The sequence below is a fragment of the Hyaena hyaena genome, unplaced genomic scaffold (genome assembly GCF_003009895.1).
Source record: "Hyaena hyaena isolate Hyena2069 unplaced genomic scaffold, ASM300989v1 scaffold_540, whole genome shotgun sequence".
Classification (NCBI taxonomy): Eukaryota; Metazoa; Chordata; class Mammalia; order Carnivora; family Hyaenidae; genus Hyaena; species Hyaena hyaena.
In genome coordinates this window covers 1,216,548-1,288,636 of record NW_024081171.1, presented here as the reverse complement: position 1 = coordinate 1,288,636, position 72,089 = coordinate 1,216,548, and the positions used below count along the sequence as shown (strand labels likewise).

The 72,089-nt window shown below is 36.1% G+C and overlaps 2 non-coding genes and 1 pseudogene across 2 annotated transcripts; 1 reads left to right on the top strand and 2 right to left on the bottom strand.

Annotated features, from left to right (window-relative positions):
- Positions 1–8,821: 8,821 nt before the first annotated feature.
- On the bottom strand, positions 8,822–8,928 carry LOC120247667. The gene has a single exon (XR_005532381.1). It is a non-coding gene; the product is annotated as a U6 spliceosomal RNA (small nuclear RNA).
- Positions 8,929–26,170: 17,242 nt separating this feature from the next.
- Positions 26,171–26,279, bottom strand: LOC120247666. The gene has a single exon (XR_005532380.1). It is a non-coding gene; the product is annotated as a U6 spliceosomal RNA (small nuclear RNA).
- An 18,749-nt stretch (positions 26,280–45,028) lies between these two features.
- Positions 45,029–51,011, top strand: LOC120247664 (annotated as a pseudogene).
- The last annotated feature ends 21,078 nt before the right edge of the window (positions 51,012–72,089 follow it).

Sequence of the window (72,089 nt, the reverse complement as noted above, 5' to 3'; positions counted from 1 at the left end):
ATTTTAGGCCTTACATCTTACATGCTTTCTTTTTTGTTAATTTTTAAAAATGTTTTGTTTATTTTTAAAAGAGAGAGAGAGAAAGCGGGGGAAGGGGAGAGGGGGAGAGAGAGAGAGGAAGACACAGAATCCAAAACAGGATCCAGGCTCTGAGCTGTCAGCACAGAGCCTGATATATGGAGCTCAAATCCATGACTGTGGATTTGACCTGAACTGAATCAAGACCTGAACTGAAGTCAGACACTTAACTGACTGAGCTATCCAGGCACCCCTCAAATGCTTTCTTGATATCTTGCCATCACTTCAAATCTTGGGGATAACTGAGACTTTAGGGAGTTGGAGAAGTTCCTCCTTAGAGTGCAAACTAGGCACTAGACCATAAGAGTGAGTGCACATGGTGATGTCATCCAAATGAATTTTAGAGGGCCTTTATGGCCATTACAGACAATTGAGTGATCTGTGAGCCATTGGTGTGGGTAAAGTGTGTACCCAAGGGGCATGAATTTACACTAATTAATGCCTGTGGTGATCGTGACACTCAGCAGGTTGTCCATTTCCCACTTTGTAACTAAAATGGGAATTGTCTAAAGAAGCCATGATGCCTGTGAAACAAACCAGCTGACCCAGTTTATGAGAAATATGGAATTTTCACTAAATGCCTTCTTCAAGGGCCCAGCATTGTACATTCTAAGAAGTTAAATGTGTGTCTTGGTCACTATCAGGAACTCCAGCAAGAATAAGGAGTGTCCTGATGAGGCCTTGCATTGTGACTTTCATGTATGTAATGTCATTCTCATGATGCTGGAAGTAGGTGGATGTACTTGAGATTGTGACTGCAAAGATTGTACACAGTGGAAAGGCTGCTGGGGTAGCCTGGTAAAGGCTTGTTGTAGTCCCTTCAGAAGAGAAGGCAAGTTAAAGCCGAGAGACTGTTGGGGCGCCTGGGTGGCTTGCTTAGTCGGTTAAGCGTCTGACTTTAGCTTAGGTCATGATCTCACGATTCGTGGGTTCAAGCCCCGCGTCGGGCTCTGTGCTGACTGCCAGCTCAGAGCCTGGAGCCTGTTTCAGTCTGTGACTCCCTCTCTCTCTGATCCTCCCCTGCTCATGCTGTCTCTCTCTCTGTCTCCTAGAAAAAAAGAAAAAAAAGCCGAGAGACTGTTGAAATAGGCACTGAGGAAAGCATATTAACCAAACCCATAGATAGCAAAATATTTGGTGATTGAATAGAATCATCAATTTGATTAATTCTGGCTATTAGATAATAGGGTTCTTTCCGGATGATCTTACACATGAAGGTTGTAGTAATCTCCCATGAAATGCTATTCAGTCTTCTCATGTTAAAGAACAGGCCAAATTGAGTGGTTAAATGGAGAAGCAAGGGGAAAGTCCTCCCCTCACCCATTAAGTCTTATATTCTAAGCACAATAATTCAGGGAAACACAAATATCATATTTCACTTGTAAGTGGAATTTAAGAAACACAACAAATAACATAGGAGAAGGGAAGGAAATAAGATAAAAGCAGAGATGGAGGCAAATGCTAAGAGACTCTTAAATACAGAGAAAACACTGAGGGTTGCTGGAGGCAAGTGGGTGGGGAGATGGGGTAAATAGGTGATGGGCATTAAGGAGAGCACTGGTTGGGATGAGCACTGGGTATTGTATTTAAGTGATGAGTCACCAGGTTCTACTCCTGAAATCAATACTACACTGTATGTTAACTAACTTGAATTTAAATAAAATTTTAAAAAAGAGGCTTTTTTAAAAAAAAGGCCATATAATAAATTTAAATCTTTGGAGTCCCTGTTTGAATTTTCACTGGGTCATGTTAGATATTTTAACTGGGTGATTGTGATTGTTGGCATACCATGGCTTGAGTGCAAGTTTCCCTTCCTATTCTATCACTCAGATAAAGTCTCCTCGACAAACTTCCCTCCTTTTCAAGGAGACAGGGATCAAGTCTTATCCCTGAATGGTGGGTTTCAGTTCCCTGCCAGCATGGGGGATATTCATAGAAGACAGTCAAGTCCACCTATGGGAACTAGGGGGTGCCTCACCACTTTGACACTCCAAAACCTGCCTCCACAGTCCCTGGTTGTTCTGTTTCCATATGCAACCCTGTGTCAACCTGCCTGCACAGTGTCCTCCTATAGGCTTATGGGACTGATAAAACGGCTGTCCATCTCCTCTGTCCAGGGATGTCAATGTTTAACCATCTCCCATCTCTGTGGAATGAATAGAAGGCAATTAAATATGTATAAAATTACAATGAAAAAGATAAGCAGTGGCTATTTCAGTGTCATGCCAGGCGATGCTGCCGATGTCGCCACCTTCAGTGTCTCTGAATTCTAGCCGAGGCACACATGCAGCTCTGGAGTAAAGGGCACCAGCGCGTGCTGGGTGTCCTGCCTACCATTGTGATTGCTTGGTTAGTGACAGGAGAGAGAGTTCCAGTTTGCCATTCTATGCTTCACTTTGTCCTCATGAATTTTTCAGTTTGTCTTCATAAACTTCCTTGGCATTTCTATTTTTCTTTGTTCTTCTCAGTTCGCCCCCATCTTTCCATCATCACTACCAGTCCTCTGACAACAGGAGCCCACCCTAAAAGCAAAATCCTCACATAGACTATTGACCCAGCTCCCACAATTGAGGAAGGTTTGCTTCCACTAATAAATCCTTAGTCCAAATTGCTCATATGCACTCTGATCAAACCCAGAATGATTCCAGTGTACCTCTAAGATTGGTACACACATTCTCTTTAGTAGCTAATTTCAAGCATTGAAGTATCAATTCAATTTTTTTTTGCCCATTTTATAATGAGTTAAATGTCTTATTTGTATTGATTTGTAGGGATTTTATACTTATTTACAATATAATTTCTCTCTGTGGCTTCTCTTTCACATTCACATATTGAGTGTTATTAATGAAGAGATATTTAACTTTAACATATTCCAAATTTTTATTTAGGTTTAATGATTTCTATGCTTAGTAAGATCTTTCTCTATACCAAGTTTCAAAAAATATTATCCTATATCATGTTTAAGACATTTTTGTTTTTTTCTTGAGAATTCATTCTCAATTCTACTTTGTACTATCCATTGTGTGTAGAAAAGAGGCAGGAGTGGGAAGGTTTCATTAGTTTCATGTGGATGTCCAATTTATCTATTACTGGTTATTCAAAAGATGACTCTTCCCCACCACTTTGCAATAGCACTTTTGTTGTAATCCAAATGCCAGTATATACTGGGTCTACCTTTTGGATTATCTATTCTGTCGTGTAATACTACCTCTGTATTTAATGCAGCTCTCGCTATAATTATTATTGATACATAGCCTTTATATTTCATTCTGTTCAAATATTTCCTAATTTCCTCTGTGATGTTTTTCTTTGACCTTTGATTTATAAATTTCCAAACATATAGGTATTTTCCAGTTATCTTATTGTTATGGTCTCTAGCTTTTTGTCCATTGATTACAGCATGTCCTATATAAATTCAGTCTCCTGATATTTGTCACATCTTGATTTATACTCTGATGAACTTAAATTTTTTATTTATTTAATTTATTTAAAAAATTTTTTTATATGTTTTATTTATTTCCAAGAGATAGATAGAGAACACATGAACAGGAGAGAGTCAGAGAGAGAGGGAGATACAGAATCTGAAACAAGCTCCAGGCTCTGAGCCAGCTGTCAGCACAGAGCCTGACGTGGGGCTCGAACCCACGAACTGTGAGATCATGACCTGAGCCGAAGTCGGACACTCAACCGACTGAGCCACCCAGGTGCCCCTGAACTTAAATTTTTTAAACAGTGAGTGTGACCTTGACATGACTGTATATTTTGGAGTTTGGACATAATATCAATTATGCCAAGATTTTTAATCACCTTGTTTAATACCTTCAATATTCTTATCACTAATTTGCTCTTCTAATAGATTTTAAGACAGATGTATTAAAATATTCCATGATTACAGACTTATCTATTTTTTATTTATTTCTGTCAGTTTCTGCTTTATATTTGAGGCCATACCATTACTTGCACAGAAATTAAAAATTTTTATCTTTTTGATAAATTTAACATTTTATTATCTAATCTCTTATTCCTTTAATGTTTTTTGCCCTAATGCTTACCTTAGTTGATGTTAATAAACCTATACTGGCTTCCCTTGACTAGTTGTTTACATAGTAAATATTTTTCTCCCTGTTCATTTAAGTTTATTGTGCTCTTACATTTCTTCTTAAAATCTGTGCATTACTAAAATTTAACACTAACAGTCTTTTCTCCTGTAAATGAAGCACTTGGATGATCAGTATTTATAATAGTTGCCAGTTATTTGGAATTTGTAGCTTTCTTATAGCTTTATGTCTTCATTATTTTTCTTATGTTCTAGAGATTTTTTAATGAATCAATTGATGACTAAAGTTATGTCTACTTTTTCCAGAGACAAGATACTCTTACTCTTAGTTCAGGGCAAGAGTCAGATTAGAAGCATTAATAATTCCAATGGATTATCTCCATCCAGTTCTAGTATTCGTGAAAACTTAACGACAGTTTTGAGCTCCTGAAATTCCAAGGATCTATTTCCAAGTCACATTTTCCTTCATCTTGAACTACCAACTTAAAACCAATAGTTTCTACCAGAATCAATCTGCCTTCTCAGCTTCTTGGCATACTCTTAACTCCAATTTTTTTAAACCACCAAAGGAAAAAGGCTGTTAAAACTACTCATTTTCTGAAACTCTTAGCTGGGATCATCAGATAGCCCAAAGGAAAAAATATCTCCCAAACTCAAGGCAAAGCTTTTTATATTACGTTGTCTTTCTGACCTTGCCTAAGCAATACTTGCAAGCAGAATTGAAATATATGTGGTGTGGTGTGGTGTGGTGTGGTGGTGGTGGTGTGTGTGTCAGTGTGTGTGTGTGTGTGTGTGTGTATAGTTTTTTCCTATTTATTCTCAGTAGCAGATTTTATTTAATTTTGCTAGTTCATCATTACCTGAAGATGAGATTCTGATTTTTTTCTTTTTCCACTGTACTTAATTTGCTCTTTATCCTATCATTAATATTTAATTTAATGTACCTAACTATGCTGTCTTATTTCTAAATAATTTTTTTTAATTTGGATCTTTTTGGAAAACTATCACCTCTGTGATTTCTATTACTTAACTGATCATTTTTAAAACTTCTGAACATTCATATTTTACAATTTTAGAAACTCTTCTCTTACTCCACTTTTGTGGAGACTCCGATTCTCTTGTATTTGACTTTTTCATGGTGTGTGTGTGTGTGTGTGTGAGAGAGAGAGAGAGAGAGAGAGAGAGAGAGAGAGAGAAGGAGAGATATTTATGCATTTTGTTAGTTTTTAATTTTGGTTTCTTTTTTTTCTTTATCCTGTTCATAGTGTCTTCTGGAATTCATTTTAAGTCAGACAGTTTTCAATCATATCTATTAAGTAGCAGTAATTAATCTATATGCAGGAGTTACAGACATGAATAAAAAGTTATCTACAATCAAGAAACTTGTCATCTGTGGGAAAAAAAACAAAAGTGTATGCAACTAGGTATAACATAAATAAGAGAGGTATTGAGAATGCCCAAAGTGCTATTGAAGCAGAGCAGAGGAAGCAATTCATTTTGACATAGGGAGCTGGGAAATGCTTCATGAACAGGTGGCAACAGGGTTCAGTAATCACTGAAGATATAATCTCCTTTTCAATCCATGTACCTGCTTTTATAGTTTCTTGGACCTCTTTTGCTAGCAATGTGAGAGTTTTAAGGCTCTTTTCAGCCCCAACTAAATCTTTAAACACCTCCAAGTTTTAAAACATTCCTCTTCTGGCCCATCAATAGTAAATTTACAACCTACAGGTCAGAACCAAAAGCTTTTCAAAGTGTAATTGACAAATACTGGGAAGCATCTCACTTTATCATGGAAAACTTTAAAACTTCAACATGAACCTGGCAAATGTGAGGAGCATTGCCCTCAATCAGGATCACTCCAGCTATTTCTCTCAAACTCAGTGGGAAGGTAAGAATAAATTTCAGGAGACCAAAATAATACTAAAATTCTCTTACAGTAGCATGCAGCAAGCAATACTGAGTCCCCACAGTCTCAATATGAAATAAATTTATATCATATGTCAAAACCCTGGAACTAATTTTGTAGCACACTAAAACTAATGCAACTTCAGGTTGCTGTCTAAACTTCCCTTTGTACAACTTTGTTGTGCAGTAGCTTTAACTTTCTTTCCTTCTTATTAGGAAATTTTTGCAATTAGTAGAAAAAATAGATTGCTGGTAATGCTTTTTAATTAGACTCATAGATAACATTACTATTTTTATGTCATTTGTTTATAATCAGACAAATTAATGCATGACTTTTCTTAGCAAATTTTAATTTCTAGGCATGGGCGCTAAAGAAATTACAACTTGGTTTGGTATCAGGCCTGTACAGCCATGCCTTGATAATGGCAATTGTACTAAAAAAATAATAAAATAATTCATAAAAGATAAATGAGCTGAAAATTTTAATTAAACAACATATCCAGAAATATAATGATATTGCTACTCTAGTTTCACTGTATAGTGTTTAATTTTTAAAATACACACTTTGAAATCTAATACTGCCTTGCCGTCATCACACTAACTAGCTAGCCTATCAGTTTTTATTTTACAGTTTTTACAATCTTAGGTACTTGAGTAGATTCCTGCAGACAAAATACCCTGTAAGTATGAATACAATATACACATGTAAGTTACAAAACTGCAAGTTTAATATTAAGTGTTTTGTCTTCACTTTTTCTACCTTTTTTAAAAAAAATTCTATCCTTAGTGTCAGTAGAATTTTACTGTTTCCCTAGATGTTTCAAGGAATAACTCCATATGCATTCATGAGAAGACAAAATGAATTTGGCTTAACACGAATCTTTTCTTGGAAGAGTGGCATATAATGATATGAAATAACTTGTGAAGTATCATCTTTTCACCATTTATTTTTTCATATTTTAGGGAAAATACACTGTTCTCCCTAGGTTTGAAGAAATTTATTGGATATAATTTCATGAAGCAAAATACACATCAATGCATATATATATATATACACAAAATATACACAAATACATATACAAAATACATATACAATATACAAAATACATATAAATGCATACTTTTCTAGTGTATTAAATGCCTTATTTGATTAAACTGAATTGTTTTTACAGTATTTTTCTTAGTCTGTTGTAAGATAAATTCTAATTTTGAAGTGAAAATTGCAATACATCTTATGCACATAACCATGAACATACTCTTGTGATATTTAAATATAAATTCTGGATTTTACTCAGTAAGGCAATTGGTGATAGAAATTACTATTTAATACCATTTAAGCATCTTTATGAATAGATTGTGTTTTACTTTCCAGTAGGATAACAAGAATCAGACCTTAAATGGTATCCATGTAATACATAATATTGCTTGATTGAAAACACTTCTCTCACTTTTATCCTTTCCCTTAATTAGGGCAGAAAAGCTTTTCTCTGCATACATAGTCAGTAAAGGTTTATTGTAACTAGATATGTCAAACTCTGCATTGAAAATAGCAGTAATTGTCCCTCTGGTATTTAGAGTAGTAAGAAATCTAGCCTAAAATAGCAGTGCCCAAAGCTTTCATTCCATCTCTACCCTCAATGAGCAACACAAGGTAAGAACATTTAATATTATAGACAGTTTAGGATGTGAGTTTAATTTGATCTTATTTTAGAGAAACCTTATTTTCTAAGGTTTCTAAATAAGAAAGATCTTATTTTAGAGTTACCTCAGAGATGGTGGGTAGGAAATTGCCCTACAGACGCAGGAGGAGAAAAGGAAATATTTGGAAGGCATTTAGGAGAAGGGATCTGTTTATGAAAAGCTAGAATATAAAGAGGAGGAATAAAGGAAAAAGAAGCAGGAAATGAGACTCAGGACACTTGTAATTAGGAAAAAAACATTCTGTTTGCACTCTTGCCAGAAGCTGATCTTCCCCTGAGGCTTGAGCATAATTACAAGCCAAACAAGACAATTAGGATCTGCAGATTGATATTGTACATAGATCTCCATTTAGCTACTCTGTTGTTCTTTATCCAAGAAGTCTAACTATGAGTGTTTTAAAACTTGTCTTAACCTATTTTTTGAGATGGTATCTATAAAATTATTTTTGAGGTTTTATTTAAATTCTAGTTAGTTAACATATAGTATAATGTTAGTTTCAAGAGTAGAATTTGGTGATTTATCACATATATATAATATGTGATATTCCAACAGGTGCCCCCCTTAATACCCATCACCCATTTAGCCAATCTGCCTACTACCCTCATGCCCAGCAGCCTTCAGTGCGTTCTCTCTAATTAAGAGTCTCTTATTGTTTGCCCACCTCTCTTTTTATGCCCATTCCCCTATGTTCATCTGTTTCATTTCTTAATTTAACATATGAGTAAAATCATATGACATTTATCTTAATCTGACTTTTCTCACTTAGCATAATACACTCTAGCTCCATTCATGTTGTTGCAAATGGCAAGATTTAATTATTTTTGATGATTGAATAATATTCCATTATTTATATATACTACATCCTCTTTACTCATTCATCAGTCAATGGACATTTGAGCTCTTTCCATATTTTGGGTATTGATAATGCTTCTATAAATATTGGGGTGCTTATTCCCCTTCTAATCAATATTTTTGTATCCTTTGGGTAAATACCCTAGTAGTGCAATTGCTGGGTCATAGGGTAAATCTATTTTTAACTTTTTTGGAGGGGGGACTATCAGGTTTTATTATCTTCTTAATCATATAGAATGTGTCATGCATTTGAGTGTTATCCTTCTGCAGTGGCCAGGCTAATCTTCTCTATATCATTCCAATTTTAGTATATGTGCTACCAAAGCAAGCACTATTTTTAACTTTCTGAGGAACTTCCCTACTATTTTCCAGAGTGGCCACACCAGTTGGCATTCCCATGGACAGTGCAAGAAGGTTCCCCTTTCTCTGCATCCTTGCCAACCTCTGTTGTTTCCTGTGTTGTTAACTTCAGCCATTCTGACAGTCATGAGGTGGTATCTCACTGTGGTTTTGATTTGTATTTCCCTGATGATGAGTGGTATTCATGTGTTTGTTGGTCATATGTAAGTCTTCATTGGAAAAATATCTATCCATGTCTTTTGTCCATTTATTTTTTTTTAAGTTTATTTTTTTTTGGGGGGGGGGTGGGGAAGTAAGGGCAGAGGCCTAGAGCAAGAGAAAGAATATCAAGCAAGCTTTGTACTGTTAGCATAGACTCTGATGCAGGGCTCAATCTCATGAACCATGAAATCATGACCTGAGTAGAAATCAAGAGTCGAACACTCAACTAACTGAGCCACCCAGGCAACTATCTGCCCATTTCTTAACTATATTATTTATTTTTGGGGTGTTGCACTTGATGAATTCTTTATAGATTTTGGATATAACCCTTATCAGATATGTCATGTGCAAATATCTTCTGTTGCATTTCTATATACAAGTCATGAAGCAGCAGAAATAGAAATAAAGCAATCAGTCCTATTTACTATTGCATGAAAAACATAGGATACCTAGGAATAAACTTAACCAAAGAGGTAAGAGATCTGTACTCTGAAAACTACAGAACCCTTGAGAAAGAAACCGAAGATGACACAAAGAAATAGAAAAATATTTCATGCTCATGGATTGAAAGAACAAGTACTGTTAAAATATCTGTACTACCTGGGGCACCTGGGTGGCTCAGTCAGTTAAGCATGGACTTTTGATCAGCTCAGGTCATGGTCTTCTAGTTCATGGGATCGAGGCCTACATCAGGCTCTATGCTGACCGCACAGAGTCTGCTTGGCATTCTCACTCACTCTCCCTCTCTCTCTGCGCCTCTCACACTCATGCTCTCTTCCTCTCAAAATAAATATTTAAAGAAAATAAATGTCTATACTACCCAAAGCAATCTATAAATTTTATATAATCCCTATCAAAATACCACCAACATTTTCTACAGGGCTAGAACAAACAGTGCTAAAATATAGAGCCACAAAAGACCCCAAATACCCAAAGCAATCTTAAAAAAGAAAAACAAAGTTGGAGGCATCATGATTCTGGACTCCAAGTTTTATTACAAAGCTATAGTCACCAAGATAGTATGGTACTGGCACAAAAAAACAGACACATTGATCAATGGAACAAAATAGAACACCCAGAAATGGACCCACAGCTATGTGGTCAAATTATTTTTTTAATGAATTTTACATTGATTTTTACCAAAGTATAATTGACATAGTGTATATTATTTTTAGGTGTACCACATGATACATTTGTATATATTGTGAAAGGGTTATCACAATAAGTCTAGTTATCATTCGCAAGCATACAAATTACAGAATTATTTTCTTGTGATGAGAACTTTTTAGGGTTTAGGTAGCAACTTTAAAATTTGCAATACAATATAATTGACTATAGTCTTCATGCTGTACATTTATCTCCATGACTTATTTATTTTATACTGGAAGCATGTACCTCTTGATTCCCTTTGCCCAACCCCATCCCATTTCCCTGTGGCAACACCAATATATTCTCTGTATCTATGAGTTCAGTTTAGTTTTTTCTGGTTTAAATGTTTTGTTTTTTAGATTCCACATATAAGTGAAATCATGTAGTATTTATCTTTCTCTGTCTGACTTATTTTACTTAGCATAATGTCCTCAAGGTTCATCTATGTTGTTGTAAACGACAAGGTTCCATTCTTTTTTATGGTTAATATTCCATTGTGCATATACACTATATCTTCTTTATCCATTCATCCATCACTAGACACTTAAGTTATTTCCATACCTTGGTTATTATAAATAATGCTGCAATGAATACAGGGGTATGTATGTTTTCAAATTAGTGTTTTTATTCACTTCAGATAGATACTCACAACTGTATATGCTAGATCACCTGTTAGTTCTAATTTTAATTATTTTGAGGACATTATATTGTTTTCTACCGTGGCTATACCAGTTTACATTCCCACCAACACTGCATGAGGGTGCTTTTTCTCCACATCCTACCCAATGCTTGTAATTTCTTTTTCCTTTGATAACAGCTATTCTGAAAGGTTTGAAGTGATACATTATTGAGGGTTGGGTTTGCATTTTCCTAATAATTAGTGATGTTGGGCATCTTTTCATGTGCCTGTTGGCCAACTATCTATTGTCTTTAAAAAAATGTCTGTTAGATCCTCTGCCCATTTTTTAATCAGACTTCTTAATTTTTCCAGATGAGTTTTAGGAGTTCTTTGTATATTTTGAATATTAACCATTTATAGGATATATGAGTTGCAAATATTTTTACCCATTTAGTAGGTTGCCTTTTTACTTTGTTGATAGTTTCCTTCACTGTGCAGAAGTTTTTTGGTCGAATGTCCACTTACTTATTTTTGCTTTTGTTGCCATTGCTTTTAGAGTCAAACAAACAAATAAATAACCAAGAACAGTGTCAAGGAGCTTACTGCTTTTGTTTATTGGTTTGTTTTTGTTTGTTTTAGGCTTTTTATTGGTTCTAGTCTTGACATCCAACTTTTTAATCTGTTCTGAGTATGTGTGTGTGTGTGTGTGTGTGTGTGTGTGTGTGTGTGTGTGATGTAAGATAGTGGTCTAGTTTCATTCTTTTTCATGTGGATGTCTAGTTTTCCCAGCATCACTTATTGAAAAAACTATCCAAAGGCACCTGGTTAATTAAGCACCCAACTCTTGATTTGGGATTAGGTCATGATCTCACAGTTTATGAGTTCAAGCCCCACATTGTGCTCTAGGCTGAGGGTGGGGAGCCTGCTTGGGATTTGCTCTCTTTCTCTACCCCTTCCCTGTTCATGCTCACTCGCTCACCCTCTCTCTCTCTGTCTCAAAATTGTGGGAGCCCGACAGTGACCACAAGAAAGTGTGGTTAGGGACGCAGAGATGTGCCTGCACACGGGACTCTCTGCCTGGGCAGATCATGCCTGCCAACAGGATGTTCTGCCAAGGGGCCTACACACAATATCCAAGGTTAATGATCCGCTCGCACACGAGAGAACATGCCCTCCTTAGAAATAAGGAGGAGGCTGGAATTGTGAGCAGGCCTCTTCGTAAACATGTTGTGGTCACTTCCTCCCTTTGCTCCCCCCCGTCCTTGGAATGTGTTTGGCTTCTTGCCCTTATTTGGTAAAGGAATGCATCTTGTAGATTTCAGTTTGTATCCAGTTACCGGGGTATAAAATAAACCGCAAGATGGGCTTGTGTAGAATTGTTCCTCCGGCCGGAGTTGTGTCTGTGTCTGTCTTTTGTGTGTGTCTTGTCTTTGTGTCATTTCTTCCACAACAAAAAAAAAATTTTTTTTAATATTTTTATTTATTTCTAGGAGAGAGAGAGACAGCATGAGCAGGGGAGGGTCAGAGAGAGAGGGAGTCACAGGCTGAAACAGGCTCCAGGCTCTGAGCTGGCAGTCAGCACAGAGCCCGACGCGGGGCTCGAACCCACGAGCCGTGAGATCATGACCTAAGCGAAAGTCAGACGATTAACTGACTAAGCCACCCAGGCGCCCCTCTTCCACAACAAAAATAAATCGATAAACTTAAAAAATAAAAATATACTGTAAAGAAAAACATGTCCTTTCTTAATTTTATATCTTGTCTATTTTGTTGTAAATTTATTGACTGTATATGTGGATATATTTCTGACTTCTCTATTTTATGTGTCTGTTTTTACCAATACCATACTGTTTTGATTACTATAGATTTGTAATATAGTTTGAAATCAGAGGTCATGATGCTTCTAGCACTGGGATTTTTGTTTTTGTGTTTTTGTTTTTTGCGTTTTGTTTACTGTGTGTGTGTGTGTGTTAAAGAGTTGTTTGGCTATTCAGGTTCTTTTGTGGTTCCGTATAAATTTTAGGATTATTTGTTCTATTCCTCTGAAGAATGCCATTGAAATTTTGATAGAGATTGCATTGTATTGTAGATTGCTTAGATAATATGAGCATTTTTGCAATATTAATTCTTCAATCTATGGGCATGGAATACCTTTACATTTATTTGTCTTTATTTTGTATTTTAGAGGGAGAGCACCAGTGGGGGGAGAGGGGCAGAGAGAGAGAGAGAGAGAGAGAGAGATACTCAAGGAATTTCCAACCTCAATGTGAAGCCTGATGCAGGGCTTGATCTCATGATCCTGGGATCATGACCTAAACCCAAATCAAGAGTCAGACACTCAACTGACTAAGCAACCCAGGTGCTCCTGTCTTCACTTTCCTTTATCAGTGTCTTAATAATTTTAGTGTACAGGTTTCTCATTTCTGTGGTTAAATTTATTCCTATGTATTTTATTATTTTTGATGCAACTATAAATGGCATTTAGAACAATTCCTTTTCTGATAGTTTATTGTTATTGTATTTATAAACACTCAACAGACTTTTTTGTATACTGATTTTGTAACCTGCAAATTTACTGAATGTGTTTATTAGTACTGACATCTTTTTGATGGAGTTTTAATGTTTTCTAGGTATAAAATCATGTAATTCACAAAAGGTAATAGTTTTACATCTACCTTTCTAATTTTGATGCCCTTCATCTCCCTCCCTTCATCTCTCTCTCTCTCTCTCTCTACCTAATTTCTCTGGCTTGAACTTCAAATGCTATGTTGAACAAAAGTAATAAAAGTACTAAACCTTGTCTTGTTAGTGATTTCAAGGGAAATTTTCAGCTTACCAGCATTAAGTATGATGTTTGCTGTGGGCCTGCCATATATGGCCTTTATTATTTGAGTTACATTTATTCGATACCTACTTTGTTCAAAATTTTTAGGATAAATGGATTTTAAATTTTGGCAAATGTTTTTCTGCATGAGTTGAGATGGATACATGATTTCAATCCTACATTTTAAAAAAAAATATGGTGTGTCATATTGATTTATATGTTGAACCCTCCCTACATATCTGGAATCAATCCTAGCTGATAATTGTGTAGAATCCTTTTAATATATTTGTTGAATTTGGTTTGTTAATATATTGTTGAGAATTTTTGCATCTGTGTTTGTTAGGAATATTGACCTGTAATTTACTTTTTTTGGTAGTGGTCTTGTCTGATTTTGGTATCAGGGTAATGCTGGCCTAGTAAAATGAGTTTGGGAGTATTCCCTCCACTGAATTCTTTTGTAACAGTTCTAGATGGTTAGGTATTAAATATCTTTGAATGTTTTATAAAATACACCAATGAAATTGTTTGGTTTCAAATTTTTGTTTGTAGGAGTTTTCTGAGTACTGATTCAACTTCCTTACTTGGAATCAGTCTACTCATATTTTCTGCTACTATATTATTCAATTTTAGAATATTGTGTATTCTAGGAATTTACCCATTTCTTCTGGATTTTCCAATTGGTTGGCATAAAATTGTTCAGGGGCACCTGGGTGGCTCAGTCAGTTAAGCGTTTGACTTGGGCTCAGGTCATGATTTCACGGTTTGTGAGTTTGAGCCCCACATTAGGCTCTGTGCTGACAGCTCAGAGCCTGGAGCCTGCTTCAGATTCTGTGTCTACCCCTCTCTCTGCCCCTCCCCTGCTCAGGCTCTGTCTCTCTATACCTCTCAATGATAAATAAAATAAATTTTTCATAGTATTCTCTTTATGGCTCACTGTATTTCTTTATCAGTTGTAATTTTATTTACCTGAGCCTTTCCTCATTTTTCATAGTGAATCTAGCTAAAGGTTTGTCAATTTTGCTTATCCATTCAAAGAACTGGTTCTTGTTTCATTGATAATTTTTTTCTTGGTCTCTTTCATTTATTTCTGATCTGATCTTTACTATTTCCTTCCTTCTATATTTAGGCATTATTTGACTTTCCTCTTCTAGCAAGGTATGGATAGGTCTTGTTAATCTATTCAGCAACTCTGTGTCATTTGATTGGAGAATTTAGTCCATTTACATTTAAAGTAGTTATAAATGAGTATGTACTCATTCCCGTGTTCTTAATAAGTTTTCTGGGTATTTTGTAGGTTTTCCCTGCTCCTTTTTTAAAAAAATTTTTTTTATGTCTTTATTTTATTTTGAGAGAGAGAAAAACAGAGTGTGAGTGAGGGAGAGGGGCAGGGAGAGAGGGAGACACAGAATCTGAAGCAGGCTCCAGGCTCTGAGCTGTCAGCAAAGAGCCCAACGTGGGGCTGAAATCCACGGTCTATGAGATCACGACCTGAGCCCAAGTCGGATGCTTAAACGACTGAGCCACCCAGGCACCCCTTACTCCTTTCTTTTTCTCTTATTTCTTTCTACTGTGGTCTGATAACTTTACGTAGTTTTATGTTTAGATTCTTTCTCATTATCTCTTATGTATCTCTTATAAGATTTTGCTTTGTAGTTACCATCTGGCTCATGTATAACAGCCTAAATATATAATAGTCTTTTAAATTTATAGCAAATTAATTTTGAACACATTCTAAAACTGTATTTATACTCCCCTTCCCTATTTTATATTTTTGAAAATGCTTTTACATCTTTTTATTTTCTGTATTTCTTAACTAATTATTGTAGGTATAGTTGATTTTTACTACTTTTTTCTTTTAACTTTTAGACTAGTTTTATGTGATTAAACCACCATTTTTAAACTACATATTTACCATTACCAGTGAATTATATATATACATATATATATAATTTATATTTATATATATTTTCTTTAATATATTTTCTTACTACTAATTAGTATTCTTACTACTAATATATTTTCTTACTACTAATTAGTGTTATTTTCAGGTTAAATAAATTCCTTTAACATTTCCTGTTAAATGGTGATGGGCTGTTTTAGTGGTGATGAACTCAGTTAGATTTTGCATGTCTGAAAAAGTCTTTAATGGACTTTCGATTATGAACGGTAATCTTGCCATGTGTAGTATTCTGGTTAGAAGTGTTTTTCTTTTAGTACTTTGAATATATCCTTCTACTCACTCTGGCCTACAAAATCTGCTGATAATTATGCTTATAGTCTTATGCAGGATCCCATTTACATAGCTAGTTGATTTTCTCTTGCTGTATTTGGGATTCTCTCTTTAACATTGACATACTGGGGTGCCTGGCTGGCTCAGTCAGTTAAGCGTCCAACTTTGGCTCAGGTCATGATCTCACGGTTCATGGGTTGGAGCCCTGCGCTGGGCTCTGTGCTGACAGCTAGCTCGGAGCCTGAAGTCTGTTTCAGATTCTGTATCTCCCTCTCTCTCTGACCCTCTCCTGCTCATGTGGTCTCTCTCTCAGAAATAAATAAAACATTAAAAAAAAAAACATTGACATACTTATTACAGTGTGTCTTAGTGGAGATCTCTTTGAGTTCATCTTATTTGGAGATTTATGGGCTTCCTGCATTTGGGTAACTGTTTCCTTCCCCAGGTTAGGAAAATTTTTCAATCATTACATCTTCAAATAAGTTTTCTACTCCTTTCCATCCCTACTCTTCCCGGAATCCCTATAATGTAATGTTATAACGTGATGTTATCCCATTGGTCTCTTAAACTATCTTCATTTTTGAACTTCTTTTTCTTTTTCCTGCTCTATTTGAGTGAGTTCTAATGCTATCTTCCAGATCATTGATTGTTCTCCTTGACTGTTGAACTCTTTTAGTGTATTGTTCAGTTCAGTTACTCTCTAGCTCTGTGTTCTCCTTTTATATTTATATTTTCTCTTTATTGAAGTTGTCTCTTTATTCATTCTTCTGAGTACGGTAAACATCTTTATGACTGTTATCTTGAACTCAATAACAAGTAAATTATAAATTTTTATTATTGGCCTTTTTCTGGAGTTTTATCTTACTCTTCCATTTAGAATACATTCTTCTGTCTCTTCATTTTGCTTGGCTTCTTTTTTATTAAATACTCATTTCTGAGAGAGAGACAGAGGAGAGAGAGAGAGAGCACACCGTGAGTGAGGAGGAGAGGGAGGAGGAGGAAGCACAGAATCTGAAGCAGGCTCTAGGCTCTGAGCTGTCATCACAGAGATCAAAGCAAGGCTCGAACTCATGAACTGTGACATTGTGACCTGAGCTGAAATTGGAAACTTAACTGACTAAGCCACCCAGACACCCCTTTTTTGCTTGGCTTCTTATGTTTGTTTCTATGTGTTCAATGAAACAATTCTCTCCTAGTTTTGAATGAGTGGCCATGTGTAGGCTATGGACCTTATCATTTACTCTTGCCTTAGTTCTTGGATGTTTCTTGAAGTTTCTCTCTGATTCTTTCAGATCCATCAGCCTCAGAAACACAGTACACCCTGGCCTCCAGAGCCTGGCACTCAAGTGACATCCACTATGTAGGCTGTGTATGCCTGCAAATTTGGAGGGCCATGAAGAGGGTGGGGCACCCACCACCTGCTCCTTTTGGGACTATAAGAGGAATGTGGTGTGGTGAGGTGCTTGTCTACCATCTTTGGGGTCACTGCAGCATAGCACAGTGGATGAGGTGCTCACTTGATGTCTCTGGTGGAGCTCTGGCAGTTGCTGAGAAGGGGGTTCTAGCAGGTCAGAATGGGAGTAAAAAAATGAGAATTGCCAGTGTTGGCACTAGTAAGGTAAAGAATGTAAAAATGGTAGCTGCCAGCATCTTTGTCCCTGGAGAGTCTAAGCATGCTTTTTCCCCTCTGGCAAATTAAGATTAGCAAATGAATCTCCTTCACATATGGTCTAGCCTCTTTTCAAACCACTGCTTTTGGGCTTGGTCCTAGTGCAACTATCTGCATACGTGCTCTTAAAGAGATACTAAATGTTATAATACTAAATAATATTTCATTCTTTATGAATCTATGGTTCTTCTGGCCATAATTCTTGTTGGGTTTTAAGGTTAAACATTTTGGAAGCTTATCTCTCTGGTTTAGGTCTCAAACATCATGGTGCCCAATGTGTCATACAAAACCCTTGCTCCTCAGAGAGGAGTTTGAGATATTGAGAACCTTGTGCTGCTGTGTTGCTGTGCTGGGCATGAGCATTTTGGCAAGACAAAATCTCTGCCTCTGCTACACATCTCACTGTGGCACCATTTTGTAGAGGAGTTCTTTGTTGTAGAGGAGATCTTCAGCTAGTTATCAAGGATTTTCAGAAGGAATTATGCCTTCTATAGATGTATATTGTTGTACCTATGGCAGGAGATGAATTCAGGATCTTCCTGAACAGCCATCTTGAACTGCCTCTACCTACAAAATTAGTTCTTAATCATTTCTCCTCAATGGTGTTAGCAGAAAAAAAATTGTAATTTTACTTAGAATCAAATGCCATTGTGAAGCAACTATATTTTGTGTTTATTTGATTAAAAATCATAATCTTCACCATTACTAGTTTTTTTAAATCAATGTTTAAGGAGATTGGGGAGTCATTATAGCACAAAACACAAATGTTGAGTCTTAAAGGAATATGTGACTAAGATTTCAAGAGGAATTGAATGTGAAGTGTCTAATATTCACAAATCCATGAAATGTCTTTGGAGGAATGTAGATCCCTAACAGCCCTCTTTTCTAGTGGGAATAAAGATAGTTTATCCTTTGATGTTTGAGCTGTGAATGTTAATGACATTTTGGTATGATAGATAAGTAAATGCTCCTGGTGATGACATTTTATAAATGATTTTGAACTTTAATAATTCAACTTGGGTTCACTCTTATAATATACTAGTGTTAAGAACCAATATAGTATTTACATCTGACCAGCTTGCACATGATTTAGAGAAGGCACAAAGACTTCCTTGGCATGTCCTCTAAGGAAAATAAGAGATGACTTTCATTCAGGTGTGTATGGGAGGAATCTGACTCAGTAACAGAGAAAAGGTCTAATACCCTATCCAAAATTTTCTTTCTTATAAATCAAATAAAATCTCTTAAAACTATTTTTTCTCTTTTTATTAGGAGATTATATGTTCAAATAATCTTTTAAACTTCTATTGATTTACAAAAGTTGAAAGTTGAAATATCAAGCTGAGGAATATAATTTTGAAAAGTAAAATTTTGAATTAGCAACCATAAGTAGATATTTCCCTACAGCCATTCTTCTTTATTGCATATCAAAAGACCCAGTAATTAGGCCTTATTTTAGATTGCTGAGGGTGTAATGAAACAATAGATACATGTATCTGTGTATGTTGTGTGGGTATATTTGTGTTTCCTATCAAAATTCTACTTTGGGTGGCACCTGAATGGCACTTGGTTAAGCAATTGACTCTTGATTTCAGCTCAGGTCATGATCTCATGGTTCATGAGTTTGAGCCCCATGTAAAGGGCTTAAGATTCTCTCTCTGCCCCTGCCTTGCTTGTGATCACTCTATCTGTCTCAAGATTTAAAAAAAAATAAGTAAACATTTTTTTAAAATTCTACTTTTGCTAAAACTGAGTTTTGAAATCAAGAGCATCTCTGCTCTTTAGGTTTACTGGTGGGACCTATAACACAATATAAATTCTTTTAAGTTTTGTGAGACTAAAAATAGAGCCAGTGTTCACTTTGATTTTACTGAAATGTTTCACATGACTAGAAATTTGGAGAAATGAAAATTTTGGGTTCATTACGATTGAAACTATATACATTATTTTTACATCTATGAGTGAGAACAAGAATGATGAGAATAATAATTAACTTAAGCAGCCATTAATAATCATCCATGGATAAAATATTAATTGTGCTTGTGTGGGGAAAAAAGGTCTTTAATTGAAAATGTATTTTGTAAAATATCAAGTCAATGATTATTAAATGTTCATTTAATAATTTATGGGGCGCCTGCTTGGCTCAGTCTGTTAAGTGTCTGACTCTTGATTTGGGTTCAGGTCATGATCTTGCAGTCATGAGATTGAGCCCTGCATCAGGCTCCATTCTAGACATCGATCCTCCTTAAGTTTCTCTCTTTCTTCCTCTACTGCTCATTGTCTCTCCTCTTTCTTTCTCTCAAAAAAAAAAAAAAATAGCTTAAATAATGCATTGGGTACATTCTTAGTACTATCTAAAAACTTAGGAGAAAGAATATAAAAGTATGGGTAGTCAAATCTGTCATAATATATTCAATATTATCATGAAGTTTATGTAGCTATCTAGTTAAATAGTTTTGATATATCAAAATTGTGACTATATTATCATTACAACTGTGTAAAATATATTCTCATAGATAAAGATTAGATTTTGAAAGGGAGGCAATTAATGTTAGGAAACCACAGCGAACTGACATTTTTTTTTTTTTTTACAAGGTAGTCTATTAAAATGACAACAAATGGGTCAGGTAGTAATTTGGGGCAAAACCAGTAAATATCACAACGTTTTAATATTTAATTTGTCAAATTTGTAGAATACCTTTCTAATATTAATAAAAACCTATGAAACATCAAACAGCTTTAGTAATAAGTCAAATTGTGTACTCTGAAGTCTGCCTCTTACCCTTTTTTAATTTTACCATATGGCCACCTCCATTATTTAGCCAATCATTCTTGGGAAACTCTGTGAAATTCTAGATCATGTAAATGTTAATGTCCAATAACCTATGCAATCCTATTTTAACCATAATGTAGACATAAAATTATTTTAAGGTTCATATTGAGGAATAAAGACATTTTTAAGCAAAGACTATTGAACTGCAATCCTTAATGAGTCAAGGAAGCAGTGTCCCAGAGGAGTAATACTCATGAGTGTGTAAACAGTTACAAATAATTTTAAAAATTAATTAACCCAACATCACCCTTTGGGTTTGGTAATTACTCTCATGATTTGTGAAGACACCTAAATTCACAAATGCCAAGGGACTTTAAGGCCCAAATACCTGTTTAAGCTGGCAAACATTAGCTTTTTATAATTCGTTATTCATTACTTATTCTTCATTTATCTATACCTACCTAATCCATTTATTATTATATAATATATCTTTTGTTGATATAACTAAGTAAAAATTATATGACTGTTAACACATATTAATTATATTTTTGAATCAAAATAATTAAGTAGGGCTAGGATCAAGAGTGATATACCAGGAGGTCCCAGTGCTTGCCCCCTCCACAAAAGTAATAATTAAAACACTGATGAAAATAGCTCTCGGGGAGCTCTGAAATACAACAAACCACCACCACCACCACCAAAAACAACCCTGCAGCACCCATTGAAACACACCTACAAAAACAAGTAGCCAAGAGTAGGAAGAATTTTACCTGCCACTCTATGCTCCCCTCCATCATAGCTCAGCACCAAGAGGGATCTAATTGGCCGTAATATCTGCACAAGGAATAGAGAAAGAAAGGACGCTAGAAACCTATACCACTAGTGGAAAATCATCACTTTCAACACCAATTAGCCCACTTCCAGTCTTTACCAGTGTGGATAACAGCTGACAGGGCTACTCAGAGTTCTTCCAGTGTGCATCCACAGAAAGGATCTACTGCTTTGTGCCCCACTCCCCATCCTGATGCCACTGTGCACATGCCAAAATGCCAGATCTGTGATTCTTCATGTGTGCTCCTGCCCTGGCCCCAGATGCTACCATTGCTTCATGCATGAATGGACCCCAGACCCTGGTGCTGTAGTTATTCTACAGCTGCCCACATCATGAATCACCAGCATCATTGCTACTCTGCATATGCTAGCAGACCACACTCCAGGTCTGCGGCCACTCCACATACATCTACATGCTGAATCCTGGCCCCATGGCCACTATACAACAGATCCAGTGTCACAACCACCTCATATCAGCCATACCCCAGTCCCTGGTGTCACCACTGCTTTGTACTTTCCCATCTCCCAGACTCCAGCTTTGTGGTTCCTCTGTGCATGCTTAGACCTAGACAAGGTGTAAGCATAAACTCATGTCCACCTGTGTCTCCAAACTGTCACCATGTACAAGCATGTGGCCCAGACTCAGACACTACTATTTTTCTGCCCACAGCTGCATTCTTGACCAGCATCAATATCATGTATAGGCCCACACCCTGGTACCCTCTGCAAAGATGGATCTCTTTGGCCATGTCTATATCCAGCACCACACTCAGCCACTGCCACTGAGAATCCCAGCAATAAATACTTTCTATTGCCATGGTTGCTCACAAATTTTCCTGCTGAGGACACCCACTGGCTTGGCATATACCCTAAGTTTAGAGGATGAGCTATGTGGAGTTTACACTACTCTGCTCCCTCAGAGCCAGCCAGAGACACCATTTAAAACTTTCTGTATCTTGAAAAGGAAATGAACATCTAATTCATGAGACTTAACATGTCCAAATAGGATCAACTCAAGACTACAATGATTTGTATTATTAGTAAATTGTCAAAAGTCAAAAACAAAAAAGAGGGTTTTGAAAGCAGAAAAATAACTCCACATATAAGGGAACACCTGTAAGACTGTCAGTGGATTACTCAGTAGAAATTTTACAGACTAGGAAAAAAGGAGATGATATATTCGAGCGCTAAAAGAAAACACACACACACACACACACACACACACACACGCACGAATAATATATATGTTAAAATTATTTTAAGATGAAGAAACAAGTCTTTCCAAGGCAAAAAACAAAAACACAGTCACCAACAGACCCACTACACACAAAATGCTTATATTTTATAATTATTCATTATAAAATGAAAACACACTAAACAGCAATGTGAAAGCACATGAAAGCAGAAGCCTCATTGTTAAATGTAAATACATAGACAAATACAGAAACATGTAATACTGTAATGGCCTATAAATTACCTTTAAAACTAATATAAAAGTTAAAAGATAAAATTGTTAATGAGTACACAATGTATTCTCTAGCTATAAGAACAAAAAGCATGTGGGAAGATTAAAAGTACAGTTTCTTAATGCAATTGAAGTTAAGTTGTTCATTTAAAAGAGACAGTTATAACTACAAGACATTTTATGTAAGCCCTGAGCTAAGCGCGCGCGCGCACACAGACACAACACACACAAACATAATAGATACACAAAAAAACAAAGAGAAAAGAATTAAAGGAAGCCACTATAAAAAATAAATAACGGGAAGATTTCAGACTATATTATAAAGTTATAGTAAGTGAAATAGGGTGGTATTGGCATAGAACAGACAGTTGGAACAGAGTAAGAGCCCAATAATAAACCCATGCATATACAGTCAATTAATATTTAACAAGAAAGTCAAGAAAACTCAATGGAGAAAAAATAGCTTCTTCAGTGAATTGTACTGGAAAAGCTGGATACTCTTATGTAAAAGAATGAAACTAGACCCATATCTTACACCATTCACAGAAGTTAACTCGAAATGGCTTAAAGACTTAAATGTAGGACTGGAAAATATTAAACTTCTAGAAGAAAACATAGGGATAAAGCTCCTTCACATGGGTATTGGCAATATTTTTTTTCGGTATGACACCTAAAGCGCAAGCAACAACTAAAATGTGAGACTACAGGAAACTAAAAAACTTGTTGGCGAAAGAAACAGTTAAAAAAATGAATAGGCATCCAATGGAATGGGAGAAAATATTTGTACACTATCGATTAAGGAGTTAATATACAAAATATAAAAAATAACTCCTCTACTTTAATAGTAAAATAATTCAATTTAAAAATATAAAAAGGACATGATTGTGTTCAAAAATATATTTAGATGGTTGACTGGTATATGAAAAGGAAAAAGCAAATTAACAACCACATGAGAAATCACCTCACACCTGGTAGAATGGCTGTCACCAAAAACACAAGATAACAAATGGTCAGCAAGGGTATGGATCAAGGGAAACTTTGTATACCATTGATGCCATATAAACTGGTTAAACCACTCTAGAAAATAGTATGGGGCTTCCTCAAAAAATTAAAAATGGAACTAACCTTTGACTCAGCAGTTCTACCTCTGAGACTACTTCTGAAGGAAATAAAGTCATGTCAAAGAGATGTTTGGACTCCCATGTTTTTGCAGTATTATTTACAATAGCTAATACATGAAAATAACCTAAGGATACATTAACAGATGAGTGGATAAAAAAGATGCGACCTATGTATACAGTGGAATACTATTCATCCATAAAAATGAAATCCTACAATTATGACAACAAGGGTAAAACTTGAGGGCATTTTGGTAAGTGAAATCAGTCAGAAAAAGACCAATATTGTATGATCTCCCTTCTATGTGGAATATAAAAACTAACTCATTTAAAAGAGGTCAGATTTGTTGTTACCAGACATGGAGACAGGGGATGGGGAGATTGGGTGAAAATCATCAAAGGGTACACACTTTTAGATTTAAGATAAATAAGTGCTGGGGTCATAATGTACAATATGACGACTATAATTAACATTGCTCTATGGTATATTTGAAAGGTACTAAGAAAGCAAATCCTAAAAGTTCTCCTTAAAAGGGAAAAATTGTAATTACATGAAGTGCTGGATGTTAACTAAATTTATTGTGATAATCATTTCAAATATATGTAGTCAAGTCATTATGTAAAAATTATACAGTGTTATATGTCAATTGTATCTCAAACTGGAAAAAAGGAAGAGAGGAACAAATTAACTGCAGAACAGATAAAAAATTTTAAAATGGCAGTGTTAAGCCCTCAATTGATAATTATTTTATATATAAGTAGGTTAAACTTATTAATCAAAAGGCACGGGGCAGCTGAATGAATTTTCAAAAAGAATTAAATCAATTGTTGTACCCCCTACAAGAGAACCAAGTTAGATTTAAAGAAACACAAAGGCTGAAAGTAAAGGAATAGAATAAGATATCTCATGCAAATGGTAACCAAAAGAAAACAGGCACGGCTATATTTATATCAGAAAAAATAGATGTTAAGTTCAGAGCTGCCTTCAGACAAATGTCATTATATATAATAATAAATGGGCCAATTTAACAGGATGATATAACAATTATAAATATACATCCAACATTAGAGCACTTAAAATTATAAAGCAAATGTTGACATATCTCAAGGCAGAAATTGACTTCAATACAGGCAAAAATTAGACTGGTTTGAACAACACTAGCCTGAACAAGCTAGTAACAAATATGAAGACAGAATTAGTAACCAAAAGCTTTTCCAAAAATAAAGGCCCAGATTGAGATTGCTTCACAGGTAAACTCTACCAAATGTTCAAAGAAGTAATACCAATCCTTCTGAAACTCTTTCATAAAGTAGAAGAGGGAAATTTTTCAAACTCATTTATGAGACCAGTATCTCCCTAATACAAAAAAAAAAACAAAAAAAAACAACAAACCCAAAGACATTACAAGTAAATAAAACTGTAGGTCGATAACCCTGATAAATATAGATGCAAAAATTCTCCATAAAACACTAGCAAATCAAATTCAGCACGTTAAAAATAATTATATACTATGGCCAAGTAGATTTTATCCCTGGGATGCAAGGATGTTAGGACATATGCAAATTAATCAATGCGATATAGCACACTAACAAAATGAAAAACAACTGCTACATGACTATTTTAGTTGTTGTAGAAGAAGCATTTGACTGAGTTCAATATCCATCCATGACTAAAAGTCTCAACAAAGACTCAACAAAATATGTACAGAAAGAACTTACCTCAACAAAGTGAAGTCCATATATGAAAAGTTCACTATTAACATTACAATTTAGAAAAAAATCAGAGCTTTCTCTCCAAGATCTAGTATAAGGCAAGTCTGCTCACTCTCACCACTTCTTTTCAAAATGGTACTAGAAATCTAGTCAAATTAATTAGGCAAGTAAAAGAAAAGACACCTAAATCACTAAGGAAGACGTAAAAGTGTCTATGTTGGCAGCTGACATGATTCATATATATAGAAAACCCTAAAAATTAAAAAAAAAGTTAACACTAAAAAATTCAATAAAGTTGTAGGGTACAAAGTCAGTGTAAATTGATATAGAAATTAATGTAAAGGGTATAAAAACAGTTGTTTTAGGTATCTTTTTATGTATCTAAAAGGAAAATTTAAAAAACAGTTGTATTCACAATAGCAATAAATAGAATAAAATACATGGGAATGAACTTAACCAAAGAGATGAATGACATGCAATGCTGAAATTGCAAAACATTGAGAAGGGAAAGTACAGAAAACACGGATGACTGGAAAGTTATCAGTGTCCATGGATGGAAATAATTAATATTGTTTTTTTTAAAAAGTTTTTAACATTTTATTTATTTCTGAGAGAGAGACAGAAAAATATGGAATGCTTCACAAATATTGCATGTCGTCCTTGTGCAGGGGCCATGCTAATCTTCTCTGTATCATTCCAATTTTAATATATTGTGCTGTCGAAGCGAGCACTAATATTGTTAAAATGTTCATACTACCCCAAGCAATCTAGAGACTCAGAGCAATCACTGTCATAATCTCATTGCCATTCTTCACAGATATAAAACAACTAAAAGTCACATGGAACCACAAAAGACCCCTGACAGTGAAAGCAATCTGGAGCCTGAATAACAAAGTTTTCTCTGATTTCAAGCTATATTATAAAGTATTGGTAATCAAAACAGTACAATGCTGGCATAAAATTGATGTTGAGATAAATAGAATAGAAAGCCCAAAAATTCGCACATCTATGATCGACTGATCTTTGACAAGGGTGGCAAGAGCACACAATAAGGCAAGGATAGTCTCTTCAATAAATAATGTTGAAATACTGGATATGAACTTGTAGCATAATCAAATCACACACATCGTATACCGTATACAAAAATCAACTCAAAATGGAGTACATTTAAGACTTAAAAAAAAAAAAAAAAAAAAGACTTAAGACCTAAAGCCTTGCAACTACTAGAAAGAAACAAAGACAAAAATCCTTTAACACTGGTCTGGGAAATAATTTTTTGGCTCTTATACTGAAAGCACAATTAAAATAAAAATAAAGAAGTGAGTTTGTATTAAACTAAAAAGCTAGAGTACAGCAAAATAATCAACAAAATGAGAAGGCAATCAACAGAATGAGAGAAATATAAGCAGACTATGTACCTGATAGTTAATATCTAAAATATGTAAGAAATTTATGTGACTCAATAAATACATATTTAACCAGATTAAACAATGAGCAGAGAACCTGGACAGGTATTTCCTAAAAGAGGAAACATAAATTGTCAACAGATATGTAGAATTAAGAAAGGAATTAAGCAAATTTTTAAATTATTAAATGTACATGGAAATACCATTTTAATTGATTTAACGTTTTTATGCAGAATTTATATTTGAAATTATTTGTCCCATCATTTGAAAATTCCTAGTTATCATAGCACTTGTTTTATTCATGGAGATGGAAATAATGCTCAAAAATTATCCCTCTCTTAAGCCTACTGAATTGGTCAAAGCTGGACCAATTATTCATTTCCTTGGAAATTTAGAAATCAGGATATGATCAAAGTAAGTCCTTTCTTGTGGCAGAAACAGAATGTGTGTGTGTACTTTTGAGAAAGAGCAAGTGAGAGTATGCAGGGGAGGGGTAGAGAGAGGGACACAGAGGATTTGAAGCAGGTTCTGTACTGATAGAAGAGAGACCTATGCGGGGCTCCAACTCAGAAACCAAGAGATCATGACCTGAGCTGAAGTCAGGTGCTTAACTGATTGGGCCACCCAGGTGCCCTAGAAGCCATATATTTTTAATTAGGAGCATTATCAAAACTTGTGATGAGTACTGGGTGTTTTATGTAAGTGATCACTAAATTCTTTTGAAACTAATATTACACTATATACTAAGTAGCTAAAATTTAAATAAAAACTTAAGGGTGCCTAAATGGCTCAGTCAGTTGAGTATCTGACTTTGGCTCAGGTCCTGATTTCAGGGTTCTTGGGTTTGAGCCCCTCCTCAGTCTCCATGTTGACAGCTTGGAGCCTGGAGCCTGCTTCAGATAATGTATCTCCCTCTCTGCCCATCCCCTGCTTCTGATCTGTCTCTAAAAAATAACATTAAAAATTTTTTAAATAAAAACTGAACCACAACAAAAAGCCTATTTCTCAGTATGTAGAGAAAGTTTTTAATGTTAAAGAAAAACGAAATGCAGGCAGGACCAGAGAAAATGATCTTAATGGCATTTTGTTTGTTTTTGGTTGCTGATACTTAAAATTTCTACCATTCCTGTAGTTGTTCCAAAAAATATTCTATGAGCTAATGTTACGTTCTTTTCCTGAAGCTACTTTGAGTTAGATCTGTCAATAGAAAATAAATAAAACTGTTCAAACGAGTGATTAACAGGAATTAGCCAGAACAATTTATCATTGCATTAAAATAAGACACAAATTATGAGCTATACAATGTTAGAAAAAAAAACATTTTAAAATTCCCAACTGTGTTACCAAAGATTTAGGAATATTTATTCAAAAGGTAATCAATTTCTTGAGTTGACTTTTAAAAATATTTACAGATGACTTGAAAACACAAAAACAATCATTAACTGAAAGTAGTATGAACTATAAGAGAAGACAAAATAAGCATGTGTATAAAATCCACTGTGTTTCCAAAGGAAGCAAGGCACAAAAATTAAAAATAATAAAGTAAGGATGACAGTAAACTAAACTACTTCAACAGTATTCACTTATTGTTGTGTTATTACAAAGTCTATAAGATCAGAAGTTGGAAGTGTAAGAAATCTCTGTTTTATAAGAAAAAGAATAGAAAGGTCAGAAATATTACAAATTCATGTTGCTTACATACCAAGCAGATTAATAAATTAGATGTAAGCAAAGATTGCAACATACACCAAAAGATTTAAAGACAAAATACACTAAATCAAAGAGTGTAGTTACAATTTGTTAGCCAAAAAAATCTGTAATGAGATGAAAAGAAATTTGAATCACTTTTGCAGAATAAAACAGCATGCAAAGTTTTAAGAAAAAGCTGTTCCAATTGAAGCTAATTATAAGGATTTTATTTTGTTTTGATCTTTAAGACTCCCAGGTTGAGGTTTCTCTACAGTATACCAAAATATTAAATATTAACCTGACAACTCATAAAACTATTTTAACAACTTACTGTAAAATTCAAATTAACTTGTAAAAATACAAACTAATCAAATGTGAGTGAAAAGAAAGCTGTGAGATTAAAAAAAGATGAACTTTAAACTAGAAATCAATATGGTAGGCTGTAAAACTTTAGGAAGATTAGTACTTCCAGTTCATCTTCTTCTACCATAGGATATTCACAGGGCAGTAGGAATCAGCAGTGAGCATTTCTTTGCTATTGGCTTTAGGTGACTTGTTTTACACACAGTTTGATACATCTCTGTAGGGAATAAGCTATCTGAATTTTCATTTTGTCTTCCAACCTTCAGGCTTGCCCTAGAAGAAAGATTTAAAGAAAATAATAGATGATTTAGAAACATTTTATAAACAGCATATATGCCTATTTTTAAAAATGTACTGTTGTAAAATTAAAAATTCTAACTTAGGTTAGATTTTTGCTTCTGTGTATATGAAGAGAGAGGTGGCTTTTTATAGTTTACATTTAATAAGTTTAAGTATTCTCTTGGTCTAAGTAACTAAGTAGTGTTTAATTAGACAGTTTTCTACTCAGTTTGTAATTATTCCAAGATGATTAATGGGCACCTTGTTGGCTCAGTTGGTTGATCATCCAACTCTTGATGTCAGCTCAGGTTATGATCCCAGGCATTTGGGGACTGATCCCCACTCTTTCCCTCTCTCTTTCTCTCTGCCCCTCTCCCCTGCTTGCACCTTCTCTCTCTCTCTTTCACTCTCTCTCTCAAAAAAAAAAGATAATTAAATAAGGAAAATAATTGAGGTTTTTATAGAAGCCAATGTTGCTTATTTTACATATTTATATAATTTTTAATTAATTTATTTTAGAGAGCATTCAAGTAGGAGAGCATGCAAGCAGAGGGAGAAAGAATCTTAAGCAGGCTGCATGCTTGATGCAGAGCCTGACATGTGGCTCAATTCCATGACTCTGGGATCATGACCCAAGCCAAAATCCGCAGTTGGATGCTCAACCAGTTGAGCCACCCAGGCACCTCCAATATTATTTTAAATAAAGTTTCCTTTTGGTATTGGGTGCCATACCTTTATTTCTATCTTATTCTGTTTAGGTTGCTGTAACAAAATACCATAGGCTGTGTGGCTTTTAAATATAGACATTTCTCACAGTTCTGGATGCTAGAAAGTTGAAGATCAAGGCACCAACAGATTCCATGTTTGATGCAGACTGCTTCCTGGTTCATTAACATTTACCTCTTTGTGTCCTTAAAGACAGAAGGAGTGAGGGAATTCTGAGATCCCTTTTATAAGGACACTAATCACATTCATGAGGGTGGAGCCTTTATGACTTAATCACTTCCCAAGGGTCCCATCTACTAAAACCATCACAATGGGGTAAAAATTTCATCATACGGATGTTGGGGAGGTGCTCCAAACACTCGTTCCATTACTCTGAATTATATCTCATGATACATCATAATTTTCCATGGATATCTTATATTTTGGCAGTAATTTCCAATGTGTAAGTATCTTTGCATAGTCTATAGCATGTCTGAAAAGTTATTGTTGGCTTTTAATTAAATTTCTATTTTTCAAAAAAATTCTATAAGATAACATGATTTGCTCTAGAAATTATGATTAATAATTTAAAAAAGCTACTCTTATCTCAAATCGTATCTGAAAGTCAATATTAATAAAACAATTACAAATGTTTTTAAAAGCCCATGTAAAACACTTTTATAAGACATGATAAATAAATCCTGGAAAATAAACACTGGTTAAGACATTGGAATAATTGGAAACTATGGACTATGCATCAAATGATTATATAATATTAATGTTACATTATTGTGTGTGTGGTTATTTTATTGTGTTGACATAGGATAAACTTCTTATTTTCATCATGATAAATGTAAAGTGTTTAGAAGTAAACTGCTATTCAATCTACAAATAACACTTACACAATATATGACCAAATGATGTGGTCATATGGGGAGAGCGAGAGCTGGAAAGGGAAGGAAAAATAGGGAGAAAGAGGGAATGTTAACAGTCCAGGAATGTTTGGGGGAGTATAAAGATGGCTCTTTTTGCTACTGTATTATTCTCGTAATAGTCCAAAATGAAACCGGGCAGAAAAGGAAGGACAAAAATATGTTTCATAGATTCTAGTGCATGCTTTGTTTCACAACATGTGGATGATGATGATAGAAATAAAGCCTCATTATGTTTTTTCCTTTGTAAAATGTTTCCATGAGTAGAACTCCCCTTATTTCCATATGAAACACCTATTAAAAAAGAGAATAAAACAGCCGTCATTGATTAAGGATCTTTTTTCAGGTTTTATTGATTGGTTGATTCATTCATTCATTCTGTTGACTTTAGTAGCCTTTTGGGTTAGGTCTACTTAGGAAGGCCTGAAAGCAAAGCCAGTTTTATTAAATTCCCAAAGCTTAGAATCTTTGTGCTGCTTCAAAAAATAAAATAAATTTGCATTTGCCAGATGCCAAAGTGCTTTGCTGGTTAGTCATCAGGTAGGAGGAGCATGTCCTTCACCTGAATCTTAGTCTTTACACTGTTCCTCCCTCCACTGTTATTTCTAAGGAGAATGGCTGAGGTGTTATTTTCAAATAGTTGGTCTAGCTATATTTTTATAAACTGTGCTTTATTTTTTTTACAAATATCTTGGCAAAAAATCAAGTGGTTTTATAAGCTCTTCCATTGGATTCTCAGGAATGCTTATACAGCCTGATAAGCCATTATTCAGCAAGGAGTGTTGGCATTTTCATTTACATGATAGCTTTTGCCACATCTAAAGCAAGAAAGAACTAATAAAAATATCTCATTTGAAATGGCAATCTTGGTAGTAAGTGTGGATTTCCAGATTGTTGTTTCAGGAAGGCAGAATGTTATTGGATGTGAAAGCAACTGTATAAAGGATTAGAAGGCACACCAGTGTCCATTTCACTAGCTCCCTATAATCAGAAGCTCAGTCACTATATAAATCAGTTATGAAGACAGAGTCCTTTATGGTGACACTTGGAAGCATTAAGTTTACCCTCAGTAAAGCTATTTTGATCAGTTCTGTGAAATCCTCGAGGTTTTAAACATTAAACACATGTGAGGAAAAACTGCATCCAAGATTTAAAACGCATATGATATAGTATAAATTTTACTTTATCATGTGATTCATATTTGCTCATTGGTATTTTCTTTTACCTCCCATTTTACTGATCTATATTGACATACATCACTCTACAGGTATGAGTATACAACATAATTATTTGACTTACATATATTGTGAAATGGTTAACAGAGTAAATGTAGTGTAACACCCATTCCTCTCACATAGATACAAAAAAGAAAACATGTTTTTCCCCCTTGTATTGAGAACTTTTAGAATTTACTCTTAAGACTTTCAAATGTACCATAAAGCTGTATTCACTATAGTCATCATGTTATATATTACATCCCTAGAATTTATTTGTAACTGGATGTTTGTACCTTTTGATCACTTTTATCCAGTTCCCTCATCCTCTCATCCCTTGCCTCTGATAACCACAAATCTGATCTCTTTTTGAATGAATTTTTTTGTTTATTGTTCAGGATTTGCACATACAAGTGAGATCAGAAAGTATTTCTCTTTCTCGGTATGATTTATTTCATCTAGCATAACATCCTCCAAGCCTATCCATACTGTCACAAAGGACAGAATTTCCTTTTTAATGGCTGAATAGTTTCCTAGTTTTGTGTGTGTGTTGGGTGGTTGTGTGTGTATGCATGTGTGTGCATTCTTTATTCTTCTTTCCAGGGACATTTAGTTTGTTTCCGTGTTTTGACTATTTTAATTAATGCTGCTATGAATAGGGTGTGCATGTATCTCTTCAACATGGTGGTTTCATTTCCTTTGGATATATTTCTACAAGAATAATAACTGAATCGTATACTAGTTCTGTTGTTAGTTTTTTGAGGAAAGACTGTCCATACTGTTTTCCATGGTACCTACATCAATTTACAATCCCAACAATGATGCACCAGGATTCCGTTTTCTCTATTTCCACGCCAGCATTTGTTGACAGCAGTGAGCCTGATGCAGGACTCAAACCCATGAGCCATGAGATCATGACCTGAGCTGAAGTTGGATGCTCAACCAACTGAGCCACCTAGGGACCCCAAATCTTCCTTTTTTCTTAATGTACGCATTTATTGCTATAAACTCTCCCTCTTTAAGCTGTTTTGACTATATCCCATACATTTTGTGTACTTTGTTTTCATTTTTGTGTTTCAAGATTTTTAAAAATTTCTCCATTTAACTTCTTCTTTGATCCATTGTTATCCAGGACAGTATTGTTTAATTTCCTTGCATTCATGAATTGTCCAGGTTTTCCCCTATTACTGATTTCTAGTTTCATACCATTATAGTCAGAGATTATAACTGGTATGATTTCAATTTTCTTGCATTTTCTGAGGCTTGTTTCATCACTTAACATATGATATATCTTAGAGTGTGTTCCTTGTGTACGTGAGAAAAATGTATTTTTCTATTATGGAGTAGAATATTCTGCATATCTCTGTTAGGCCCATTTAGGATCATTTCTTCAAATTAGTTTCCTTATCGATTCTCTGTCTGGATGTACTATTCCTTGTTGAGGGTGGGTATTAAAAATCCTCAAATACTATTGCATTGATTTTTTTCTTCTTTTATCTCTGTTAGTTTGGCTATTTATATTTAGCCGTCTCTATATTATGTGCCAATATTTACATTTGTTATATCTTCTTCATGTATTATCCCATAATTCCATAATAACCTTCTTTGCCTCTTTTTATCATTTTTAGTTTGAAGGCTGTTTTGCCTGATTTAAATAAAGTTACCCCTGATTTATTATTATTATTTTTTGATAGTATTTGTTTGAAATCTCTTTTCTCATCTCACTCTCTATGTGCCTTTAAGGCTAAAGTGAGTCTTTTATAGGCATCATATCATTGAAACTTTTATTTTTATCTATCTGTTGAATGCCTTTGGATTGGGGAATTTAATTTATTTACATATAATTACTGATAGGTAAGGACTTACTATTGCCACTTTGGTAATTTTTTTCTGGCTGTTTTGCATATTCATTTTTTTCCTTACCTCTCATTCAGTTGTGCGTGTATGTGTGGTCTTTTGTATCAGTATGTTTTAATTGCTTTATTATGTTATTTTGAGTAATTACCACAGGTTTTGCCCTTGTAATTACTATGAGGCTTACATTTAAAAATCTAAAACTTATAAAACCCTATTTTAAACTGATGACAACTTAATTTCAATAGCATCCCTACACTTGATACTTTTACTCCTCTTCCCCATCACATTTTGTGTTATTGATATTATAGTTTACCTATTTTTTGTATTGTATAAGCAGTACTATGTTGTAATTTCTCAGGGTTATACTTAGGGTTGTATTTAGTAATTTGGTGTTTTTAAATTTGTATTTACCTACTTTTAAAATATATTTACCATTTCCTGTGAACTTTATACTTTATGTTTTTATTATTTTAATTAGTGTCCTTTCACTGCCACTCAAAGAACTCCCTTTAACATTTCCTATAAGGCAAGGGTAGTGGTTATGCACTCCCTGTGATTTAGTTTGGGCAAATCTTTATCTCTCCTTCATTTCTTTTTTAAATTTTTTATTATACATTTTTTAATGTTTATTTATTTTTGATAGAGACAGAGTACGAATAGAAGAGGGTCAGAGAGAGAAGGAGACAGATTCCGAAGTAAGCTCCAGGCTCTGAGCCATCAGCACAGAGCCTGAAGTAGGGCTCAAACTCACAACTGTATGATCATGACATGGGCTCTCCTTCATTTCTGAAGGACAGCATTGCCAGGTATAGGACTCTTGGTTGTCAGGTTTTGTTCTTTCAGTATTTGGATTTAATCACTTTATTGCCTCCTGGCTTGATAAGATTGTGTTGAGAAATTTGCCAAAGCCTTAACTTGTGAAGTTCACAGCCATCATTGCTTTAAATGTACTTTCTGTCTCTTTCTCTTCTGGAATTTCCATAAAGTAGATATTGTTTCCATTAATTGTGTCCTATAATTCCCAAAGCTTTCTTAATTATTTCTCATTCTTTTTCTTTTTGAATCTCTAGCCAGATAACTTCAAATGGTCTATCTTCTGGGTCAGTGATTCTTTCTTAAAATCTGATTCTGAAGATCTTGTTTGAATTCTTCAGTTTAGTTACTAAAGTTTTGAGCTCTAGGATTTCTGTTTTTTAATGGTTTCAATGTCTTTGTTGAATTTCTTATTTTGTCCATGAATTGTTTTTCTGATTGTATTTAGTTGTCTGTGTGTTCTTAGGGTTCACTAAACTTTAAGAGAATTATATTGATTTTTTTTTTTTTACAGTTCATACATCTCTATTTCTTTAGAGTCAGTTATTAGAGTTTTATTACTTTTCCTTGGTAGTGCCATGTTACCTGATTTTTGTCATCCTGTTTATTTTGTTGGTATATGGATATTGAGTAGGCAGTCTCCTTTTCCATACCTTACAGGTTCACTTTGGCAGAAACATCTTTTTACCAGTCAACTCAGTTTAGGTTTATGGATATGTTGTAAAGTTCTTGGGCAAGTGGGCTTGCTACCAGGATGTATTTTTTGGTGAGGATGCAGCCTGACCTCTGAGGTTGTGGTGGGGAGTGTCACTGGCTATGAACAGTTTGATAGGACTGGTGGTTTGCTTCCCCACCCAAATAGGCCATAGGATTGGCTCCATGGTCTCCTGGATTTTCTGATCAGGCTTCCTGGGCGATCAGGACTGGGTTTGATGCTCAGCAATAGGCAAGACTATGAATTAGCTCCCTTCCCTGGTAGAGTAGCAAAGTGGTTCCTGGGGCCTGCATAGCTCATTATTTGGGAACATAAGTTAGGCAAGACTTTGCACTGAATTTCCTGGCCAGATGGAGCCACCTGTTTTCCTCTGTGGATGGCTTAAGCCATGGGCTGTGTTCTTTGATCAAGTGCTCCTGTATGATGGGCTGTTGGATGGGTTACATGGATTTCAGTGTGCTCTGATTTGATCTGAAGGCCACGTTTAGCGATGGGTAGGACCATGAAATAATTTCTCTTCATAGGCCAATAGTAGAACTGGCTCCAAGTGGCAAGTATCTTTGTTTGTGGTCTTGAATTGAGCCTACCCACTCCTCAGGTTTCCTGGCTCACTGGGGCCACTGGCTTTCCTCTGAATGATCCACTCTATCTATCAGAATCCTGCTCCAATGTTGCTGGGCTATACAGCTTCCAGGTATTCAAGCCAGATTTGCTGGTCAGGCATGGCTGGGAGCTATACTTCTCAGTGGGTGGGGTTTTGAATTTGCTTCCCTGCTTAGGCAGGGACAGACCAGGATCCAGGGTCTGGCCATTTGTTTGAAGACCCAAATCAGGCAGACCTGTACATTGCCAGGTTCCCTAGTCAGACTGTGCCACTGACTTGATGCTGCAGGTGAGTAAAGGTGGTGGTTGGAACTACCTGGGTACTGCAGGTAGGAGCTCAGTTGGCCCAAATCTGAGTGCTGGTTATTGCAAGCTTCTTTCTCTTTCTTTTCCACTGGATTCCCAGTGGTTATCCCTGCAGATTCACACACAATCACTATAGGATGAGACTAGATTAGAGGGTCCCAAGAAGTGAGTGATCCACAACACTGAGGGAATTACATATCTGTCTTAGCCTCTCTTTACCCACTGGAATACTTAGGCATAGAGAAGACCAGTCAGTGTCATGTTGCACCATCTTGAAGGGAGAGCAATATTTTTTCCAAAATGTTGCCATTTCACTTATCCATCTAATGTGGTCTGTCTTGGGACCCCAGCTGCTTCTCTCAGAGGCCATGAGCTGGGCAGCTAGGACAGCTGGAGCTTGGTCTCTGATGAGCCCTGAGAACCTGAACTGGAATCTGGAGGCACTGGAGGCTCAGGAGAGCTACAGGCAGCAGCTCTGGGATGATATACAAAAGTGACTGCAGGAAGAGCCCAACTACAACCCTGAGCCTTTGCTGATGGGCCTGGTCTTTGTTCAATGTTCCTCCCTCATCAGGGGACCATTTCCCCCAACTTGCTTCACAGTATTTAAGAAATAAAAATCACTCTTTAGCAAATGGTGCTGGGAGAACTGGACAACAACATGCGGAAGAATAAACCTGGACCACTTTCTTACACCATAAACAAAAATAGATTCAAAATAGATGAAAGATCCGGGGCCCCTGGCTGGCTTAGTCGGTTAAGCGTCCGACTTTCGCTTGGGTCATGATCTTTCGGTTCGTGGGTTCGAGCCCCGCGTCGGGCTCTGTGCTGACTGCCAGCTCAGAGCCTGGAGCCTATTTCAGAGTCTGTATCTCCCTCTCTCTCTGACTCGTCCCTGCTCACGCTGTCTCTCTCTCTCCTAGAAATAAATAAAAATATTTAAAAAAATAGATGAAAGATCTAAATGTAAGACAGGAAGCCATCAAAATCCTTAGAGGAGAAAACAGTCAACAATCTCTTTGACCTCGGCTACAGCAACTTCTTGCTTGGCTTGTCTCCAGAGGCAAGGCCCACAAAAGCAAAAATAAATTATTGGGACCTCATAAAGATTAAAGACTTCTGCACAGCAAAGGAAACAATCAGCAAAACTAAAAGGCAACCAATGGAATGGGAGAGGATATTTGCAAATGACATCTTAGTTAAAGGGTTAGTATCCAAAATGTATAAAGAACTTTCCAAATTCAACACACCCCCAAAAAATAATGCAGTTAAGAAATGGGCAGAAGACATGAATAGACATTTTGCAAAGACATCCAGATGGCAAACAGACACATAAAAAGATGCTCAATATCACTCATCATCAGGTAAATACAAATAAAAACCACAGTGTGAAACCACATCACACCTGCCAGAGTGACTAAAATTAATAACTCAGGAAACGAAAGATGTTGGCGAGGATATGAAGAAAGGGGAACCCTCTTGCACTGTTGGGGGGAAGGGAAACTGATGCAGCTACTCTGGAAAACAGTGTGGAGGCTCCTCAGAAAACTAAAAACAGAATTACTCTATGACCCAGCAACTGCACTATTAAGAATTTATCTAAAGGATACAGGAGTGATTCAAAGAGGCACATGTACCCCAATGTTTATAGCAGCATTATCAACAATAGCCAAATTATGGAAAGAGCCCAAATGTCCATTAACTGATTTATGAATAAAGAAGAAATGGTATATATAGACAATGGAATACTAGTCAGCCATGAAAAAGAATGAAATCTTGCCATTTGCAACAAAGTCGATGGAAATGGATGGTATTATACTGAGCGAAATAAGTTAGAGATGCATATCATATGATTTCACTCATATGAGGAATTTGAGAAACTTAACAGATGGGCATGGGGAAAGGATGGAAAAATAAGATAAAAACAGAGAGGGAGGCAAATAATAAGAGACTCTTACGTGCAGAGAATAAACTGAAGGCTGATGGAGGTAGGGTGTTGGGTAAAAATGGGTGATGAATCACAAGAATCTACTCCTGAGCCAAGACTACAATGTATGTTAGCTATCTTGAGAAAATAACAGGTAAATAAATAAAATCAGATTTTCTTGGTTCTAAAAAAAAAAAAAGTCTCTGTGGTACTAGTGGCTGCTTCAGTCTTACCCCTGTGTGTTCTAGGATTTTCTCAGGTATACCTTGTCCAGGAATGGTTGTTAGTTCTTCTGAGGGAAAGTAAAGATAGGAATAATCTATGTTGTCAACTTGGTAACATTACTTCTCTAGTATTTTTATTCATTGGTGCATGTCTCTCTGTTATTGGGCAATAAACATTAAACTATTATTAGCATTAATTTGATACGGTGTATTTAAGTTAGAGGAGTATATTTGTGTGTCTTCTTTAGGCTCAAATTTTTTAATACATTGGTTTTTATAATGTAGGTATTTTATTTATCCTTATATATGGTATACTGCCTGGCTTCTCTCTAAAAAGCACATATATTGATGAAATAATATATTTCATCAAAAGAGCAAATATTCCAAGACCACGCTCAAACTCTTCATATTGATTTTCAGTTATTTAAGTACATTTTCACACACACACTCAAAGATCTCTTTCAGACTTACCTTGAAATAAGTAATTGCAAAGGCAGCTCCCTGAAAATATTAAGGCCCTTCTGTTATGAGTCAAGTATGCATGAGAGCCTAGAAAGGACACTTGTGCAAGCGTATTATATAAATTGTAAAATCGACTGGCTCAATGCTTATCTGTGTATTTTGTAAATCATGCAGAGCCAAGTATAGGGTGAAAGGCACTTTAATAGCTTTCTACTTTGGGGACACCTGGGTGACTCAGTTGATTAAGTGTCTGAATTTGGCTCAGGTCATGATCTCATGATTTGTGAGATCAAACCCCACTGTCAGGCTCTATGCTGACAGCTCAAATCCTGGAGCCTGCTTCAGATACTGTGTCTCCCTCTGTCTCACACATGTTTTTGCTCATTCATTTTGTGTCTGTCTCTCTGTCTCTCTCTCTCTCTCTATCTCTCTATCTCTTTCAAAAATATCAAACAAAAATTTTAAAAAATAGTTTTCTATTTTTTTGTACAATTTATATGCCAGACATATTTTATTTCATTTTTTCCCACTCTATTATAGTTTTTTTACATTTATTTATTTATTTATTTATTTATTAAAAATAGTTTATTGTCAAGTTGGTTTCCATATAACACCAAGTGCTCATCCCCACAAGTGCCCTTCTCCATGCCCATGTCCTCCGCTCCCTCCCACACCCATCAGTCCTCAGTTTGTTCTCAGCATTCAAGAGTCTCACATGGTTTGCCTCTCTCCCTCTCCCCCACTATTTCCCCCCTTCTTCTCCCCCATGGTCCTCCGTTAACTTCCTCCTAATCCTCCTATACGTGCAAACATATGGTATCTGTCCTTCTCTGCCTGACTTATTTCACTCAGCATAACACCCTCAAGGTCCATCCATGTTGCTACACATGGCCAGATTTCATTCTTTCTCATTGCCATGTAGTATTCCGTGGTATAGATAAACCACATCTTCTTGATCCATTCGTCCGTTGATGGACACTTAGGCTTTTTCCATGTTTTGGCCATTGTTGAGAGTGCTGCTATGAACATTGGGGTACATGTGCTCTTATGCATCAGCATTCTTATATCCCTTGGGTAAATTCCTAGCAGTGCTATTGCTGGGTCATAGGGGAGTTCTATTGTTAGTTTCCTGAGGAACCTCCACACTGTTCTCCAGAGGGGCTGTACCAGTTGACATTCCCACCAACAGTGTAGGAGGGTGCCCGTTTCACCACATCCTCGCCAGCATCTAGAGTTCTCTGATTTGCTCATTTTAGCCACTCTGACTGGCGTGAGGTGGTATCTCAGTGTGGTTTTGATTTGTGTTTCCCTGATGAGGAGGGATGCTGAGCATCGTTTCATGTGTCTGTTGGCCATCTGGATGTCCTCTTTGGAGAAGTGTCTGTTCATCTCTTCTGCCCATTTCTTCACTGGGTTGTTTGTTTTTCGGGTGTGGAGTTTGTTGAGTTCCTTATAGATTCTCGATATTAATCCTTTATCTGATATGTCATTTGCAACTATCTTTTCCCATTCGGCCGGTTGCCTATTAGTTTTGTGGATTGTTTCCTTTGCCGTGCAGAAGTTTTAATCTTGACGAGGTCCCAACCGTTTATTTTTGCTCTTGAATCTTTTGCTTTTGGGGATGTGTCAAGGGAGAAATTGCTGCAGTGGAGGTCAAGGAGGTTGTTTCCTGCTTTCTCATCTAGGGTTTTGAAGGTTTCCTACCTCACGTTCAGGTCCTTTATCCATTTTGAGTTTATTATTATGTATGGTGTGAGAAAATAATCTAGCTTCATTCTCCTGGATATTGCTGTCCAGTTCTACCAGCACCATCTATTAAAGACGCTGTCTTTTTTCCATTGGATATTCTTTCCTGCTTTGTCAAAGATTAGTTGGCTGTATACTTTTGGGTCCACTTCTGAGTTCTCAGTTCTATTCCATTGGTCTATGTGTCTGTTTTTGTGCCAATACCATACTGTCTTGATGATGACAGCTTTGTAGTAGAGGCTAAAGTCTGGGATGGTGATACCTCACGTTTTGGTTTTCTTCTTCAACATTACTATGGCTATTCGGGGTCTTTTGTGGTTCCATACAAATTTTAGGATAGTTTGTTCTAGTTTTGAGAAGTATGCTGGTGCTATTTTGATTGAGATTGCATTGAATGTGTAGATTGCTTTGGGTAGTAATGACATTTTAACTATATTTATTCTTCCTATCCATGAGCATGGAATGTTTTTCCATTTCTTTGTGTCAACTTCAATTTCCTTCATAAGTTTCCTACAGTTTTCATCATACAGATCTCTTATATCCTTGGTTAGGTTTAATTCTATGTATTTTATGTTTTTATGTGAAATTGTGAAGGGGGTAGTTTTTTTATTTCTCTTTCTGTTGCTTCATTGTTATTGTATAAAAATGCAACCGATTTCTGTACGTTGATTTTGTACCCTGCAACTTTGCTGAATTCTTGGATCAGTTCTAGTAGGATTCTGGTGGAGTCTGCCGGGTTTTCATGTCGTCTGCAAAAGGTGAAAGTTTGACTTCTTTGCCAATATTGATGCATTTGATTTCCTTTTGTTGTCTGATGGCTGATGCTAGGACTTCCAGCACCATGTTGAACAACAGTGGTGAGAGTGGACATCCCTGTCTGTTCCTGATCTCAGGGGCAAAGCTCTCAGTTTTTCCCCGTTGAGGATGATGTTAGCTGAGGGCTTCTCATAGATGGCTTTTATGATGTTTAAGTGAGTTCCTTTTATCCTGACTTTCTTGAGGGTCTTTATTAAAAAGAGATACTGTATTTTGTCAAATGCTTTTTCTGCATCTATCGACAGGATCATATGTTTTCTTTCTTTTCTTTTGTTGATGTGATGTATCCCATTGATTGATTTGCGAATATTGAACCAGCCCTGTAACCCAGGAATGAGTCCCACTTGATCTTGGTGGATGATTCTTTTTATGTGCTGTTGGATTCGATTTGCAAGTATCTTGTTGAGGATTTTTGCATCTGTATTCATCAAGGATATTGGCCTGTAGTTCTCTTTTCTAGCTGGATCTCTCTGGCTTGGGAATCAGAGTGATGTTGGGTCATAAAATGAATCCAGAAGTTTTCCTTCAATTTCTATTTTTTTGGGATATCTTGAGAAGAATTGGTATGAATTCTGTTTTAAATGTCTGGTAGAATTCCTCAGGGAAGCCATCAGGTCCAGGGCTCTTATTTGTTGGAAGATTTTTGATTACTGTTTCGATTTCTTCACTAGCTATGTGTCTGTTCAGATTTTCTATCTCTTCCCGTGTGAATTTTGGTAGTGAGCGTGTGTTTAGGAACTTGTCCATTTCTTCTAAGTTGTCCAGTTTGCTGGCAAATAATTTTTCATAGTATTCCCTGATAATTGCTTGTATTTCTGAGGGGTTGGTTGTAATAAGTCCATTTTCATTCATGATTTTGTCTATTTGGGTGCTCTCTCTTTTCTTTTTGAAAAGCCTGGCTAGAGGTTTGTCAATTTTGTTTATTTTTTTCAAAAAACCAACTCTTGGTTTCATGGATCTGTTCAATTGTTTCTTTGGTCTCTATGTTGTTTATTTCTGCTCTGATTTTTACTATTTCTCTTCTTCTACTGGATTTAGAGCGATCTTGTTACTCTGCCTCTAGTTCCTTTAGGTGCACTGTTAGATTTTGGACTTGCGCTTTTTCTAATTTCTTGAAATAGGCCTGGAGTGCAATGTACTTTCCTCTTAGGACTGCCTTTGCCACATCCCATAGAGTTTGGATTGTTGTGTTTTTATTTTCATTTGTTTCCATATGTTTTTTAAATTTCTTCTCTAATTGCATGAGTGGCCCATTCATTCTTTAGTGGGGTGTTCTTTACCCTCCATGTTTTTGGAGGTTTTCTAAACTTCTTCCTGTCATTGATTTCAAGTTTCAAAGCATTATGATCTGAGAGTGTGCATGGTCTGATCTCTATTCTTTTATATTTATATGTCCCAGTATGTGATCTGTCTTGGAGAATGTGCCATGCGCACTTGTAAAGAAAGTGAATTCCCTGGCCTCAGGATGTAGAGTTCTAAATATATCTGTAAAATCCCTCTGGTCCAATGTGTCATTCAAGTCCATTGTTTTTTTAGTGATTTTCAGTCTGGTTGATCTATGCATTACTGTAAGCGGAGTAATAAATTCTCCTGCTATTAGCATATTCTTATCTATAAGCTTGTTTCTGTTTGTGATTAATTGTTTCAAATATTTAGGTGCTTTCATATTCAGTGCATAGACATTTATGATTGTTAGTGCTTCCTGATGGATGGACCCTGTAATTATTATATAATGTCTTTCTTCATCCCTTGTTATTGTCTTTAATTTAAAGTCCAGTTTGTCTGATATAAGTATAGCTACTCCAGCTTTCTTTTGATTTCTAGTAGCATGATAGATATTTCTCCATCCCCTTACTTTTAAGCTGAAGGTATCTTCCAGTCTAAAATGCGTTTCTTGTAGACAGCAAATAGATGGATTTTGTTTTTTTTATCCATTCTGCTACCCTATGTCTTTTGATTGGAGCATTCAGCCCGTTTGCATTCAGTGTTATTATTGTAATATGTGGGTTTAGAGTCTTTGTGTCTTTTGTGGGATTCATGCTTGTGTGTCTTTGGTATCTTGCGTTCCTTGCAATCTTTCCTTCAGAGCGTCCCCCTCAGGATTTCTTGTAGGGCTGGCTTAGTGGTGACAAATTGTTTCAATTTCTGTTTATTTGGAAAGACTTTTATCTCTCCTTCTACTCTGAATGACAGGCTTGCTGGATAGAGGATTCTTGGCTGCATATTTTTACTGTTCATCACATTGAAGATCTCCTGCCATTCCTTTCTGGCCTGCCAAGTTTCAGTAGATAGGTCTGTCACCACTCTGATAGGTTTCCCATGTATGTTAGGGCCCTTTTCTCCCTAGCTGCTTTCAGAATTCTCTCTTTGTCCTTATATTTTGCCAGTTTCACTACGATATGTTGTGCAGAAGATCGATTCAAGTTACATCCAAGGGGAGTTCTCTGTGCCTCTCGAATTTCAACTTCTACTTCCCTCTCCAGGTTGGGGAAGTTCTCTGCTATAATTTGTTCCAGGACTCCTTCAGCACCTTTCCCTCTCTCTTCCTCTTTTGGAATTCCTATGATACGGATATTGTTCCGTTCGATTGTATTGCTGAGCTCTCGAACTCTTCTTTCATGTGCCTGGATCAGTTTATCTCTCTTTTTCTCAGTTTCTTCTTTTTCTGGAATAGTGTCTTCTAAATCACTTATTCTCCTTTCTGCCTCTTCAATCTGTGCATTGGATACCTCCAGTTTATTATGTATCTCATTTATCGCACTTTTAAATTCCTCATAACTATTTTTAAGCTCCATATTGTTTGTAGCCATAGTTTCTCTGATGTCCTCCATGATTTTTTCAAGCCCAGTGATTAATTTTATGATTATTGTTCTAAGTTCTTGTTCAGTTATGTTTTTTATATCTGTTTTGAGCAGTTCTCTAGCTGTCATTTCTCCCTGGTATTTCTTTGGAGGAATAATTTTGTCATTTTGGTTAGCTTTCTATCTCTTGTTAATTTTAAAAGCTTGTTGTACACTGGCCCCTGCAAGTTCTGCTGTATTAGAGAGGGCTCTTGGACTGTTCATGGCCTGTCTGTTCAGGAAGTGTTCTTTGGATGGTGTCTCTTGGTTTCTCTTGTTGAGCGTTTGGTTATTTTGTTTCCCTACTGGTAGTGGTATTAGGGACTCTCCACCATGTGTAGTTTGGCTTGTTTCTTGAGGCAGCCCTGGAAAAAGAAAACAGACAACCACAGAGGGAACAAAGGTACACAAAGGCACAGACAAAGCCAATAAACATGCAAACCCAGGCTCCGGTAAAAACAGATGTAACAACAACAAAACAGCTATCTGGAGGGGATGGGAGTGGTTTGGTGTAGGCAGGTCTTGTCTCCACTGTGTCCACTGGCCTCCCTGATGCCCCACCTTGGTGATTGTGGGCAGAAGAATGGTGTCGTCCCAGTCCCTTCTCAACCAAGTGTTGCATATTACTTCTTCGGTCGGATCTCCCTATGCTGAGGATGTAGGGAAGGTGGGCTGAGTTCTATGCCCCACGCCCTGCCTCTTTCCATGTCCCAGTCCGCTGTGTTTGTAATATCGCCCTGAACAGCCCTCAGGTCACTGCTTCCCTGTTGCCAGGGGTTGAGTGGGTGGTGGGGGAAGTGTCACAGCCTCAGATCCGCCGGGGTCAAGCAGCGATACAACCCGAGTGCGTTCGGGGAACATAGCAACTTCATGTCCGCAGAGTCCGGGTTGCCGCAGCACACTGCTGCTGCCGCTTCAGCTGGCTGCTGTCGCACGTGCCACTGCAGCTTCACAGCCGCTGGTACCACCACCGCAGGCGTTGCTGATGCTACACTGGGCCGCCGCCGCCATGGATGGTGCCGGGCGCACGGCAGTTCAGTTTTTCTGGTACCTTCTGTGACCAGGGCACCTAGTTTAAAGTCAGCACCCCAGGGGCACCTGGGTGGCTTAGTGATTAAGCGTCCGACTTTCGCTTAGGTCATGATCTCGCGGTTTGTGGGTTTGAGCCCCACATCGGGCTCTGTGCTGACTGCCAGCTCAGAGCTTGGAGCCTGTTTCAGTCTGTGACTCCCTCTCTCTCTGACCCTCCCTGCTCACACTGTCTCTCTCTCTCCTAGAAATAAATAAAACATTAAAAAAAAATTAAAGTCAGCACCCCAGCCAGAGCTAAAAAACACTCTATTTCCAAGCCAAGGTTTTTTTCTCTTCTCCAGGGACGGTTCTATGAGCAATCTCAGCTTTCTTTCCTTTCCCCTGGACTCACGGCAGCTCACCACCACTCACAGGTTAATCACTCACCACAGCTGCACGCAAGCCGGGTTCCCCCCACCGCCCCTCCCTATCTCTGGGTCCCGTCCCGCTTTTATCTTCCCCAGTTCGCACTCACGCACTTATGAGGTTTCCTTCCCAGTGTACTCTGTCTCTTTCTCTTCCCAAAATCCTGTGGCTCACTGTCCTATGACTTCAGGCCTTCTCTGAGAAATGGGTGCAGGCAAAATGTACAGAGCTCCCTACTTCTCCAATATCTTGCCCATCTCCCCAATAGTTTTCTATTTTGTAGTCTTCCCATTCAGCTCATGGAGGATATAGTAGCTTCTTTCTATATTTAACAAAAAAAGAACAATAGCAAATATATATACCTATACACACACGTATATACATCTATATTTGATTTCTAACTTGTGAGCCAATTCAGCACAGATAATGCTGAAAGTATTTATAATAACGAAAAGAAAACCATGTGAGCTTGTTTTAACTCTTTTGTTCAGTCCCTCGTTTAAAGTCATGAAGCTTCTAAAAGATTAGAACTACTATTCAATGGATAGCTAAGAAGCATTGGAAAGAAGGGCAGTAAGACTTACACTGTGTAAATTTTTAAAGGGATAGACAATGGGTCTGCAGAGGAGTGTCAGCTGCTTGAGATTAGGATCAAATTATTTGTGTGGAAAGATAACTCCTCTTGCTTTTGTACAAGAAGGGATAGCACAATGTTATTTAACACTGCAACAGCATCTTTGTGCCTTAGGTCAATTTCAAAGTGCATCCTTTTGGCTGTGATACTTCTGATTAACTTCATAAAATAATTTCTAAGTAAGTTGTACATATTTTAAAGTTAAAAACTGAATTACTAAAAAGAATGAGGTTAAAAAAAAGACTTCTAAAGTAAAATACCAATTGGACACTAAATCAATGTTAGTTGGAGAGATGATACAATGACTGGTGACTTTTTCTTTTTATAAAAAATTTTATTTATTTTGAGAGAGACACAGACTGTGTCAGAGAGAGAGAGGAAACAGAGAATCCCAAGTAGACCACACTGCTAGTGCCGAGGGTCATGCAGGGCTCAAACCCATGAAACTGTGAGATCATGACCTGAGCCCAAACCAGGTGTCAGATACTTAACCCACTAACTCTGGGTGCCCCAAGACTTTCTTTGTTTCTAAATTAAAACAGCTAGAAGCAGAAGAACATGTTCTAGTACTAAGTTTTAGGTTTACTACTGGATACATTCTAAGTATGAAGGACTCTATTATTATCTCTTTTCAAAGAGTCTAAACTTAGAGTCCTGTATCATTTTCCTTTTCTCAATGAACAGTTACAGTGTCATTTCTTACTCTCTTTCCCCACCCCCCTCCACCCTCCAGAGGTGCAACCCAGCTTTTCTTCATACAGGCAGGGTTACACACAGCAGCCACAGACTGCATGAAATTAACTGGGACATTCTGAACAGATGTTGCCAGCCAGAATGGAGCTAAAGTCTAATGACTCATCAATGTGAAGCTTTTTGGGAAAACAAGGCTTTGCTCACCCCAAAAAAGAGTGGTTTACAAGAATTCTTACTAAACTAATTTTATGGTAGTTCTTTCCAGTCTGCTCTCAATGTATAAAGTATTTGTATATTTACTTTTCTATGTTCAATATTATGGTGATAGAGACACATCGTTTTTACTCTCTCTTTTTTACTTCACATTAATACTAGTACTTAAAGCTTGATTTTAATGGTGTTTTAGTCAGGCTGAGATCCCATAACAAAATGTCATAGATTGGATGGCTCGAACAACATATAACTATCCTCTCACAGCTCTGGACCCTGGAATTCCAAGATCGTTGTACCAACAGGGCTGATTTTTGGCAAAGCTTATCTTCTTGGTTTTCAGATAGTCACCTTCTCATGATCAGGCATGAGTGGGGTTTTGAATTGCTGTGTAGACTTATGGATGGATTCTGATGAATTAATACCTTGAAACTTCTTTTTGAACTTCTTTTGTGGGTAGAAGTAGCAAAATCCTCCCCAATGAAGGGATTAGCTAAGTGTTGCCTTATCTCTCCATAAAGATCTCACCTGACCATGGCTTCTTAGGTGGATGCCTGTTCTTAGTTTCTACATCCACTACTTTTTTCTGCACTTAGACTTCCAAATAGATGCAGCAGACCACAAAAGGGTGACTACAAAGTCTAACCTGACAGGATGCACGAGACACAACAAAGAATTTTACCAGGCTGTATTGACATAGACCTGATGAATTCAGGTGACAATAAGATTAACAGTGCTATACGAGGAATGAAAAATATATGGTCAGATCTGGCTGAATTGACTTGATGTGGGTACACTGATCAAAAAGACCCTGAACAATAAATTCTGAATATTAACAATATTGAATGTGTTATTTTGAATATAAGAACATAGCTCTAACACTTTACTCATTTGTTTGAATAAAACCTGGGCTCAAAAGTGCCCTGCATTAAATGAAGTTGAGATATCAGAACATACTTGTTGTTCTATAATGGGAAAATCTAAAGGTTCAAGGAGATGAGTGTAAATATAAATTTATTTTGTATGATCTTGCTGTTCCTAAATTTTGTCACTTGGAAATATCTAGAGGACATATACCCCACTAATAACTTGAGCAAAACTTGAGCTTTTCAAAATTTGTTTGAAAAGCATCCACCTCATCAGAAAAGCTCTAGTGGGGCACCTGGGTGGCTCAGTTGTTAAGCATCCAACTCTTGGTTTCGACTCAGGTCATGATCTTAACTGTTCATGAGTTTGAGTCCTGCATCGGGCTCTGCACTGACAGCATAGAGCCTGTGTGGGGTTCTCTCTCTCTCTCTCTCTCTCTCCCCCTCCCTCTTTACCTTCTCTGCTCTCTCAGTCTGAAAACAAGTAAACTTTTGTTTTTCTTAAAGAAAGACCTCTGTATTAATTGGCTGTTATCTGCAAGTCAAAGATTAAAGTTGAAGATACTGTCATTGCAGTGAGTTTTCAGATCTAAATGAGAAAATAGGCTCCCAGGGCTGCAGATATTGCTTCATCATCTGAAGCTGGGTGAACATGGTCATCGTAAGGGGCAGCAGGGTTTGCAGTAATCAGAATATTTTGACACAGATTTTGGGTGGGGGCTAAGTGATTATAGGGACCCTAGGATTGAGAGAGATGAATGTTTCACTAATCTCAAGTGAGAAGCCTTCATGATTTACTCAATTCCCAGACTTGAGCCAATTCACAGACCAATACTCTGAACTTTGAATCAAATAAGTTGTTTGTTCCATCGTGAATATATGACTGCTACCTATGCATCAAGCCACCTGCTCTAATTAAGACTTTCCCAGACAACAGATTAGCTGAGAGGAAATCTAGGGCAAGCAGTCCTTGTTTAAGGATGTTTTACAAATCACATATTCTCATATTCCATTGGCCTGAAATACTATCATGGCAATATGTCTCTGCTCAGGCAGTTGAGGATGAAATCTATAGCTGAGAAGCTATATATATGCCTATTAAAACTTCAAGAATTCTAAAAACAGAAAAATAAATAATGAATAAAAAATAGTAGTATCTGTTCAATCATTAATAGTGCTTCCTTCCCTTTCCATTTTATTTCTTTATTTTTAACGTAATATAGCTTAACAACTTTCTTTCTGCTAATACTAATCACTGCCTACTTGTGATCACAAATATATTTGGCATTCTTAATAATATGCTTTTTAATAATACATGCTCCTTTTTTGCAGATGTAATTTCCAAAAGTTCATCATAGTCTGTGCCATAAAGCATATTTCAGTAAATATCAGAGTTGAACTTACAGAACCAATTTTTCTAATCATGATGAGAGATACTAGAAATCAATAACAGGAGATAACTGAACACTTCATCTCTGAGAAAACACCAAATGGTAGATAATGCAGCTGTGGCATCATGGGCCAGGTTGAGGCTGAAGCTGAGGTGCCACAACTCACAGAGGCAAGGCAGGGGAAAAGGAGTAGGTGCCTGTCAACAAGCTAGGCCACCTGGCCAAGGACATGAAGATCAGGTCCTTAAAGGAGATCTAACTCTTCCCTATGCCCATCAAGGAATCTAAAATCATTGACTTTTTCCTGGGGGCATCTCTTAAAGTTTTGAAAATTATGCCTTTGCAAAAGCAGACCCATGTTGGCCTGTGGACCAGGTTCAAGGCATTGTTACGATTGGAGATTACAGTGAACACATTTAGGGGCACCTGGGTGGCTCAGTCGGTTGAGTGTATGACTTCAGCTCAGGCCATGATCTCGTAATTCGTGGGTTCGAGCTCCACAACTGGCACTATGCTAACAGCTCAGAGCCCAGAGCCTGTTTCTGACTTTATCGTTCCCTCCCTCTCTGTTCCTCTTCTGCTCATGCTCTCTTTCTCTCAGAAATAAATTTAAAACATTTAAAATACTTTTTAAATGTCATAAACTATGAACACATTGGTTTCAGTGTTATTAAGTGCTCCAGGGAGGTAGCCACTGCCGTCCCTGGGGCCATCATCCTGGACAAGCTTTCTGTTGCTTTATGCAGCGAGGCTACGGGGGAAACAAGATTGGCAAGCCCCACACTGCCCCATACAAGGTGACCAGGCCCTGTGGCTCTGTGCTGGGGTACCTCATCTGGCTCCCAGAGGCATTGGCATTGTCTCAGCTCCTGTGTCCAAGAAACTACTGATGATGGCTGATATTGACAATTGCTATAGGTTGACCAGGGGGTGCATTGCCACCTGGGAAACTTCAACAAGGCAACTTTTCTTTAAGTTTATTTATTTTGAAAGAGAGAGAGAGAGAGAGGCAGAGAGAGAAAAGGAGAGAATTCCAAGCAGGCTCCATGCTATCAAGCCTGGAGCCTGACTTGGGGCTCAAACTCACAAACCATGAGATCCTGACCTGAGCAGAAATCAAGAGTTGGCCACATAACCCAATGAACCATCCAGACGCCTTTGACAAGGCCACTTTTGATGTCATTTCCAAGTTCTACAGCTATCTTATCCATGACCTCTGGAAAGGCACTGTGTTCTCTAAATCTCCTTATCAGGCATTCACAGACTGCCTTGTAAAGACGGACACCAGGAATCTCCTTGTAGAAGACCCAGGCTCCAGCTGTGGCTACCACATAATTTTATATAAGAAAAATAAAGTTAATTAAAGCCCGCTTAAAAAAAAAGAGATAATTGAACAAAAACTCTGTTTCAAATTATATAACATTATACTTTAATTAATGGCTCTAAATAAATAATAGTGAAAATTTAAAAATACTTATGATAATAATCCGAAAATGCACATGAGATGAAGCTAATGCCATTGTACTTCATCTAAATGCTTATGTAAGAACAAACAAAATTATAAAAACAAAGAACTAAGTGCCCAGGGTAACAACTTAGGAGAAAACAGCAGAAAAGAAAGGTCAGCATAAACTTTGGTGTTCTACAGTAAAGCATTTCCTTCAGTATGCTGTTTTCCTATCAACTTCTTAGAACAAAAGAACAGTTACTTTTCAACTTGTAATTCTAACATGTAGTTCTAAATTCAATACATTTCTAATAAACATTTCAAAATTTTCTAAAATACATTTCAAAATTCACATGCCCAAACTTGAGCTCTAGCCTATTTGACCTTGTCTTCTACATTTCAGTAAAGGTTAACTCTAGTCTTCCAGTCATGGTGACAAATATTTGGACAGCCAATTTGATTTGTCTCTTCCATCTCTTCTATCACAGATCCAGAGACAACTATTTTTTTTTTTCTGACTTCAGAATAAGTCTGGAATTTGATCACTTAGCAATGTTTTCACAGCATCAAAATGGAACAAATTGCTAATAATAATAATACCATGAGCGATTCAAATAAATATGCTAGAATGTGAGAACATGAAAGGAAAACAGTACATACTGTACAATTCTATTTATAAGATGTCCTAAAACTAGTCTATAGTTTATTTTTTTAATGTTTTTAGTATTTATTTTTGAGAGAGAGATAGAGACAGCATGAACAGGGGAGGGCCAGAGAGAGAGGGAGACACAGAATCCAAAGACAGTCTCCAGGCTCTGAGCTAGCTGTCAGCACAGCTGTTTGAGCCGATGCGAGGCTCAAACCCACAAACTGTGAGATCATGACCTGAGCTGAAGTCAGACGCTTAACCAACTGAGCCACTCAGGCACCCCTAAACTAGTTTATAGTTTCAAAGAAAATCAAAACAATGGTTCCCTCTGCTTGGAATGTTGACTGAGAAAAGATGTGTTAGAGCTTTCTAGTAATGGAATTTTTCTATTGATAGATATATAGTTTATCCAGGTATATGCATTATTAAAAATGCATTGAGTTTTACTATTAAAATGTGTTCACTAACTATATGCAAATTATACATGACACCATGGGAACAAGTATTTAGTTTCTAGGTTTGCATTTCATATCAATGTGGATAAAAAAGCCTAAAACTACTCTCTGTTATATTAGGCTTAAGCAAATGAGTTAATACTTTGAGGAAAATAAATGTATTTCTAGGTGTGGTGAAAGGAGTTAAAGATATGGAAAGTTGAAAAGGCTAGAATGAAACTTCTTGCATAGAATTGAAGGTATCAATACAGACTCATTATGAGTATTTATAACTGTATATATGCTATATGTATGTATACATTTATGTATCTCCTCCTATATTTGTTTACACAAAAGGCCTAAAATCAATGCTACATCAGTGACAATGAGCATTTCTAGCATCCAGTTCTTGGAAATTCTTCACTAAAATAAACCAATAAAAATAGTCTGTTCCAGCGTGTGGCTGGTAAAGTAGAAGTTGAACCTGATATTTATTTTTACACTGGAAACTGAGAAAGTAATAAAAGAATTACAGGACCATGTCAAAAAGGCACAAAATATTTAGTTTGAAGATGCTTCCAACTGGCCAAGATTGGAACAAGTCCAGCATCAAAATAAATAATCAAATAACAATAATCCATTGAAAGGAATGAGAATTAATAAAATCATACTGATATATTAAATATAGTCACAAAAAAGAAAGCTATTTCTTATCGTAGAATGGAGGCTAATGAATGTAGTAGCATTGTTGAATCTAGAAACTCCTCAATGGATGTTAAACTATTCAGTGAAATTTTGATAAGAAAAAGAATATTGAAATATCTTCATAGTTTTTCCTAGGAAGTATTAATTAGAAAAAGAGTAACTTCACAAAAAAACCTGACAGGTATAAATTTAGGTGATTAATATTAACATCACCAGTTTGGGGAAATGTGCTTTCTGAAATAATGCACTAAAGAGGCAATTATATTATTTAAATGGTAACCCCACCTCACATGTCACGAAATATCAGAAGTACACAATATAAAGGGCATTCTACTAAGATAACCTACATTCTTAAAAAAATATTAAGACAAGAATGACAAAGGCTGAGGAACAGATTCTAATTTTAAGAAAGTGGCGATACGACAACTAAAGGCAATATGGGTTCCTGGATTTGGTCCTGGCTAGTGAAACATACATACAAAGTACATTATTAGGAAGCTTGTATGATCTTAGATAGTACTATTGTGCCATTAAATTTTATAATTTTTATAATTCTACTGCGGCTAAGGTCCTTATTGTTTGGAAATACATACTGAATTATTTAGTGTGAAGGAACATAATGTTTGCAGTTACCAAATTGTTCATGTAATAATGTAGAGACTGGTAAAATACTTATAAATTTTACCAGAGTGAAATAATTATAAAATGATGAACCTTGGTAAAAGGGACTGTGGGAATTTCTTGTATTCCTGAACAATTTATGTAAGTTTGAAATTAAATCAAAATTTAAACAAAATCCAGCATGGATTATTCTAACAAATACAGAAATTCATACAAAAAAGTGGAGTGATGTCATTACAATAACCTGATACATGTATAGCGTTAGATTAGTGGGTTGCAAGTGTGTGAAAATAGATCTACCTTTCAAATAGCAACATGAATAAGTATATTTTTGAAAAGAAATCAAAAGATTAATGTATAAAGGTCAATACCACTCCAGAACTGAAAAATACAAAGACAAGTTATTCCATACATATGATTCAAAGTAGCTGTTGTGCAGGTAGATTGTAAATAAATAAACCAGAGTGAATATCTATGTAGAAAGAGGTATGGGATGGAAACAGAGGAAGAGATATAGCATTAAAACAATGAAAAATAAAATAAAGAAGCGGTATTGCACAGTTGGCACTATTGTGTGTCATGAATCTATGGGTGTAATTGCCTTCACATTCCAAACAAACTTCCAATAAAACATGGAAATGTATTTAATGAAATTGAGATTGCTTTAAAAATAAGGCATTTAACATTTATCACAGTTCTCCAATGTAGTCTTGTGTTACCTAGTCCTCCTTAATAACCCCTGTTCTGGATTATAAAAGGGGGGTTCAGTAACTGCAATTTGATTGTTGTGCCCGATTCGCGAATTCCCAGAGACCTCCAAGGAGCCGGCACCGATGCAAGTACAAAAGGGTCTTTATTACAAGCTCGAGCAGGGGCTCATCCACCTACCGGTGTCGTGGCAGCAAGATGAAGCCAAGAACAACAGCGAATAGAGTTTTTAAGGAGTAAGGGATGGGGGTGTTACAGTACATGTAGCATCATCACATAAGCACCAATTACAATTACAGCTTTGACCATTCAGTGTCTGTGGGGTGTTCATTACTTTTGGTGGGACCCAATCATGACTTTTGAGAATCCTTTGAAAATGACCAATTATGAGGTGAATTCAAAGGGCCCACGTGGGGTTCAGGGAAGCGGTGAGAAATTGGCTAGTTTGTATCTGCAGTTCCCAGCCTTGACTCAGACCATAGGAATGTTTTTTGATTAGCTGAACTGAGGGCGGTCCGAGGATGGCTTTAGCCTTGAACAGTCTGAGATTGGGACTGGGATTGGGGCTACGTGCAGCCCGAGGTTTCTCTTAATGGAGGACTTAATTTTTGGCTCTTCATGATAACATATATCCACGATGACACAGGTATTTATACATAAATGCCACCTACCATAACACATTACTCAATCTGGCTGACAAAGACATTGATATCTAACAAATTTTTTGAAAGCATTTCGGGTGAATAATATGAAATCCATTTTTACTGGATAGTACCTAAAGCAACAAAGTTTACATCAGAGAGCATTTAATATTTATTCATTTCCCCTACATCTTTCTTTAGTTTCGTTCATTTAATAATAGTTAAGCAGATGTGCTTCCTTAATCTTGGAAATCTTTCAGGCATAGTCAGGAGCAATCTTTTTGTTAGCTTTAAATTGTGTTTTAACATTAATATATTTTGGTAGTTAATTGCAACGCCACAGAGCTGAATATACATCATGGTGACCACAATAAAACCACAGTAGAAACCTGCTGTTCTTCAGGGAACAGGATGTGGTTTTACTGTGGCTTAGTAACAAAAGACAAAAAAGAAACAAATCAGAAACAAATCAATCACCGGTAATGTTTGTTTGTTTGTTTGTTTGTTTCAATTGATTGAGCTTTTGTCAAAGTTACAAAATTGCAGAACATTGGAGACTTGGACTGCATAAAGCTGTAAGCATTCAGTTCCTCCTTTGTGATTTTTTCCCCCTCCTCATTTTGTTGTATTTAATGGGCTTTGGTTCAGTTTCCAGCTGGTGGGTGGAAGTGAATTCTGCTACAATGTTTTCAAAAGACTTAAAACAACTTCAGTGATTTATTTAGGTTTAGCAGTTTGTGGGATAATAAGTTAAAGTTTATCACTGCTAGCATTTCAAATGAATGAAGTTCATTTAGGAGTGAAGAGGTCAGTAATTCAGAATGTTCTATTTCAATTGGGGAAGAAAAGTAGATAGCAGAGAGTCCCTGTAGACTCGGTCATCAGGCACAAAGCACAGGATGGAAATTAAGAAGTCTGCAAATCTAAGAAGCAGTAGCATTTCCAAGAAGAGAGAAATAAAATAGAAATAAAAGGTTGGTAGAAAGGATACAGTTTAAAGGTACCCAGGAGAAATCATCCCAGAGTTTTGAGTGATGATCCTTTCATGAACAGCAGGAGGTTGAGTAATACCCTTTCATTTGGCACTGTAACCATAATTACTAGTCTACCTGCATTCTCCATTCCAGCAAAGAAAAAAAGCTTAAATTATTTTTGGTAGATTTTCCCCCTCTAAACATTCCAAGGTAATCAAATAATCTATATCAGTAATTCTTTCTGTATAGGCCAGGATAAGTATATTCCATTTTGAGTGCATAAATTTATGTTTCCTAATTTGGTTAATTTTGGTTTGGGCAAAAAAAATTGAGAAAGTCTGTCCTCTGCAAATGGCAGTTCATCAGTACCAACTAGTAGTAGTCCTCACATACCTTGTCTCTTCCTATGGAGGTCTTTTGAAGATCAAATAAGGGCTTATCACTAATTTGGGGATTAATAAAACCATTGTCTCAAGGATGCTCTTAGGGGAAAAGAAGAGAGACATACCAAAAGAAACCATTATGAATTGGAGAAACATCAGACAGTGTATTACATTTTATGTTCTAAATTATTTTAACTAGCTTCAATTTTTCTATTCAAACATTAAATATATTCCTATCAATTTTTTATTATCCATAACTTCTTTAAGAATAAGTAATGTTATCATTAAGTAGCATTTTATCACTTATATACACTCAAGGGTAACTTTAATTGGATTCATCAAAATTAAATAATATATGTATTACTTCCATTGAATTGTCTTTAAAGGTTGTACTTGTCTTAAATTTATAATCATAATTTGTATGGGTAATCTCCACACAATTCCTGTGTGTCTGTCTGATAATTGCTAATTTCATCATATAGTATCTTTAAAGACAAAGCCTCACTTCAATTAATACAAGTCATTGTGGGTTTCAGAAACGGATTTAGGAAAATTCTCTCATGATCACTTTATTTTCTTTCTGATTACTATGGATAAAATGTTAACAATGAAGAGTTTTAATTAAAGAATCATTGGAGAAAGGTATAGCAATAATCATTAGAAATACCTAAAAGGAGATCTTGAGCAGCTCAGTCAGTTAAGCATCCAACTTCAGCTCAGGTTATGAACTCACAGCTTGTAAGTTCGAGCCCCGTGTGGGGCTCTGTGCTGACAGCTCAGAGCCTGGGTCCTACTTTGGATTCTCTGTCTCTTTCTCTCTCTCTGTCCTTCTCCTGCTTGTGCTCTCTCAAAAATAAATAAATGTTAAAATTTTTTAAAAAAGAAAATAGGGTGAGATAATCTGAGTTAAACTACAATATATATTTATGCCAATTTGCTAGAATCTGGAGGATTTGAAAATCAAGAACTTTTATTTATTAAAAACTTTGAGAAATCTTTAATTATTCTTCAAATTGGTCATAGTAAGTCTGGTATAAATATAGGCATAATAATGTGTTTGTATTTTCATGGATCAACACGCTCATTAAAAGAAAATCTGACAGTACATATTTATCTTTGTCTGATTTATCACACTTAGCATATTGCCTTTAAGGACCATCCATGCTGTTGCGAATGGCAGGATTTCCTTTCTTACGGTTGAACATTGTATATGTTTACCACTCCTTTATCCATTCATCCATGGACAGACATTTACGTTGTTTCCATATCTTGGCTATTGTAAATAATTTGGCAGTGAATATGGCAGTGCAGTTATCTCCTTGAACTCTTGTTTTCATTTCTTTTACATACATACCTGCCAATGGAATTGCTGGATCATATGGTTCAATAATAAATAAAAGTTTTTAAAGCTTATAATCTAAAACAATTGCTTATTTAATAGTGGAAATACATAAAGGAATGTATGTATAAAAGTTCAACACTACTGTGTTCAGAGGAAAACTTCAGTTTTTATTAAGAAAAATATAGGTTTCCTCTAAACATAAAAATATACATATACACAGACATATGACTGTGTGTGTGTGTGTATTGCTTCATCTTTCAACCTGAATACACCCATGGGGACATGAGCATATTATATGCATATATAAATATTATTTTTTAATTTAAATATTTGATACCAATTTTAGAGATTTTTATCTAAATTCCAGAACAGTAGTGTGCTATTTGCAAATGTGGTATTTCATTATTAGGGATCGCAGATAACTTAATAGACAAATCTTTTAATGAAGTATTCAATTGATCAGTCATAATTACTTCCAATTAACACTAATGAGGTTAGGATTATATAAAGAAGAAATATTCAGTAATAAATGTTAATTAATATGAATGGCTAAGTACTTAATGTTTCACATTTTTATATAAATATTTTGGTAAACTGGGTCCAACAAAACATAATAAACCAAACCATTTTTTTCTTTATCATGATCAGTGTAGTGGAAAAAAGAAATTAAATTTTTTCTTTTAGAAAACCTTGCTTATTGTGTCTTTGTGTATCTACACAGAGATAGTTACATAAATATTACAGTTCCTATCATCTTCTATCATTTTGAGCCACCTTTTAAATTGGGCCATTGCTGCAGAAACCAGAAGTTTGCATGAGTCCACTGGGCACTTTTCTCAGTCCACATTGTATCTCTTGGTTCCTTTTCCCCAGTGTGTATCTGCCATCACTACATGGTTTACCTGTAGGGCTTGCTCAGTCATTCTAGTTCAAGCACAGACATGGAAAGGTAAGGTAGTTAATGGCTCCTGAAGGAACCCTTGATGATATGAAAACAGAAGTCTGTGGATGAGTACTTTTCTGTTCCTGTTAAAAATCCTGAGATGCAATTGGTACAGCCATTTGAAATACTTCAAGAGATTCATGTCAGTCACATTTCAGCCAGAGAAGTAGAATCATTATACAGATTAGATAGATAATAGGTGATAGATCGATAGATTTCTAGCATGGACTTGGCCTATGCAGTTGAGGAAAGCTAGCTAGGCAATTCCCAAATCCTTAGGGCAGGCCATCAGGAAGGGCAAGCTGGAACTTCCAACTCAAGAGCTGAATTGCTGCCCATAGATGGAATTTCTTTCTTCAAGTAAGGCTCAGCTCTTAAGGCCTTTCAACTAACTGAATCAAGCCCACCCAGATTATCTAGAATAATATCTCCTACTTAAAGTCAACTGACTACATAAAGTCAGTTTTTATCACATCTACAGAACATCTTCACAGAAAAAATCAGATTGATGTATGTTAAATGACTTAGGACTGTGGCCTGGCCAAGTCAACACATCAAATAGCCCACCATAGTGTTTGAGTCTTGTTTCATCTCAACAGAAACCAGTTCAATAATATATCCTCAGTTTGAGTTTAGTGGTTTTTTTCTTCCCTGACACCCTAATCCTTGTCCCTAGGAGAATATCCTCACATCAAGTACCTTCATGCTAACCCTGGTTGTAAACTCTATTTTGGAATTTGGGGAGGCAATTCATATGAGATAACTCGTGTCATAGTGGCCTTAGAAAGCGGATCCTCAGTATGGCATTCTGATGAGAGATCACCCACAGGACACACAGCAATAAAGACTCCATTGATGTTATCGGTTGTGGTAATAATAACCCCTGGAATGCATAAGCATTATCATTACTAAGAATCTCACTGGTGGAACATTTTGATGAGGTGTGAATTTGTTTCTTGTGGCTGTCATGACAAATTACCACAAACCAGGATATTCTTCATTCACAGCTCAGAGGCCAGGAGTCTAAGATGAGGGAGATGGCAAGGCCATATTTCCTCCAGGGGCTTTGAGAGAATCTATTCCATGCCTCTCTCCTAGATTCTGGTGGTGGTCCCTGATTTGTAGCCATTATTCCAGTCTCTACCTTTTTCACTTCTCTGTGTATCTGTTCTAAAACAAACTTGTTTTCATTCTTATAAGGATACATATGATTGTATTTGGGGCTTGCCCAGAAAACCAGTAATAAAGTCCTTCTCTCAAGATTCTTAATCACATCATTTTACATCCATCTAAGAAAATATTCACAGGTTCAGGGGATTAGAACATAGACACCTATTATTTAGGGCCAACTTCCAGCATGCAGCAAGGTAGGCTATGAAACTTTGGCTTATAATGTAGGTATTATTCTTGAACATTCTGGAACATTTTGGACATTATAATGACTTGGTTGATGTCCCGAGATTAATTTTAGGAGCCCTGAAAGAAAATGATAGACTCAGATTAGCAAACTATCAATGGCACACTATGAATGTCAGAATAATTCCATGGGGACATTTTAAGAAACTTGTCACCTATAGCTGAGAAGTAGACTATACTGAAAAATCAGTCTAAAAATTTAGTTTAAGTGGTACCAGAGCTTCAAAGGGCACTAAATGCACATCTTCGGAGATCTATGCCAAAGTCAGGACTCAGATAGGGGAAAGGTAGAATGATGGTATATATGATGGTGAAATTTGTGTTGGCATAGCTGAGAATCTTGAACTCTATATTTCCAGTCAAGAATAACAGCTCCTTCCTTGCTATAAGACAACAGCAGAAATCTCACTTGAGGCAATTGTCACAAAGAAGCTCTATGCCTATCTCAATGCCTCAATTCGAGGCCATTCTTCAATTTGTCTTAAAACCAATAAATAGACTAACGTTGCTACAAAGACTAATTTGGGAACAACTACAACTTTATTTGGTTCCCAGGAATACTCAAAAGAAACTTTTTCCATCAAGGTAATAAGAAATGCATTGGTAAGGGGTGCCTGAGTGGCTCAGTTGGTTAAGCGTCCTATTTCGGCTCAGGTCATGATCTCATGGTTCATGGGTTTGAGCCCCACGTCAGGCTCTGTGTTGACAACTAGCTCAGAGCCTGGAGCCTGCTTCAGATTCTGTGTCTCCCTCTCTCTCTCTGACCCTCACCTGCTCACGTTGTCTCTCTCTCAGAAATAAATTTTAAAAAAAGAAAAAAAGAAATGCATTGGTAAGAACAGAGGAGGATATTTAAGAAGCTCAAGAGGCCAGAGTTGACAGTAGAAACTAATTTACCTTGGTGTTCCAATTACCATGGAACTAGTTTACTTTGTGTTGGTAGGATTGTTAATAGTCTCAAAAAACAGAGACTAAGATTGGCACTCCATGGTAAGAGGCAAGATGGAAATAACTGCCAAAATATATTCTTTAAAAAAATTTTTTAAATGTTTTATTTATTTCTGAGAGAGAGAGAGAGAGAGTGAGAGAGTGAGCAGGGGAGGGTCAGAGAGAGAGGGAGATACAGAATCTGAAACAGGCTCCAGGCTGTGAGCTAGCTGTCAGCACAGAGCCCGACTCGGGGCTCGAACCCACAAACCATGAGGTCATGACCTGACCTGAAGTTGGACGCTTAACCCAGTAAGCCACACTCAGAGTTCCAAAATAGATCCTAAGTTGGAGTGGTAACCAGTCCTGATGTGTATGTTTCCAGGAGCAGATGAGCAACTAGTTTAGTCTATTACAGGGTACATCAGCTTACTACACTATCCTAGAAAACTCTAGTAAATATCTTTAATCAATGGTAGCTGAGTTAATAAAATGATAACCTGGGGATGCCTGGGTGGCTCAGTTGAGCGTCCAACTTTGGCTCAGGTCATGACCTCGTGGTTTGTGGGTTTGAGCCTCGAGTTGGGCTCTGTGCTGACAGCTAGCTCACAGCCTGGAGCCTGTTTCAGATTCTGTGTCTCCTTCTCTCTCTGGCCCTCCCCTGCTCACGCTGTGTCTCTCTTTCAGAAATAAATAAACATTAAAAAAATAAAAAATAAAAAATAAAATGATAATCTAAAAATTTAACATAAATTGATATGCAGTTTGAAATTGGTCTATATATAAACATTTTTTGTTGTTGTTGAAGGTTGTAGAGATGAAACCAGATAGAGAGATATTCTAGCAAACTAATATGTAATATGATTCTGAAGACTGTACATTTTGCACTTTGTGTGATTCTGAACACTAGAGTGACTTATTCTCTCTCTCTTCTCCTGGTACCCCAAGGAGTTAGCTGACATCTATAACTGTGAACCCATAAATCTTCTGTGGTTTTAGCTTCTGGCTTTTTAAGGAAAAAATTTGCTGATGAAGGAATTTATTTGCTCAAAATTTATAAGTAAAGAAATGAAACATTTCAATGCTTTAACTTTGTAACCTTAGAGAAGGATTATTTCTGATAAAAGACTCTTTTCCTAAACTTATAATGCATCTTAATCAGGTTTTTCAGTTATTCCTCAAAAAATATGAAGCACATTCAAAGGAAAAAGAGTCTAACTATAATTTCCTGAAAAATTCTTATGAATGGATGCAATTAAGCATATTTTAAATGAAAATTACCTAAGCTTTCAGTAAACACTGACACTTTTCATATTTGAAAGCAATCTATATTGCATAGCATGTTAATTTTCATCATTAATGAGAGGGGTATTATACTCTAATTAATTTTGTAATTAAAAGAATAGTATTTAAAATGTCAAATAATCTAAAAACATGAAATGCAGATTTTCAACAGAATGTATTATCATAATGCAAACCATTATTAACATAAGCTAAGTGGATTTGTTGATGTTTATTTAAAGCAGGTATTTTAATTGTTGAAAAGAATATTCTCTACAGGGATACACAGAATTTGAAATAGTTCAGGGAAATCAAAGGTAATGACATTAATGTTTGCTCCTAAGAGATATGCCCCTTGGGATTATACTAGGAGCTTATTCTGAGTAGGTTTATGACTTGTTCCTATGATTCTGGACTCTTATAGTCTACAGGTCATAGTAACCAAGGGATGTTGCCACCAAGACACACAGATAGCTGCCTCATTGCACTCAGTGCTCCTCACTACATTTTTGGAAATGGGATAAAATATATATGTGGTGAGTGACTCTGACTATGAAGAAGAAAGAGGGCTTTTTTTCCAATAAAGACCTAAATGAAATTTCTAATTATGACATTTGGAATATTTCATAGTATCCCTAAGCTTAGAGGCAATGATTATCAGGAGGCAGAAAACGACTGACACCTAACTCAGGGAGGGCCACCAAAGCTTTTGGAGGTTATGTTCACATAAGAAAAACATTATTAGGGACATCTGGGTGGCTGAGTCAGTGTCGGACCCTTGAATTTGGCTCAGGTCATGATCTCACAGTCACGGGGCTGAGCCCTGTGTCAGGGTCCACACTGAGTGTGGAGTCTGCATGGGATTCCATCTCTCTCTCTTTCTCTCTCTCTCTCTCTCTCTCTCTCTCTCTCCCCCTTTCCCTCCCTCCCTCATCCCCCTCTTTCTCCCTTTTCCTGTCTCTCTCTCCCTCCGTAAAATAAATAAACATTAAAAATATAACATTATTATCTTTCTTCTCAGTGTAATATTACATAGGGTTTGTTAGTAAAAACCAGAAGGAAAATGAGCAGTGCTATCAATTAATGGTTCTGGCCTCTGAGAGCAATGGCTTCATGATATTATCTTTTGGACACAGTAGCAAATTGAGATCTTGTGTTTCTCTCACTGGACAGGGAATGAATCTCTATTTTTGTTTGAAGAAAAGTTGCACGCTCAATGGAAAGATCTTCTGGGTTCCTATGTATATAAAGATAGTTTGAATGCATAGTGACTCTAGGGTGAACATAGAGGCAACTTCTTTTTCTTTTCTTTTCTCTGTTTTTTTAAAAAATGATCCCTTCCAATAAGGGATCTTATTTCCTCAACTTTGTGTGAATCTCAAAGAAAGATAATTATAGGACTTCAATCTCAACAATACATGTGTGGACCAGATTGGACTACTTTTAATCTCTCACCTAGGAATGTAAATGGTGCCCAGAAAATTTGAAAGAACATAATATAATTTAGTACCATAAAAAAAAAAGATCTAAGATTTCCTGCTGCTTTTGAAAGCATGGGTCTTTTCTGTTTCCTGTTCTTCAAGGTAATCACATAGTCCTTCAATCTTGTGACCATAAATGCTATTTCTGTTGAGATTTTTATTTTTGTTTGTGGAACTGAAACTTTCCCTAATTTTGGTCCTTAGTTCAAAACTATAGCTCTGATTTTCCTAATCAGGAAAAAAAGGAAAATTATTATGGGCATAAAAACTTTTAAAAACTTTAGCATTTTACATTAATTTAATGTGAATAAAAAACTTAAAGAAAAATTATTAATGTATCATAATATTTCAAGGATATTGCTTAGAATAAGACTAAGGAAAATCAAATGAGTCATATTCAAGAAAAGTTAAAATTATTGAATAGAATACCAGTATGACAAAAGAATACTTGTTTAAACTGATTAAATATCTAACACTCATAACATGTTATGAAAATTAGCCAAATATAATAGCAAAGTAGAAGATGATCATCTGTGTATGTTTGTATATGTATGTATTTACATAGAATCATGGTCATGAGATGAAAAATATTTATGGTGGCTACTTTTGGTTTCAGTTTATGAATAATTTGTTTTCTTGTTTATAATTTCTACATTATATATATATAGGTTTATAACATTTCTAAGTATTAAAACAAAGTCATAAATATGCAGTAGTTATATTACTGGATGATATGGTATTTCCAACCTTAATTATTTGAGGAAACTAGTAACTCCACCATTTACATTCCCACCAACAGTGTACAAATGTTCCCTTTTCTTCACATCCTCACCAACACTTGTTTTTTCTTGTGTTTTTGATACCAGCCATTCTGACTAGTGTGAAGTGATATCTTATTGTGGTTTTATTTTGAATTTTCCTGATGATTAGTGATGTTGAGCATTTCATGTATATGTTGGCCACCTGTATGTGTTTTGTGGAAACATGTCTATTCAGGTCTTCTGCCCATTTTTCTGGTGTTGAGTTGTATAAATGTTTGGATATTAACCCCATATAAGATGTACATTTACAAATATCTTCTCCCATTCAATGGTTCACGTTTTTTGTTTTGTTGATGGTTTCCTTTGCTATGCAAAAGCTTTTTATTTGGTATAATCCCAAAAGTTTATTTTTGATTTTGTTTCCTTTACCTGAGAGGACAAATCCATAAACATGTTGCTAAGAGTTATATCCTAGAGATTCCTACTTATGTTTTCTTCGAGGAGTTTTATGGTCTCAGGTTTCAGGTTAAGGTCTTTAATCCATTTTAGGTTCATTTTGTGTATTGTGTAAGAAAGTGGTCCAGTCTCATTCTTTTGCATGTAGCTGTCCAGTTTTCCCAACACTCTTTATTGAAAAGACTGTCTTTGAGGTGCCTGGGTGGCTCAGTCGGTTAAGCGTCTGACCTCAGCTCAGGTCATGAGCTCGTGGTTTGTGGGTTCAAGCCCCACGTCAGGCTCTATGCTGATTGCTAGCTCAGAGCCTGGAGCCTGTCTTTGGATTCTGCATCTCTCTTTCTATCCTGCTCATGCTCTCTCTCTTTCTCTCAAAAATAAATAAAACATTAAAAAAAAATTTAAAAAGACTGTCTTTTCCCCATTGTATATTCTTGTCTTCTTTTTTTGTTGTCGTTGTAGATTAATTGGCCAGAGTGTAGGTTGATTTCTGGGCTCTTTATTTTCTTCTATTGATCTACTATGTCTGTTTTTGTGCCAGTTCATACTGTTGGATACTATGGCTTTGTTGTATATCATGAAATCTGAGGTTAGATACGTCCAGTTTTGTTCTTTCTCAAAGTTGTTTTGATTGTTCATGATCTTTTGTGGTTTCACGTAGATTTGAGGAATATTTGCTCTAGTTCTGTGAAAAATGTTGTTAGTATTTTGATAGGGATTTCATTGATCCTGTAGATTGCTTTAAGTAGTATGGACATTTTAGCAATATTAATTTTTCTAATCCATGAACATGGAATATCTTTCCATTTGTATCATCCTCAAACTTTCATCTGTGTCTTAGAGTTTTCAGGGTGCATGTCTTTGACTCTTGTTTAACTTTATTCTTAAGTATTCTTTTTTTTGCAATTATTTGGCTTCTTAATTTCTCTTTCTACTTTATTATTGTGAATAGAAGTGCAACCTATTTCTGTATATTAATTTTGTGTCCTGAAACTTTACTGATTTCATTTATTGGTTCTAATAGTTTTTTGGTGGAGTCTTTAGGGTTTTCTGTTTAAGGAAAAGTCTCCTAAAGATGCCTGCCCCTCTAACACACTTTCTAAGATTAGTGAATAAAAATCTCCATCCTGTATACTTGAAGTGCTTTTCAAACTTCTATCACCATAAGTTTGCTTGTTATGCTATGTAAGGGCAAGGATTACTTCTTGTTACCCTCCACTCTCACGGAGTTGAGCCTGCTATTTTTTAAACTTCCCAGGATTAAGTCCCACTGATTACAAAAACTCTCTCAGTGAAGCCCCTCTAGTTTTCAAAACCTAATGTTATAGGGACTTGTCTACCCATGCAGGTTCTCCATATCTGGAATGCCGCGTGCAAGCTTGGTTCCTCTCCCTTCCCCATGCTTGTGGTGTTCCTCCCGTTTATGGCTGATCTGATAGGTTAGTTTGGTTCACAACTGGGGTTCTGCCTTTCCCATTGTTTTCAATGCAGTTATGATTGATTGTGGAAATTTGTTCTGTCAATCTTCAGTTTGTTTCCTGGTTTGCAATGATACAGCTGTTACCTAGGTGTCATCACCCATTAAGACTGGGTAAACTAGAATCCTCCTACTCTGCTATCTTCCTCTATCATTTTCCTCCAAGGTTTTCTACGTGTATTATCATGTTATCTGCAAATAGTGAGTTTTACTTATTCTGTACCAATTTGGATGGCTTTTATTTACTCTTCTGGACTTATTTTGCTAGGACTTCTATTACTATGTTAAATGAAAGTGGTGAGTGATATCCTTGTTTTCTTCCTGATCTTAGAGGAAAAGCTCTGTTTTTCAATGTTGAGTATAGAATATTAGCTGTTGGTTTTTTATATATGATCTTTAGTATGTAGAGGTGTGTTTCCCCTAAGCCTTCTTTGTTGAGAGGTTTTGTTTTTATCATGGATAGATTTTGTATTTTGTCAAATGCTCAATACATCTATTGAGATAATCATACGATTTTTAATCCTTCCTGTTATCAGTGTAATTTATCACATTGAATTTCAACAATTGAATGACCTACTTAATCACGGTGAATGGTGACTTTTTAATGTATTGTTGAATTCAGTTTGCTAATATTTTGTTGAGTATTTTTGTCTCTATGTTCATCAGAGATGTTAGTCTATAGTTTTTTGTGGTGGTGGTGGTGGTTCGGTTTCTTTGTCTAGTTTTGGACCAGGGTTATGCTGGTTTTATAGAGTGAATTTGGAATTTTCCTTACTCTTTTATGTTTTGGAATAGTTCAAGAAGAATATATATTAACTCTTCTTTAAATGTTGGGCAGAGTTGACATGTGAAGCAATTTGTGCACCAACCCTTGTGATTCTTATGATTATATATGATACATCTCAGCAAAACCATGAGAGAACTTATTTGTTATTCACAGATTCTGGAGGGTACAGAGCATACTCAGGCCCAAAAGTGTGGTTATGGGTAGAAAGAAATAGTAGGACCTGGAGCTCTGCCTTCATTAGGGTCCAAGGGTGGAATGCCTAGGGTTCTCCACTTCACTCTCTATTAATGAATTTAAAGTGTAAGAGCAAGAATCAAGGCACAGGAAGGAAGAAACCAGGTCACTCACGCCATCAGTTATCTAGGTTACACCGGGCTTTCTGAAAGGGAAATTCATGGATGAGACAACCCAGTTCCTTATCTAGTTGTTTTACTAGTAGCTGTATCATACATCTGGTAAAACTTGTATTTGAGATAGATGACTTTGAAATGGATTCCAAGGCAATCATAGTTTAAAGTCAGGCACTTAAATTACGATCAAAGAGCTTAATGTCAGCACTTATACTACAAAGAGGCTTCCCAAAATGTGAATCTGCAAGTTTATACAGGAGAGGGGCGGCTGTTCTGTCCTTCCTTTTAAGACAAAGATATCTTTGCTCCTTACCATTAAGTTTTCCTCAAGAAGTGAAAGTGAGGGATTCAAGATTTTTACATACTAGAGTATAAATAAATATATCCAGAAGAAGGATAACAACAAGCATTATAAACATTTTCATATTAGTATGGGACATTTGGGATAATTAATGAACATAATTATTGGTACATCATCAACTAAAGTTTATAATTCAGAATTCCTCAGTTTTCCCCTAATATCCCTTTTTGTTGTCATTGTCCCCAAACAGTATACCACATTGCGTTTAGTTGTCATGTTTGTTTAGGCTCCATTTGGTTTTGACAGTTTCTCAGGCTTTTCGTTTTTGATAACACTGACAGTTTTGAGGAGAACTGGCCAAAAATTTTGTAGAATGTTCCTAAACTGATATTTGCTGGTGTTTTTTCTCATGTTGAGATTGGGGTAATGTGTTTTGGGAAAGAAGACCAGAGAAGGCAACTGACATTTTTATCACATTATATTAAGGATATGTACTAATCACTGTGATATCACTTTGATGTTGACTTTGATCAACTGAGTTGAGATAGTGTTTATCAGTTTTATTCACTGTAAATTTACTTTTTTCCTTCCTTTACATAATGTAATCTTTGTTATTGTTGTACACCTAAGAAGTAAGAAGATATGTTTTACCTCTTTAAAGGAGAAATGCTACACAAATTACTTGAAATTCTTCTGCATGGAAGATTTACCTATTCATCCACATATTTATGTGATCAATCATTTATTTATAGCATGCTATCCTCAAATAATATTGCCCAAATTCTTTCAGCTTCAGTCATTAGCTCTTTCATTTGGTCCCTGTGTCCCCTGACATATGTCCGTAATTAAGTTTCTACTACTTCCTTACTTTCTACACCATGAGGTATTCCAGGATCATCTTGTGTATTACCTGTCCCAACCCTAAAATCAATCATTTCACCAGAAGCCCTGGTTTCTTCTATTAGAGAGTGATATTAGAAACTAATACCTTGGTACCTAGGCATACTTATTTCTACTGGGGTATATTGAGATGGCCTCTCAATAACAAATTAAGGGCATATATATATATATATATATATACATACACACACACACACACACATACATACATATATATATATACATACACACACACACACACGTACTTGCCTATAAACATTTCTGTATCTAAGTCTATATTAAGGTAAACACAAGTTCATGTTGTCTTCAAATCTAAACCATTACCACATGGATCATACTATTCTTCTCCTCCATGTATGTGTGTGTATATATATATATATATATATATGTATATATATGATATATATACACACATATATGTATATATGTATGTATATGTATATATGTATACAGTGTTTTTAGAGTTGTTAATCTGTGCACCATGGCACATGATGTCATCAAATCACGTACAGTGATTATTTACAAGTCTCTGCATTCTGTTGATGTAATCACATGGTTTTTCTTAATCAGCCTGTTAATTGGATGAAATATATTGATTGAAAATGAAGGTTAAAATTGTATTTCATGGAATGAACTTCACTTGGTCAAAAAGAACAATCCTTTTTATATATTGTTGGGTTTACTTTGATAACATTCTGTCAAGGACTATTGCTTTTATGTTCATAAGAGGTTTTGGTGTGTAATTTTCTTTTTTTGTAATGACTTTATTGGTTTTGATAATAGGGTAATGCTGGTTGCATGGAGTGAGTTAAGAAGTGTTCTTTCTGCTTCTATTTCTGGGATGATATGGTAGAAATTTATCCTCAAATGTTTGGCATAATTCATCAGTGAAGTCATCTGGACCTGGAGCTTTTCTTTTTGGAAGGTTTTTAGTTATTCAATTTAACTAATAAGGAAATTCAAGTTAGCTATTTTCCTTTAGTGAGTTTTGACAGCTTTTGTGTTTTAAGGAATTGATTTAAGTTATCTTGTTAGATCAGCATAAAATTATTCATAGAATACTCTTATTGTCCTTCTAGTTTTTAATGGTATCCACTGAAATGACTTTCATTTCTGATGCTGGTAATTTATGCCTAATCTCTCTCTCTCTCTCTCTCTCTCTCTTTCTCCCTCTCCCTCTCCCTCTCCCTCCCCCTCCCTCCTGTTAGTCTGGGTAGAGGTTTTGTTTTTCCCAAAGAACAAGCCTTTGATTGCTTTAATTTTGTCTAATGTTTTCCTATCTTCAATTTCCCTGAGTTTGCCTTAATTGTTTATTTTCCTTTTTTTCTTTATGCTTAATTTTTTCTTGTTTCTCTAGATTTTTAAGATGGAAACTTAGACTATTTCAGGTCTTCTTTTCTTATATATGCATTTAATGCTATAAGTTTCCTTTTCAGTGTAGCCCACACATTTTGATAAGTTGTGTTTTATTTACCTTATCCAAGATATGATCTTTGACTAAGGTTATTGAGAAGTGTGTTGCATAATTTGTAAATAGTTTAGGGACTTTTCAGCTATCTTTCTGCTATTGACTCTTGTTTAATTCCTTTGTGGTCTGAAAGCATCCTATATAGGTATCTATTCTTTTATATTTATTGCAGTGTGTTTTATAATATAGTATGTGGTATTGTTGAGAAGTTTCATGTGAGCTTGAGAAGACTATATATATATGTATATTAGATCAGTGACTATATATATGTTATATATGTATAGTATATATATGTATAATATATACTATATATATATTAGATCAGTGATTTGTGGTAGTGCTGCTAGCATGATCTATAGCCTTACTAATTTTGTGCCTGCTTATCCATCAGTTACCCAGAGAGGGGTGTTTAGGTATCCAACTAAAATACTGGATGAAAATAAATCAAATCAAATAATATAAAATGGATGTAATATCTATGTAATATCTTAGGCTGACTCTCATGATTGCTTTTAGGTTTCATCTTTTCTTGCCTTTTATCATGCTTGTTTGCATATTCTTTTGAAAGTTGGACCTACTATATGAGAAGTTGGGGAACAGGAAAGGAGATAAATAAGTCTTTTGTATGAGAATTTAAGTTAAATCTGGTTAGAAGTTGAGCTATGTTTAATGTTTGTTGTAGCTTTATGTACCAGGGCCTTCAAATGCTTCTGGTGTTTCTATGCCCTATCTTAACTTTGAGAAGTTATATATCTTCATAGTATGTCTGTATTATACACCTCTTTTATCTTACCCACTATAATTGTGTTGTACTGGAACCCTATTTGTTTGGTAAGAAATTAGTGGGGAAGGAGGATGTTCTATAATCTACGATTGAGATACAGTGTTTCAGCGGGTCTGTGTTTCAGTACTGAGACTTTCATAAGCATTTCTCTCATTAACATTGAAAAGTTCTCCACCATTATTAAATATTTTTTATATTTTTTGCCCTGTCTATATTCTATAATTTGTCCTATCCCCTACTTTTTCCCTGTCTGAAAAGCTCCCAGCCTATTTCCTTGAAGCCTTGTTTCCTGTTGACTGTTATTTTTTTTTAATCATTTTTTTGGAGATCATGCTGGAGGGAACTAAAGAGGGGACTGTCTCTTTTCCAAGAGGGAATAAGGTTTAATAACTGTGCTTTCAAAACACTTTCCCTGGAGAGCAGTATTTTCTTCTGCTGTGGTTTATAATATTCTCCCTTTCTTCTGACTAGAGCCAAGAGGGGATATTTCTTGGATCCTCATACTGAGAACTCTAAATTTATGGGGTTCCTAGAAGGAAACCCACAAAAGCACAGGTCTCTTGAGAATGTGGACCCATAAGTTCCTCACTCTTTTTTTTTTTTTTTTTTTTAATTTATTTCTAGGAGAGAGAGAGACAGCGTGAGCAGGGGAGGATCAGAGAGAGGGGGAGACACAGACTCTGAAACAGGCTCCAGGCTCTGAGCTGGCAGTCAGCACAGAGCCCGACGCCGGGCCCAAACCACGAAACGCGAGATCATGACCTAAGCGAAAGTCGGACGCTTAACCAACTAAGCCACCCAGGCGCCCCATAAGTTCCTCACTCTTATATTAGTCGTCACTCTGCCTTCGGCCACCCACGTCAACATGAAAAACTTTTTTCACATTCTCTTAGAAAGTTCTCACTTGCACTTTGCTTATCTGCTGATGCTTATAAACATTATAAAATATATCATACATATTAAACATAAAATAATAATCCACATCACACCCTTCAGAACATTCTTCATTCCTACTAAGATCCTGAACAGTTTTTTGGAATGTGCAAGTTGGTCCCACTCTTAGTGGATTTCTGATTATCTGAATTACTGATTATCTGAGTTCTGTACTCTAAAAGAGAACCCTGAAGCATACTCTGCATACAATAAATTTTCCACATAGAATACTGATTCTCAAACTGAC